At 40.9% G+C, this 72,089-nt stretch overlaps 1 long non-coding RNA gene across 1 annotated transcript; it reads right to left on the reverse strand.

Annotated features, from left to right (window-relative positions):
- Window positions 1–17,143: 17,143 nt before the first annotated feature.
- On the reverse strand, window positions 17,144–44,449 carry LOC135230602 (uncharacterized). Its single transcript, XR_010321202.1, has 5 exons — window positions 43,779–44,449; window positions 27,262–27,429; window positions 23,310–23,553; window positions 18,000–18,098; window positions 17,144–17,659 (listed from the first exon to the last, which is right to left on the reverse strand). It is a non-coding gene; the product is annotated as an uncharacterized LOC135230602 (long non-coding RNA).
- Between the last annotated feature and the right edge of the window lie 27,640 nt (window positions 44,450–72,089).

A 72,089-nucleotide genomic window follows, 5' to 3' on the forward strand; every position in this document is an offset into this window, starting at 1 on the left:
ACCCTGCTCATGGATAGGAAAACTTAACATAGTAAAAATGTCTATTCTACCAAAAGCCATTTATACATATAACGCACTTCCAATCCAAATACCAATGTCATACTTTAAGGGGATAGAGAAACAAATCACTAATTTCATATGGAAAGGAAAGAACCCCCGGATAAGCAAAACAATACTGAAAAAGAAGAAGAAAGTGGGAGGCCTCACTCTACCTGATTTCAGAACCTATTATATAGCTATAGTAGTCAAAACAGCCTGGTACTGGTACAACAACAGGCACATAGACCAATGGAACAGAATTGAGAATCCAGATATAAATCCATCCACGTATGAGCAGCTGATATTTGACAAAGGCCCAGTGTCAGTCAATTGGGGAAATAATAGTCTTTTTAACAAACGGTGCTGGCATACCTGGATATCCATTTGCAAAAGAATGAAACAGGACCCATACCTCACACCATGCACAAAAACTAACTCCAAGTGGATCAAAGACCTAAACATAAAGACTAAAACGATAAAAATCATGGAAGAAAAAATAGGATCTACCCTAGGAGCCCTAATACAGGGTATAAACAGAATACAAAACATTACCAAAAATGATGAAGAGAAACCAGATAACTGGGAGCTCCTAAAAATCAAACACCTATGCTCATCTAAAGACTTCACCAAAAGAGTAAAAAGACCACCTAGAGACTGGGAAAGAATATTCAGCTATGACATCTCAGACCAGCGCCTGATCTCTAAAATCTACATGATTCTGTCAAAACTCAACCACAAAAAGACAAACAACCCAATCAAGAAGTGGGCAAAGGATATGAACACACATTTCACTAAGGAAGATATTCAGGCAGCCAACAGATACATGAGAAAATGCTCCTGATCATTAGCCATTAGAGAAATGCAAATTAAAACTACGATGAGATTCCATCTCACACCAACTAGACTGGCATTAATCCAAAAAACACAAAATAATAAATGTTGGAGAGGCTGCGGAGAGATTGGAACTCTCATACACTGCTGGTGGGATTGTAAAATGGTACAACCACTTTGGAAATCTATCTGGCGTTATCTTAAACAGTTAGAAATAGAACTACCATAATACAACCCAGAAATCCCACTCCTCAGAATATACCCTAAAGATACAAGAGCCTTCACACAAACAGATATATGCACACCCATGTTTATTGCAGCTCTGTTTACAATAGCAAAAAGCTGGAAGCAACCAAGATGTCCATCAACGGACGAATGGGTAAATAAATTGTGGTATATTCACACAATGGAATACTACGCATCGATAAAGAACAGTGACGAATCTCTGAAACATTTCATAACATGGAGGAATCTGGAAGGCATTATGCTGAGCGAAATGAGTCAGTTGCAAAAGGACAAATATTGTATAAGACCACTATTATAAGATCTTGAGAAATAGAAAAAACGGAAAAGAACACATACTTATGTGGTTACAAAGAGGGGAGGGAGGGAGGGAGGGAGGGAGAGGGCTTTTTATTGATCAATCTGTAGATAAGAACTGCTTTGGGTGAAGGGAAAGACAACACTCAATACAAGGAAGGTCAGCCTAATTGGACTGGATTAAAAGTAAAGAGGTTTCCGGGATAAAATGAAAGCTTCAAAGGTCAGCGAAGCAGGGGCTGGGGTCTGGGGAACTTGGTTTGAGGGGACTTCTAAGTCAATGGGCAAAACAATTCTATTATGAAAACACTCTGCATCCCACTTTGAATTGTGGCGCCTGGGGTCCTAAATGCCAACAAGCGGCCATCTAAAATACATTAATTGGTCTCAACCCACCTGGAGCAAAGGCAAAGGAAGAACACCAAGGTCACACGACAACTAAGATAAGAACCCAAGAGACAGAAAGGGCCACATGAACCAGAGACCTACATTATCCTGAGACCAGAAGAACTAGTTGGTGCCCAGCCACAATCGATGTCTGTCATGTCAGGGAGCACAACAGACAACTCCTGAGGGAGCAGGAGACCAATGGGATACAGACCCCAAATTCTCATTAAAAGACCACACCTAATGGTATGATTGCGACTAGAGGAATCCCAGAGACAATGCTCCCCAGAACTTCTGATGGCACAGGACAGGAACCATCCCCGAAGACAAATCATCAGGCATGAAAAGGACTGGTCAGTGGGGGGGAGAGAGATGCTGAATAAGAGTGAGCTAATTAAATCAGGTGGACACAGGAGAATGTGCTGGCAACTCTTGACTGGAGGGGGGATGGGAAGATAGAGAGAGAGGGAAGATGGCAAAATTGGCACGAAACGAGAGACTGTAAGGGCTGACTGAATAGGGGGAGAGCAAGAGGGAGAAGGGAGTAAGATGTATGTAAACCTACATGTGACAGACTGATTGGAACGGTAAATGTTCACTTGAAGCTTAATAAAAATTAAAAAAAAAACCTGCTGCCATCGAGTGGATTCTCACATAGAAACCTCCTTGGTGAAGCAGTAAAAGTGATTAACTTTATTAAACCTTGACCTTTGCAAACATGTCTTTTTAATATTATGGTAACAAAATGAAAGGATGCATGAGGCACTTCTCATGCAAACTGATACCTAATGCCTGTCTAGAGAAAACATGGTTGTGTGCATTGTGAGCGGAACTAGCTGTTTTCCACGGAGCACCATTTTTATTTGAAAAATGTCTGAGAGGACGACCAGGGTTATTCAGAGTTGGGTACTTGGCAGACACTTTTTAAAACATGAACAAAGGGAGTCTGTCACTTCAGAGAAGGTCAGAATTTGGGGGCAATGATAACATTCAAGCTTTCATTTCAAGCAAAAATTGGAATTCTGGAAAATGTGTGTCTACCACCCCGAGCCTGACAGCTTCCCAATACCTAAAGAATTTTCTACTGAGGTTGGTGGTGACGTTAATACACGTGATTTTTTTAAATTATTATTAAATAATTAAATGTGGCTTGATCTGCATAATTCAGTGAACTAACATTTTTTAAATGACCAGTACATGTTGCTGCAAAACCACGGATGCATAAAAGATCACTCAAAGGGCAAATTGGACCAGCAGATTTTTATTTGACTGAGTAAGCCAAATTCACTAATATGAGTTCAAATCCCCCAATTGCAGCTTGTACTCAAGAAATTACTACTTAGTGAAATGTTGGTAGGATATCAAAAAATAATATTCATCAATATTCACTGAATAAAAATAACCACTAAGATTACATCAGCATCAAGTGAATGCTGTTTTCCTATTCCCCAGGATTGGAGAAGACCAGTGAATGGTTGAAATCATAGGAAAAATAAAGTCCGTGGAGAAAAAGCACGAAGATACTAAAAAGAAACACACACGGGCTAGAGAAAAAGAGGACAGGAGACCCATGGCCCTGGTGAAGGTGTAGGAAGAGGATGCTTTATCCTCAGGCAACTGGGGCAAAGGACTGATGAGCAAGGGTGGAATTCCACACGAAATTCTTCACTGAAGGTTAGTAAGTAAGCACAAGTTAGCCCGTGTTTACCTTGCTTACCAGGTCATCCATCCCTGTCAGGGACTGCAAATGTGAAAAGAGGCTTTGATTCTGTAGGAAGTTGCTATGGGGTTGGAAGAGAGAGAGAGACGCCAGCCACACCTAGAAGCAGACTCTTTGATGTGGTGAAAATGTGAAATTGTTCACTACAGATGATTTGGTAAGCAAGGTAAGCTCTGTGCTTGCTTTGCCTATAGGATAATCCGCCCTTGCTAACGAGGTGGAGCCGACGTAAACTAAGGTGAAGAAGGGGGCAAAGCCATCTGCTCATTCATTATCTGCTTACTGATTATTATCAGGTACCAGGTTTATAACTGTACCATATTAGGCATAGGGCCAAAAGAAGAAGACAGAGAAAAGTACATCAGCCCTGCAGATTAAGGTCTAGCAGAATGCCTTGAACAGAATGGGCACTCAATAGATACCAAATGAATAAATGAGTCCATGAGAGATTGTTATGGATTTAATTGTGCTCCCTAAAATCTGTATTGAAATCCTGGCTCCTACATCTGTAAATGTGACTGTTATGTTAACTAGGTCATGCCCAAATAAAAAGAGCAGATTAGATACAGAGACAAACAAGGGGAAGACAGCCATCTTGTGAGGACAGTCTACAAACCAAGGAATGCGAAGGACTGCAACCCTGACTTGGGCTTTTCGCTTCCAGAATTGTGAGAAAATAAATTTCTATTCTTTAAAGGCACCAACTTGTGGTATGTATGTTACAGCAGCTCTAAGTAACTAAGACAGTGACACAATACGGAAATATAGAAAACTGAGTAACAAACTAAGAAGTTCTTTGAGTCAGGGTCAAATAATCAAAAAACCAAACCCGTTGCAGTCAAGTCGATTCCAACTTATAGCAACCCTGTTTAACAGAGTAGAACTCCCCCACAGAGTTTCCAAGGAGCAGCTGGTAGATTTGAACTGCCAACCTTTTGCTTAGCAGCTGAACTCTTAGCCACTGTGCCACCAGGTTTCCAAGGGTCAAATAAGTATACAAATACTGAACATTGTGAAAGTTCGAAGAAAGAAAAAAGTCTCCCTTTTATCTTAAAGAGACAGGGAAGGTGGCATAGACTTATATGGATGTTTAGAGGATTGGTATATGCATATGACAGCAATTCTTATAGTAACAAAAAACAATGGAAACCACAGAAGGAAACTGGTTGATCAATTATGGTATGTCATACAATAAATTACTATAAAAAGATGTCTAAAAATAATGTTGAAGAGGAATTTTTAAAAACATGGAAAAACCTTTTCAATATATCAAATTAAGTGAAAAAACATTTACAAAAAATATGCACAGGATGAGACCAGTCTTGTAAGTAAGAAAACACATAAATGCATGAATTATACATACATGTTAACAACTGATTTTTTCTATATTGTTACTATTTTTTAAAATGAATATATACTATACCAGTTCTAATAAGAAAAACTATATATATGTATAGTTTGTAGTACTGTGTCTGTCAGTTTGTAGTACTGTGGTGGCTTGAATGTTGCTATGATGCTGGAAGCTATGCCACCAGTATTTCAAATACCAGAGTAAGAAAGACTAGGAAGAAAGGCCTGGTGATCCACTTCTGAAAATTCACTGATGAAAACCCTATGAATCACAACAGACTATTGTCTGATATCGTGCTGGAAGATGAGCCTCCTAGGCTGGAAGGCACTCAAAATACACAGTGGTCTCAACAATGGACTCAAGCATACCAACAATTGTGAAGATGGCACAGGATAGGCCAATGTTTCGTTCTATTGTACTTGGGGTCACCATGAATTGGAGCTGATTCGACAGCAACTAAAAACAACAATTTTTTTACTTAATTTGTGTGATGGGCAGAATCATGGCCCCTCAAAGATGTCCATGTCCTAATTCCCAGAACCTGTGAAAATGTCGCACTACAATGCAAAGGGCACTTAAGGTGGCAAATAGGGCTAATCAGCTGCACATAAAGTAGGTAGATACTCCTGAACTGTCTGGGTGGGCTAAATCTAATCTCATGTGTGCTTAAAGGTGTGAGTGAGAGAGACGTGACATGAGAAGGCCTGGGCCTGCTGCTGCTGGCTTTGAAGATGGAGGAAGGGGGCCACGAGCAAAGGAGCACGGCAGCCTTTTGCAGCTGGGAATGGCCCTCAGTTTACAGCCAGCAATAAAACAGGGACCCCTGTCCTACAACCATAAACCCAAACCCAGCGCCGTCGAGTTGATTCCGACTCATAGCGACCCCATAGGGCAGAGTAGAACTGCCCCACAGAGTTTCCAAGGAGCGCCTGGCAGATTCGAACTGCCAACCCTTTGGTTTGCAGCCATAGCACTTAACCACTACGCCACCAGGGTTTCCCCTGCAACCATAAGGAACTGAATTTTGCCAACAACCCAAACAAGCAGAAAAACAGATTCTCTCCTACAGCCTCCAGAAATTAACACAGCCTGCCAACACCTTGATGTTAGCCTGATGAGAGTTTGTTGAACTTCTGACCTCCAGCACCGTAAGACAACACATTTCTATGGTTTTAAGCCACTAAATTTGTGGTCAGTCCCTGCGTGGTGCAAATGGTTAAAGCAATCTGCCGCTAACGGAAAGGGTAGAGGCTTGAGTCCACCCAGAGGCACCTCGGAAGAAAGGTGTGGTAATCTACATCCAAAAAGTCAGCCATGGACCCAGCAGAGTACAGTTTACTCTGACACACATGGGGTCACCGTGAGTCAGATTTGATTCAAGGGCAACTTTTTTTTTTTTTAAGTTTGTGGTCATTTATCACAGCAGCTCTAGAAAACGAACATGACTGGGAAGGGTTTGAAAATGCAGAGGACAAGGAGAATTAATTTCACAGGAGAAAGGTCAGAGATAGAAATGTACACAGTATGTTTGGGAGCCCAGTAAGAACAATAGTATAGGGGAAGAGTGAGAGGCAAAGTCGGAAAACTTCAGGTCAGAGAAGGCCAGAGAGGCCAGCCTGGGTGACAGAGAAGGCAAAGAAAAGAGAGGCGGCCCATGCCAGCTGACCTCTACCTAGTAAGGTGCACCAGGAGAGGCTTCTGTTTAAAAGTAAAATAGAAGGTGGAGAGGAACGAGGAGTCTTTCCTGGACCTGGGAAAGACGAGGAGACTTTTAAAAGGTTTTAAAGCCAAAACCAAACCTGTTGCTATCAAGTTGATTCCAACTCATAGCCACCCTATAAGTCAGAGTAGAATGGCCCTATAGGGTTTCCAAGAAGTGGCTGGTGGATTCGAACTGCCAACCTTTTGGTAAGCAGATGAGTTTTGTATATACACAAAATAGAATATTATTCAGCCATGAAGAGAAATGAAGTCCTGACATAGGCTGTGACGTGGATGAACTTTGAAAATATTATGATGAGTGAAATAAATCAGACACAAAAGAACAAATCTTGTATAATCCCATTACATAAAATGGCTAAAATAGGCAAATACGTACAAACAAACATTAATGATTACCCCTACTGAAGGTTTCTGAGAGATGTAAATGTATGCCCTTGACTACTAACCTAAAGGTTGGCAGTTCAAACACACTCAGCGGTGATCTGCTTCCACAAAGCTTACCCTATGGAGAACCCTATGGAGCAGTTCTACTGTGTAACGCCTGGAATCGCCATGGGTTGGAATCAGCTCACAGCAGTGGGTTTGGTTTTGGTGTGGAACAGGCACTGTGGGAGAGAGCAGTGAGGAATTATCACTGATGAGGTACTAAGTTTCTGCTTGGGGTGATGAAAAAATTTTGGAAATGAATAGTGATATTTGTTGACAACAGGGTGAATGTAATTAACGTCACTGAATTGTACACTTAAAATGGTTAAAATGGCAACTCTTTGTTATACATATTTTACGACAATAAAATTATTTAAAATAAAATTAAAAAACAGTGCTTCCTGGTGCTCATAGTCTAGGAAGCTAAGGAGGGTTGGATGGCAGGGCTGTTAGCACAAAGCCCGGCAGAAGGGATTAGTGATGGGCTGAGCCAGCAGTACTCATTGGCCCCAGAGTCAGCCGATGGGGGGTTCCATCAATTAATGAGGATTGGCCAAAGCATGGAAAAAGCTACATGTCATCATGATCTCAAGGACCAGCCAGGAGAAAAAGGATAGACTAGTCCTAAAGCTCAGCCTTCTTACGGTTCCAGTTTGGGATTAAGGAAGGAGGAACGGCTAGGACTGTGCAATATTTCCTTCAGAATGAGCACCTATGTTCTTCCAAACTACCCAGCCACACACAAGCAGTATTTGTGTAAACATTAGCTTACTGGCCTTGCATTTAGCCAAATCTAAAGGAAGTGAATGACTGTATTGAATTCTATTTTTTTTTTTCCCTTGTTTGTTGCTTCATTACATGGAGTTTGGATCGAAGTCCACATTTAATATAAATAAAAGTTGATCTACTAAAATATTATGAAAAAGATGGTGAAATCCCAGAAAAGTAACCATTCCTAAAGCCTGAGTTTTTCTGGTTATTTTGATGGACTGCCAGCAGTGCTTTGTTTGGATTAGAATTAAGTGTCTGCCAGATTGGAAACTGTACGACTCAATCTCAAATGATTTTTTTTTAATTTAAGATTTTAAGCAGCTTTTATTAAATTTGCAAAATACATCCTCCTCACAGATACTCCAGTCTAGCAAAAGTGAATATTTTCTACATAAAAATACTATGAATTCATAAGCTAGTGACTTCCCACAAATTTGGGAAGGAGGAGGAAAGGGAAGCAGGCCCAATTCCACCTTGTTTTCGTGATGCAGTTCCAGAGATTCAAAGACTTCTAGAATAAGGTTTTAGAATGAGAGGAGAGAGAGTCTGGTGGTGCAGTTGTTAAGAGCTTGGCCGCTAATCAAAAAGTTGGCACTTGGAATCCACCAGCCACTCCTTGGAAACCGTATGGGGCAGTTCTACTGTGTCCTACAAGGTCGCTATGATTTGGAATCAACTGGATGGTGAAGGATTTGGGTTTTTTCGGTTTTTTGTTTTTATCTTTAGTCTACAATATGACAACCAGCCCAGCATACCCAAATGCATCTTGAATCCGAATGAAGGCTAATGTATTATCGCAACCTTCCAGGGCAAGTGCTTTGTTGAGTGGGGATGGAGATCATCACCATACTCACCAGGGCCAGGCCTTCATTAATTTTTCCCATATGCTAACTAATTCTCAGGAGCTATTGGTGTTGTTGTTTGTTGTCGTCAAGTCAGCTTCAACTCATGGCGACCCCGTATGCAACAGAACAAAATGTCACCCAGTCTTGCACTCTCATGTTCCTTGGCACGCTCAAGTCTGTTGCTGCAGCCACTGTTTATTCTGAGTGCCTTTTAAGCTAGGGGGTTCATCTTCCAGCACTATAGTGGGCAGCAGTCTGTTCTAACCTGCAGGGTTTTCAGTGACTGACTTTTGTGAAGTAGATCACAAGGCCTTTCTTCCTAGTCGGTTTTAATCTGGAAGCTCCACTGAAACCTGTCCACCGTGGGTGACCCTGCTGATATTTGAAATACTGGTGGCATAGCCTCCAGCAACAGCAACACCTGAGCCACCAGATTAAGGCAAACTGACAGATGAGTGGTGGTCAAGAGCCGTAAGAGGCACTGTCCCCTTGTCACAGATGAGGAAGCCAGAGTAGAATGTATAAGGACTTATCCCTCCCCAGTTAACTACCCAGTCTAAAGTAGACCCCAGCCATTCCCTGTTCTCTCACTCTGTTTTACTTCCTTTATTACATCTACCTCTACCTGGAATTATTTAGTGTGCTTTTTTTCTTCTGGGTTTCCAGATGACAACAAATTTGCATCGAGGAAAAGAGTGAACTTGCCCAAGGCCAACAGTTGCCAGTGCTGTGCAGAATTCAAACTCATCTCTGTCCGAATCCAAAGATAACTTCTTATTTAAATGTTTTCTTAATTTAAAAAGAACTTTGATACTTACTGATGAAATGATATGATGTCTGAAATATGCTTCAAAATAATGTAGGGGTCGGGTGTGTATAAATGAAACAAAATTGGCCATGTGACAATTGTTGAGCTGAGGTTTATTGCAGTATTTTCTCTACTTATGTATATACTTATGTAATTCTCTATAATATTGTTGTTATTGTTGTCGTTGGGTGCCATTAAGTCAGTTCCAACTCATAGTGACCCTATGTACAATATAACAAAACACTGCCTGGTCCTGCACCATCCTCACAATCATTGTTATGCTTCAGCCCATTGTTACAGCCACTGTGTCAATCCATTTCATATGAGGGTCTTTCTCTTTTTTCTGACCCTCTAATTTACCAAGCACGGTGTCCTTCTTTAAGGACTGATCCCTCCTGACAACGTGTCCGAAGTATGTGAGACATAGCCTCACCATCCTTGCTTCTAAGGAGCACTGTGGCTGTACTTCTTCCAAGACAGATTTGTTCATTCTTTTGACGGTCCACAGTCTATTCAATATTCTTCACCAAAATCACGATTCAAAGGCGTCAATTCTTTGGTCTTCCTTATTCATCATCCAGCTTTCACATGCATAGGAGGCTACTGGAAACACCATGGCTTGGGTCAGGTGCACCTTAGTCTTCAAGGTGACATCTTTGCTTTTCAACACTTTAAAGAAGTCTTTTGCAGCAGATTTGCCCAATGCAATGCATCTTTTGATTTCTTGACTGCTGCTTTGATAGGCATTCATTGTGGATCTAAGTAGAATGAAATCCTTGACAACTTCAGTCTTTTCCCCGTTTATCATGATGTTGCTCATTGGTCTAGTTGTGAGGATTTTTGTTTTCTTTATGTGGAGGTGCAATCCATACTGAAGGCTGTGCTCTTTGATCTTCATCAGTAAGTGCTTCAAGTCTTCTTCACTTTCAGCAAGCAAGGTTGTGTGTCATCAGCATAACGCAGGTTATTAATGAGCCTTCCTCCAATCCTGATGCCCTGTTCTTCATATAGTCCAGCTTCTCGGGTTACTTGCTAAGCGTACAGATTTGAATAGGTGTGGTGAAAGGGTACAACCCTGACGCACACCTTTCCTGACTTTAAACCACACAATATCCCCTCGTTCTGTTCAAACAACTGCCTCTTGATCTATGTGCCTGTTCCTCAAGAGCAAAATTAGGTATTCTGGAATTCCTGTTCTTTGCAATGTTCTCCATAATTTGTTAAAATTCACAAAGTCGAATGCCTTAGCATAATCAATAAAACACAGGTAAACATCTTTCTGGTATTCCCTGTTTTCAGCTAGGATCCATCTGACATCAGCAATGATAGTCTTTGTTCCGCATCCTCTTCTGAATCTCCTGCTTGAATTTCTGGCAGTTCCCTGTCCGTATACTGCTGCAACCACTTTTGGATGATCTTTGGCAATATTCTACTTGCATGTGATATTAATGATATTGTTCTACAATTTCTGCATTTGTTGGGGTCACCTTTCGTGGAAATAGGCATAGATATGGATCTCTTCCACTCGGGTGACCAGGTAGCTGTGTTCCAAATGCCTTGGCATAGATGAGTGAGTACTTCCAGAGCTGCATCTGTTTGTTGAAACATCTCAATTGGTATTCCTTCAATTCCTGGAGCCTTACTTTTTACCAATGCCTACAGTGCAGCTTGGACTTCTTCCTTCAGTATCGTCAGTTCCTGATCATATGTTACCCCCTGAGATGGTTGAACATCAACCAATTCTTTTTGGTATAGTAACTCTGTGTATTCCTTCCATCTTCTTTTGATGCTTCCTGTGTCGTTTAGTATTTTCCCTGTAGAATCTTTCAGTACACAACTCGAAGCTTGAATTTTTGGTTTTCTATCTCCAGATCTTTGCACATGTCATCATAATGCTTTGTCTCCTCAAGCCACCCTTTGAAATCTTCTGTTCAGCTCTTGTACTTCACCATTTTTTCCTTTTGCTTTAGCTACGCGACATTCAAGAGCAAGTTTCAGAGTCTCTTCCGATGTCCAGTTAGGTCTTTCTTTCTCTCCTGTCTTTTTAATGACCTTTTGTGTTCCGCATGTATGATATCCTTGATGTCATTCCACAACTCATCTGGTCTTCAGTCACTAGTGTTGAACATGTCAAATCTATTCTTGAGATGGTCCCTAAATTCAAGTGGGATATACTCAAGGTTGTACTTTGGCTCTCATCGACTTGTTCTAATTTTCTTCAGTTTCAACTTGAATTTGTATATGAGTAATTTATGGACTGATGCACAGTCAGCCCCTGGCCTTGTTCTGACAGATGATATTGAGTTTTTCCATCATCTCTTTCCACAGATGTAGCCAATTTGATTCCTGTATATTCCATCTGGCGAGGTCCATGTGTATAGTTGCAGTTTATGTTGGTGAAAAAGGGTATTTGCAAAATTCTATCATGCGATCTCCAGCATTGTTTCTATCACCAACGCCATGTTTTCCAACTACCAATCTTTTTTCTTTGTTTCCAACATTCGCATTCCAATCTCCAGTAATTACCAATGCACCTTGATTGCATGTTCGATCAATTTCGGACCACAGAAGTTGGTAAAAATCTTCAATTTCTTCACTTTTTCTTTGGCCTTAGTGGTTGGTGAGTAAATTTGAGTGATAGTTGTATTAATTGGTCTTCCCTGTAGGCATATGAATATTATCCTATCAATGACATCGTTGTACTTCAACATACATTTTGAAATGTTCTTTTTGACAATGAATGCAGTGCCATTCCTCTTCAAGCTGTCTGTCATTCCTGACATAGTATACTATATGACTGTCCAATTCAAAATGGCCAGTACCAGTCCATTTCAGCTTACTAATGCCTAAGATATCAATCTGTATGTGTTCCATTTCATTTTTGAGGACTTCTAATTTTCCTAGATCCATACTTTGTACATTCCACATTCCAATTATTAATGGAAGTTGGCAGCTATTTCTTCTCATTTTGAGTCATGCCACATCCACAAATGAAGGTCCCAAAAGCTTGACTCCATCCATGTCACTAAGGTCGACTCTACTTTGAGGAGGCAGTTTTCCCCAGTCTTTTGAGTGCCTTTCAACCTGAGGGGCTCATCTTCCGGCACTATATCAAACAATGTTTTGCTGCTATCCATAGGTTTTCACTGGCTAAATCTTTTCAGAAGTAGACCTCCGGGTCCTTCTTCCTAGTCTGTCTTAGTCTGGAAGCTCTTCTGAAACCTGTCCACCATGGGTGACCGTGCTTGTGTTTGAATACCAGTGGCATGGCTTCCAGCATCACAGCAACACATAAGCCCCCACAGTACGACAAACTGACAGACATGTGGGAGTCTCTATAACAGAAAGTTTAACTAGAAAAATAAAAAGAATTTCAAAACAGATTGTATCTCTGTTCCTTTCCCTCTCACTACAATCTTTGTTATTGTCAGTCTAAATTTTGTTCTGTTTCTCAGTCTACATTATCAAAACAATTTCTATTTCCCTTTCTCCCTTTTCTTCCCCATTTCTCTGATTTATGTGCAATAGAAAAACTTTATTTTTCCCTGAACAATTATACATATAAAATATTGTCATATTCTCAACTCTGTCCATTAGCAAAAAAGCAGGAATTTTATTCCAAAGCTGGATGTGTGCAAATCAGTAAGTTTCTGTACAATTTTAATACAGTTAATGTTTTTAAATAAAATTTAAAATTCATGTATGCAAAAGCATTGCAACACAGGACACATCTGACTCATTTTTATTTAAACTATTAAACATAACTTCTACCCTTATCCACTAAGTGTTCTCCTGAGGTAAGTGAGTAAGCAGGAATGCCTATTCAAAGCAATTACAGGAAAATAAGACTGGCTTTAAACACAAAATAAAAGAGAAATTTATTGTTTTTGCTTTCATTCTTCCAGTTCCTGCTATCTTTCTATCATTGTCACTGTGGCAAATACTGGTTGCACAACCTATTTTCCTTTTCTGCTGCTTTATCAACTGAGCTCAAATGTTGTCTGGAGTAGCAGTGCGCCCATCCTAAGGTGAGATGCTCACTTTCTTAGCCTCTCTTACCTCTAAGAGCAGTCACGTAAAACCATCTGGTCAGGCTTTGGAGAAATTTTTAGCATTTGCTTACGAAAGGAGGCAAAAATAGCTAGCATGGCCTTCTTCTCTCCCAGACACACAATTCTTCCCAACTTGAATGTAGATATGATGGTTGAAGCTACAGCAATCACACTGGAACCATGAGGATGGAAGCCAACAAACACAGGGTGACGGAGTGGAAGGAGGTGAGAAGGCTGGGTGTCTGGTAGTGTTGCTGAGTGCCTGAATTAATGCCAGCCACCATCTACCTCTGGACATCTGTTTGTATTCTGTAAGTCAGGTCTTTCAATACTTGCAATCAAATATATATTCCTAACTGATACAGTAATTTTTGCTGAAAAATCTTCAAGTGTGGATTAATATTGACAAATTTCACAGAGAAAACGAGATTTGAAATGAAGGAAGATACTAAAGAAGGTGAGCCTTACAGACACACAAAATCGTAGTTTTGCTCTGCTTGTAGGGTTTACTCAGTGGCTTCTAATAACATTCAACCTTGGGGTTCTGTGGGGATTTAAAGACACAGAAGACTCCATTTGGAAACCCTGCTTGCATAGTGGTTAAGTACTATGGCTGCTAACCAAAGGGTTGGCAGTTCAAACCCACCAGGCACTCCTTGGAAACTCTGTGGGACAATTCTGCTCTGTCCTATAGGGTCGCTATGAGTCAGAATTGACTTGACGGCAACGAGTTTTTTTTTTGTTAAGCCTCCATTCAGCCAAAGGACCATTTCATTCAGTGGATAATATTGTTGTTGTTAGTGGCCGTCAATCAATTCTGACTCACGGTGACCTCAAGTGTGCAGAGTAAAACTTCTCCATAGAGTTTTCAAGATTGTGATCTTTTGGAAGCAGATCACCAGGTCTGTCTTCTGAAGCACCTCTGGGTGGGTTTGAACCTCCATCTCTTTAGCTAGTAGTTGAGCACTTAACCATTATATGGCTCACCAGAGATAAAATGACATACTGTGATATAAAACATATATAAAGTCTCTCCATTATCTGCCCCTGGTCTCATCACACCCCATATTAGTTTCACAGCCTTGAAAACAATCCCAGGTTCATGATATCCGGCCCCCTTCCCAGACACCACTGCTTTTTCAAGCTTATCTTCTGTCTTTTCACTCTGATTCCCACCCACTAACACCGCATCTTCAGTTCCAAATTCCTTCCCTCCAGAAGTAGTTTTTAGCCTTTATGCTCATCCTATATCAGTTATTAAACCCTTTCATCTGCTCAGGAAGCATCCACTGACCATTCACTGTTTGCCATGTACAGTGTGGGGTTCCAAAGTGTATTGGTGAGTATGGCAGACGAGCCCCACCAGTGAAGCCAGTGGTCTAGAAACCCAGAGATTCCCCACAACCATCACCTCAGTGTAACTGCTCACAAATTGTATCTTATTTCTATGTGGTTGATGTCAATGCATATGAAGAAACCACTTATTTAAATGTTTTAAAACTCGATATTCCAGACTTCCTACTGTAAGTGAATAATTTGTCAGTGGCCTTCAACAACAACAAAAACCAAATCCGTTGCAGTCGAGTGGATTTCAGCTCATAGTGACAGAGTAGAACTGCCCCATAGAGTTTCCAAGGAGCGCTTGGTGGATTCAAACTGCCAACCTTTTGGTTAGCAGCTGAGCTCTTAACCACTTGACCACCAGGGCTCCTAGTAGTCTTTAGTTGCTTTAATTGAATGGCAAGCCTGACTGGATGAGAGTAAAAATGATTTCATTTTTTAATGTGTGCCAAAAATAAAAAGATGTGTTTGAGCATTCTGGTTTCCTTCATATGGTATGAGCTCCTTAGAAATATTGCCAGAACTAGGTGATACACAGAGCTCCTAGGCGGCACAAACAGTTAACGCACGGGGCTGTTAACCAAAAGGTTGGAGGTTTGAGTCCACCCAGAGGTGCCTTAGAATATACGCCATCGAACACTGAAAAGCAGCCATTGAAAACCCAATGGAGCACAGTCCTACTCTGACACACATGGGGTTTCCATGCAACAGAATCAACTCAATGGCAACTGGTTAGAGGCAATACACACAGACACATACACACAAATTTTAAAAATTATAGAATGTTAGACTTAAATCAACCTGAGATTGAAGTCCAGTCCTATGCCTTGACATCTTAGGAAGCTGGATCCCAAAAAGTTTCAGTGACTTGGTTAAAATTATAAAACCAGTAAATGTTTATCACCCAATTATTTTACTCAGAAATGAGGTTTACTACAGCAGAAGTTCGTTATTTAGTAGAACAAGAATCACCAAATCCTGGTTAGCAAACTGGCTCTCCAGCCTCCATTGAGAAGAGCCAATGACAGAGAAAGGAAACAGAATTTATTCTGCTACTGCAGTTGTTGACTCTCCAGCTCAAACATTTTGGGAGGAAATAGTAATATTTTTCCTGATAATTGAAAGTGTCTTCTTTTAAAGGCCCGCTTTAGAATGGAGTGATAGAGTTCTGCTACAAATGTGGCTGAATGGTCTTTGAAGCCAAGAAGCAAATTCAGTTTCTTTGTAACTTTGCTGTTGTTGTTGTTAGGTGCCTTCAAGTTGGTTCCAACTCATAGGGACCTTATGTACAACAGAACGAAACATGTCCAGTACTGCGCCATCATTATAATCGTTACGCTTGAACCCATTGTTGCAGTCACTGTGCCAATACATCTCATTGAGGGTCTTCCTGTTTTTTGTTGACTCCCTACTTTTTTTTTTCCTACTTTACCAGGCACGATGTCCTTCTCCGGGGACTGATTCCTCCTGATAACATGTTCACAGTACGTGAGTCGTAGTCTCGCCATCTTTGTTTCTAAGAACCATTCTTGTTGTACTTCTTCCAAGGTGGGTTTGTTCATTCTTTTGGCAGTCTATGGTATGTGTATTCAATATTCTTCGCCAACACCACAATTCAAAGGCATCAATTCTTCTTTGGTCTTCCTTATTCATTATCCAGCTTTCGAATGCATATGAAGTGTTTGAAAACACCATGGTTTGGGTCAGGCGCACCTTAGTCTTCAAGGTGACATCTTTGTTTTTCAACACTTTTAAGAGGTCTTTTGCAGCAAATTTGCCCAATGCAATGCATCTTTTGATTTCTTGACTGCTGCTTCCATGAGTGTTGATTGTGGATCCAAGTAAAACGAAACCCTTGACAACTTCAATTTTTTCTCCATTTATCATGATGTTGCTTATTGGTCCATTTGTGAGGATTTTTGTTTTCTTTATGTTGAGGTGTAATTCATACTGAAGGCTGTGGTATTTGATCTTCATTAGTAAGTGCTTCAAGTTCTCTTCACTTTCAGCAAGCAAGGCTGTGTCATCTGCATAACACAGGTTGTTAATGAGTCTTCCTCCAATCCTGATGCCCCGTTCTTCTTCATATAGTCCAGCTTCTCAGATTATTTGCTCAGCATACAGATTGAAATACATATGGTGAAAGGATACAACCCTGACACGCACCTTTCCTGACTTTAAACCACTCAGTTTGTAACTACGGTGTAAGAAAATATCAGATGAAAAAGTGAGTTCTAAGAATTGAGCTAAAAAAGAGGTTCCAATTTGTTCCCAGGTAGCAATTCTTTACATCCTACTCTCTGTGGCCATTGCTGCTTCGTGAGGCAGGCATGATGTCTGGGAGCCTCTACACACAGAGGCTCTCGAGATGGCATCTATAAGGACTTTATGCTGTGCCGTATGCCCAAGTGTACTTTGGGGAGAAAGTTCATAACTTCCATCAGACTCTTCAAGAGACCCCAGAAAGATGAAGGGGTCCATCAACAAACTTTGTGACTCCAAACTTACTTCATCAATAGGAACATAGTCAATGTATAAACGAGTCAGTCTTAATGCCCTAGGGCTGCCCTGACAAAGTACCACAAACTTGGTGGCTGATGACAACAGAAATTTGTTGTCTTATGGCTTCAGAGGCTGGCAGTCCAAATTCAGGTTCTTAGCAGGGTCATGCTCTTCTGTCTGAAGGCCCTAGGGGGCAATGCTTCCTGTCTTTCCAGCTTTTGGTGGTCCCAGGTGTTCCTTGGCTTGTGGCAGCATCACTCCAACCCCTACCTCCATCTTCACAGGATGTCTTCCTTCTGTCTCTCTCCCTCTGTTTCTTCTCCTCTGTTTAGAAGGACATCAGTCAAATTGTACTAGGGCCACCCTACTCCAGTATGACCTCAAGTTAACTAATTACATCTGCAAAGACCCTATTTCAAATGTCGTCATGCTAACAGTTACCAAGGGTTAGGGTCTCAACATATCATTGGGAGGACACAATTTAACCCATAATGTAGGGCAATGCAAGTGTGGACTTCTCCCAGTGTCTCTCTCAGGGTGACCAATAATTTATGCCAAGCAAGTAGAAAAGAAATACAAATTTCACTGATTTTATTACTGTTTCCTAAGGGTAGGGCAAAAAGGTAAAAAATGAAGTTGTCAACAGGTACAATTTTGTACTTACTTATAAGAGAGCTAAAGTGCAGACAGTCTCACTATTTTATCCAGTACTGGCAGATTCCTCCCAGACTGCTCCTCAGCCTGGCCATGGTTGCCTAAGGCACTGTGAGAAAACACACGGAAGCCATGATTAATGGTTTTTACTTATCTCCTATTAAAATGCTTAGTGGCCTTTGAATATAGGTGCCTGAACACTTCAAATTCATTAATTTATTTTTATTAGAATCAGTGTACCCTGACACTAAATTGCTTTAGCACTTGGCAAAAATTCTATGAAAGTAATTTATGAAGTAAGTTTTTTTTGCTATGCATGGTCTGGACAGCTGTTTAAAAAAGAGTCAACCTTCTTTCTTAAAATTCAGATCTTTTGTTTGTCCAGGAATATGAATTCTTTCCCAAATCAGTAACCGTCTTCTGTTCCCCTCATTTAAATATCGTGCTTTTTTACATTTGCCATGGGATTGCTTAGCTTTACGCTGTCTGCACATCACAGAAAAGAATGTATTTGGCTTCAAGCAGGATGAAAACGACATCTCTCCCACTTCTGTTTCATTTTTGAGAAGGTAAATTTTAAATGCATAGATACAATGAACGTTAAGTGAAACTGATTAACTCAACAAACATTTATTGTGTTCTATTGTTAGCTGCCATGGCAACTCCATGCACAATGGAACGAAATGCTGCCTAGTCCTGAACCATCTTCGTGATGGCTTGAGGTTCGCACCATTGTGATCCATAGGTTTTCACTGGCTGATTTTCAGACGTAGATTGTCAGGCCTTTCTTCCTAGTCTGTCTGAGTCTGGAAGCTCCACTGAAACCTGTTCAGGATCATAGCAGCACACAAGCCTCCACTGACAGATGGTTGGTGGCTGTGCACGAGGTCCCTTGGCCAGGAATTGAACCCAGATCTCCCACACAGAAGGTGAGAATTCTACCACTGAACCACCAGTGCCCTCAGTACCAGAAACCAAGGATAACAATGGTGAGAGGAGCAAGTTTTTATCAGTGGGTACGGACTCTGCAATATGCACTTTACATCAACTCCCTGGCTTCATTCTCACCCCAACCCTATGAGATGGATGCTAGTTTTGTGCTTCATTTTACAGATGGGAAAACTGAGGCAGAAAAGGTTGAATACATTGTCCAAAGTCTTGCAGATGGAGCTAGGACTTTAACTCAGGCCCCTTAATTCTAGAACCTGCATGTTGAAACACCTATACTCTGCTGTCTCACTCTGGGGACAGAGCAGGAAACGGGAAAAATGGAGCTAAAAACACACCGATCCATTATTCCTTGTTTTCTAAAAGAGTAGCCCTGTATTATAGAGAGAACGTAAAAAACACATTATCTCTTCGTGTCTCATATTTTTTAAAATAATAGAACATAGGAAGAAAACCAAGTATAAGCTTTTAAAATTTTTTTTCCATATACTACACGTCATGTTATTGTTATTTTTAGGTGCCGTGGAGTCAATTCCAACTCATAGTGACGCTGTGTACAACAGCAGGAAACACTGCCCAGTCCTGCACCATCCTCACAATCATTGCTATGTTTGAGCCCATTGCTGCAGCCACTGTGTCAGTCCATCCCATTGAGGGTTTTCCTCTTTTTCTCTGACCCTCTACTTTACCAAGCATGATATTCTTCTCCAGGGACTGGTCCCTCCTAATAACATGTCCAAAGTACGTGAAACAAAGTCTCACCATCCTGGCTTCCAAGAAGCATGCTGGTTGTACTTCTTCCAAGACAGATTTGTTTGTTCTTTTGGTAGTCCATGGTTTCTATATTCAATATCCTTGGTCGACACCATAATTTAAAGGGGCCAATTATTCTTTGGTCTTCCTTATTCATTGTCCAGTTTTCACATGCAAAACTATACTTCATACTATGGTCAAATCCATATTTATCAAAAAAGTTCCAGGAAAATAAACGGGATTTCATCAATCATTTACATAAATTCCTTCACAGAAGTGTACATACTCCCATATACTCTTTCTTAATTGTTAGGAGGCAAGAAATGTAGCTAATGCATGTTGTACCACAAAATTATCACTGAGGGCAGAAAGAATTCAGAATATCTTTCTTTGAGAAAGAAGCAACGACCACTAGAGATAAAAATGTGTATTTGCCACTCTAATCTCCAGCCATCTGGTTTCTCGCCCTAGATTTGGAGGTTGATGGCAGGAAGGTGAGTGCAGCAGACAGCCTCTCTCTCAGGTCTGTGTAAGGTGGGCGGGTGGTGGTGTTTACGTCCTCACCACTCCTGAGGTCTGGCCGGTTTCCAGACAGTTAAGAAGGAGAGAACACCATCCATTTCAAAAGGAAGCTTGTTGTGACAAGGTTTGGGGCCATGTTCACTAAACAACAATGTTTGAAGAGCCAAAGTAATATTGCATGAATCTCCATTTCTCTCAGATTTTCCAGACGTGTCCTCTGAGGTTCATCCACCACAGGGATTGACAGGAGTCACCAATGTGTCCCAGCAGGACCAGGATAACACAGAAGCAGAAGAGGGGGATGCCGCCATGGTGTGATATCAGCCCATAAATACTTTCCTCACTGCCAAGGATCCAAGAATTCAAATTCTAGAAAACCCTCATTATGCCCTAACACATTTTTTATCATTTAGGGTCTTCAGTTTAAATCCAAATATCTCTTTAGGCATGGTGAACCTTAGAATATACTCATTGTTTACCCAAGAGTTAGAATATTAGAGGGAATGACAAAAATGTTTACAAAGGACTTTTGTTAATGATGACTGAATGTATTAATCATGCCATCATAATAATTTTAAAAACATTTTCTATAAATGTCTTTAAAATAAATGTGATGCAGTAGGTGAAGTTATCTAAGTGTCTCTTCAGAGTAATCCAGAGCAATAAGAGTCATGTTGTTTATAACGGATGTGTCACAACTGAACTCACCAGGGGTTTCATCTGGTAAAGAAAAGATCTCATACATTTTATGGAATGAGGATTATTATTTATGAGAAGATTATATTCATTCATAAGGTTCAGGCTAAAGAGGCATTTGGAAAGGAAAGTGCAGCAAGAACAAGAAGGTAATATTGATGGATATTTTCACAAAAGCTACTGGGTCATTTTTTTGTATCATTTGGGGTATTTTTACTACACAAACTGCCTTAGGGGGAAAAAAGAGGAATTTGTTGGTTTGTGTAACTGAAAAGCCATGATGATAGAAAACTTCAGACATGACTAGACTTAGGTGCTCAAATGATTTAACTCTCCATTACTCTTGGCCTCTTTATCCTGTTTTCAGGCATGCTCTTTCCCTAAATGGTGGCAAAGATGGCTTCTAGCTTACGTTTTTATCAGTGAATCTACAAAATAGGGGTTAAATCTCAATGGCCTAGTTTGGGTCATGTGACCAACTCAAAGCCAATCACTGTGGCCATTATGATACTCTGTTCTTAATGGCCTAGTCTGGGTCGTGTGACCAAACCAAACCCAATCACCGTGGCCATTGTGATACCTTATTCTCATTGACCAGGTCGGGTTGCACATCTACACATGGACTCAAGGGATGGGGTCATCTTTACTTTAACCTTATAAATTTAATTCTCTAAAAAGAAAATGAGGAGGATATTACCAAAAGGGGAAGTTGATACTGGGCAAGAAAAACAACAGAATCCACTATACCGCCTCAGTTTCTGCAGACACTGTCTCAGCTAATCCTAGGTATGAGTACACTACAACCGTATTAGAGACCAGCAATGTTTCCTGTCCTTCAGAATGCCTCCATTGGAAGGTTAGCACCCTAAGTCAATATTACTAGAAAAAAATTTGAAAGCGTTCAAACAGTATGCCCTAAGTGTATTTCACTAAACGTTAGCCTCACTTGGAACTTAAATAGATGATATTGAAGAAAGAAGTATGTGGATTTAAAAAAAAAAAAAAAAGTTTTGTTTTTTTGTTGTTGTTGTTTTTTGAAATGCCAAAATCAAATTAGACAGGTTTCTGGCCTTCTTAATACATTAATAATTATTGTGAATCCCTAAGAATAAGTGTATAGTTTTCAGAATTTATCATTCCTCCAGACACACTATTTAGGAAATGCTGCCTTGTAAAATTGCCATCCACGTAATGGGATATAAAGTTTTAATGGAGGGGAGGGAGAGCAGACAGGGCAAGGTAGTGTCCAGAATATCAGGACTGCTAAAAAAAAAAATGGCTTTTGCCATTTCTGGAGATCCTGGGCCTGATCTGGAATACTAACCAGCTTAACCTTAGCTGGCAGACAATGGGAGCAAGAGACTCAAAGAAGAGGGCCATTAAGACTGACTACGTTGAAGACAAAGGAAGAGTAATCAGGATAGAAAGAGAAAGGAGGAGAAGCTGTAGTCCAGATCAGCAAATTCAAGAGATAGCAAAAATCTAGCATGGACAGGGGAGGGTCAGTATATAAAGGATCTGAACTCAGAGTTGTTGAGGGGGTCATAGTGACATACAGTGAGATTTCCTTACCATCAGTGAGTGTCTGGGTCATGGACCAGGGATGTTCAGGTGATAGGATGGATTTTAAAACCTGGGACCAGCACAGGGAGAAACAACCTACTTGCCTAGGCAGGGGGAGAAGGTCCCCGGTCCAGAGTTGGAGTGGGAGCCAATAACCAGGGATCCGGGTAGAAAGCCAGTAACAGAGCCTGGCCACACCCAGTAGAAGTCTAACTTGGAGAGTCAAGAGGCTGATATTCACATAGTTTTCAAGGATCTATATGCATGTTCGGGGCACTGGTAGTTCAGTGGTAGAATTCTCGCCTTCCATGCAGGAGACCTGGGTTTAATTTCCAGCCAATGCAACTCATGCATAACCCCTATCCATCTGTCAGTGGAGACTTAAGTATTACTATGATTCTGAACAAGTTTCTATTAACAGGTTTCAGCAGAGCTTCCAGACTAAGACAAAAGAGAAGAAAGACCTGGCATCTACTTCTAAAAATCAGCCATTGGGAATCTTATGGATCACAAAGTCTGATCCAAAACTGATCATGGGGCTGGCGCAGAATTAGGCAGGGTTTTGTTCCATTGTGTGCGGGGTCACCATAAGTCAGGAGCTGACTCAATGGCAGCTGACAACAACAATATCCGTGCCCAGACCCATCAGGTGGGGAGCAGCAGATTTCAAAACCAAATTTACTAAGGGAAAGGAACTTCCGTCATACTGCTAGGCTTCTCTCTCCCTTACCTTCTCAGCCTCATCTGCTGCAACTCCCCCTTGCCCTTCTTATTCCACACTGCGATTGTGTGCCTTTTGCTGTTCCTTATACTATATCCTTCACCGTTCATGTCTTACCTGGGTAACTCCAATTGGTCATTAAGACCCAGCTCAGGCACGATCTCCTCCACACTGACTCCCCTGACCTCCATGCACCTCCTTCCCCTTCCAGGCTGAGTTCGGTGCCTTTGCTTTCTACTTTCATAGCACCGTGGTGTAATACTCCAGAGCTGCACCTCACTGTACTGAGAGTATATGTACGTGTCTCTCTTCCATTGGAGCATGGTAGGAATGCAATCGATGTCTGTTGACCGAGAGTGACCTACAGCAGCAAGGTATACACAGTTAATTGACTACCACGTAAAGTCAGAATTAAACTTAGCATATTCCAACGTTTACTTTCTACTTGTAAATGTTGAAAGGCTACCTTTTCACATGTCGTTCTCATGCCATTTGACCTCTGAAATAAAATTCAGCACACAGTGTCAGGGGGGCTGAGGCATCTTTCTGACACATGGTAATTACCCTTAAAAGGATCCCTCCCAACAAATCCCCTAAAAAACACTGCAGCTCAGATTTTGGCAGCGTTCATAAATCACTAACGCTGGCCCCTCAGAAGCTTAGGAAGTTAGCAAGGGCATTTGACAGAATTACTGCTTTTGTTAATGCCATGGGCTTGTATTATTTATTTAAGATAAACACATACTCCAACGAAGCCTTCACCTAAATCACAAGGAATGGTGTAAGATCCCTTCTTGATAGCAAGTTCTTGCTATTTGATGCTCTTGCAAAGAAACTCTCCAAGGGGTATAAGTTGCTGGTTAAGCCCCAGGAGGAATAAGGATGATTCAAAGTATCTTTTCCATTCCAAGCACTATAAATGTTAAACACATGTTTTCCAGTTCAATTGTTTTAAAATATTTTCCAACATGACCTTTATAAATATTTGGATGTCCCTCCCACTCCAAGTAGTCAATGACGGTCGGATAGAGGTCCCTTGGGAGACCTAATGAGGAAGTTCTCCCAGGGCGAGCACTCTGCCCTGAGAGCAAATCAGGCCCTTTAAGGAAGTGTGTTACCTCTTCCAGGTCACAAGGCTTCCAATTAGACTCTAATTACTAGAACACTCAATTATTCAACGTGACCTGAAAAGAAAATAAAGTTTCCCAAAGCTGGTGAGGCAGACAGAACCTCAGAGCTGAAAAGGGCTTCAGAAGCTATCTAGTTCCAAAACCTCCTTTTACAGATGGAGAAAATGAGTCACAGAGAACAGAAGGGAGGAATCCATGTTCACAAACTATACCTCCATCTTCAATCTGCTGAGTTGCTGTTGACCACATCGTGGAGTTGCCTTTTCAGGACAACACAAGTTTGGTTAGTTTTCCTTTCCCTTCTCCTGCTTTGTCTCCATCCATGAGTTCTCTTCCTCTTCCCAGCCACCAAAGTGGGATGTTCTGCAGTATCCATATCCATCTTTCCCCTTCTTACCCTATTTCCCAGTAAACCAAACTACTGCCACACCCTAAATCCAGAGCATACTTGTAAATTTGTGCCTTTGCATGTGCCGTTTCTCCCTATTTGGAATGTTGTCTTTTCCCTAGCAGGACCGATAGACTTCTGCTCAGTCTTTAAGGCCCACTAAAGACAGTAGTCATTCCCCGTTAACACTGTAGTATAACATCTTTGACATTGAATTCGAATTATTTGTTCATTTATCTCTCTCCTTGACTAAATAGTGACCCTGACACAATGCCTGGGTCATGGCCATTCTCAGTCACTTGACAATCTCTTCCGCTCCCACAGTTTCCACCCCAACTCTAATGAAGCCTAAATCCACATTTCCCGGGCCACTCTCCCTGAATATTCCAACTTTCTGCTAAATGTTCCATACCAGCATCTCGAACTCAACGTTTCCAAAACTTAAGCCATGGTTTCCCACACCCACCCATCCACCACCCCAAAATCTACTCCTGGTCTTCATGTATGCATCATTAATGCCACAACAATCCTTTCGGTCGCCCAGATTAAAAATCCAAAATTTTCATTTTCTCCTCCTTCTCACCTGCCTCTGAACAATTGCCAAACCCCCTTCATTCTACTTTGACCATATGATCTCTTCTTCCTTTATTGGGACCACAGCCTGAATTCAGGCTCTTATTACCACTTGTCTGGTAATTTTCAAGGCCTTCCACTCTGTTCCCTCAGTCCCTGTTCTCACTCCCCCAAGCCAACCAACGCACTGCTGCAAGAGTAATTACACCCAAGGGCAATCTGGTCACAGCGTTCCCTTGCTCACAACCCTTCAATGACTTAATTGCCCACAGTCCAAACTCTTTATTCTTTAGTATTCAAGGTCCTCTACAAATCAGCATTAATTGCATTTCCATTCTTACCTCCAATGACTCTAGTTACCCATTCTAACTCCAACCATAACCTCATCACTACACGCTGCATTTCCTCTTAGCATTTTCAGCCTATAGACACTTCTCATTAACTGTCAGCTAAAACTCAGCTCAGTATGTTACATCTTCATAAAGTTTAAGCAGGAAATAATTACAAATCTACAAAGATCCTTTTTTATAGCTTTATTTTTATGACTCCATTTCCTCCTGTATTGTTTTTTGTTGTTGTTGTTGTTGTTTTTGGTGGGGGGAGCAGGTTGTGAGTCTTAGCTCCTCTACTAGGCTCAACATCATCAGAATAGAAATCTCTGCAACCCCATGGTACCCACCATAGTATTTGGCACACAGTAGGCAGTTAATACATGTGCGTATTTACATTTGAGGCACAGTCAAGGCAAATAAATTGTAAAACTTTCCGATGCAAACCCTTACCTCGATCACCTATATGGCCACTCTGTTAGTTGTGGTCTTATTGTTACCATAATCAGCTTTAGCCTCACTAACATTCAGTGAGCATTTTCTCTGGGCAGACTATACTATCCTAAGCACATAACCTGAAATATGTAACTCAATCTTCAAAAAATAGGACTGTAATAAAGAATATGACTCCGTTTCTGATGTTTGATTACTGACACCTTTTAAGTCTCACTCTTCCCTCTTCCCCTTCTGCTTCACATGGGAAAACTGATAAGAAATCCTAGGCGCCCCTCCTTTGCCACCGGTGGCAGATGCAAACCACACAACCTCTGCCCATGCCCAGGAACCCCTACCCACCCCTAACTACGACAAAAACCCCAAGCTCGTCTCCTTGTCCTGCTCTCTCTAGCTATTTTCAGACCTGCTTGGGAAGCCTTCCGTACGCTCTCCAGAATGGCTTATGAGCTTTGGTGTTGGCAAAGAACATTGAATATACTGTGGACTGGCAGAAGAATGAACAAATCAGTTTTTGAAGAAATAAAACCAAAATGCTCCTTAGAAGCAAGAATGGCCAGACTTTGGCTTGCTCACTTCAGTTATGATTAGTACAGTAGGGGGGTCAAGGAAAACCCTCAGTGAGATGACTTGACACAGTAGCTGCAGTAATGGGCTCAGATATACCAACAACCATGAAGACGACACAGGACCAGGCAACATTTCTTTCTGTTATATATGCAAGGTCACCATGAGTCAGAGCCAACTGGGCGGCAATTAACAACAACAAATCTTTTCATGCCGACATGTGGTGTCATCAGTCCTGTCATCCAAACCAAATTTTGGGTGGGGATCCATCCTGTTTCTCTAGGGTGGCCACAACCAGGGTGGATACTGTTATTAACCCCTTTTCTCCTATAGAGAAACTGAGGTAGAAGGCTTCACCAAGCTACACAGGCAGTAAGTGGCAGAGCTGACTCCAGAGCCTGTGCTCTGACCCCACATTTCATTTCCTCCTGACTGGATTGTCTCTGAGAGTCTTCTCCTTGGTCTCCTTGCCTCTAACTTCCCCTCTCTGCAATACCTTCTCCAAAAAAATTGACAGCAGCTTTTTTTTTTTTTTTTTAATAGCTCAGTAGACCTTCTTCCTTTTCCCCCTGGCTTCACATGGGGAGAGTAGAAGGTTACACTGGCCCAGGCTACGTTCTTGGACTGACCTCAGCACCTGCCTGTGAGAGTCTCCACAGATCCCCATGCAGTATGATCTCTGTTCTGTACTTCTGCTGAATTGTCTCCAGACGCTGCGTTATAACTACCTGCCATAATGCAATTGCTTGTTCACATATCCATCTCCTTCACCAAACTCTATTCTCCTAGTACAGCGTCTGAGACAGAAAGGGAGAAAAAAAAATTCGGATAAATGAAAGAACGCAACAGAACGATATTACAGGAGCCTGATGAAAATTCAGTCTTGTTTCAATAACCTCAGTAGAAACACCGCCCTAAGAGCATCACAGTGCGTTTGCTCAATGTGCTCACAAGCTAGTGTATTATACAGTTCTCTTCTTCATAGTTTTTCCCATGGGTCTTCAGATTCTTATCATGTACACTTAAATTTTAAGTTTATAATAATTTCCCAACCAATCTCCTTGCCTCCCATTTCTCCTCCTTCCAACCTATGAATTTTCACATAAAGGAAATCGCTGTCTCTAGTCAATTATCTGTCATCCATTTGGAGGCAGAAGAGAGTGGTCATTTTCACCACCTATCCACGCCCTCATTTAAGTCAGCAGATTCATTCGCCCCATCAAAACTTTTTCCTCCCACCTCATTAACATGTAAGAAGTGACTACAGAATGAACTGGTTTCCTGTGTAAGTGGCACCACAAAAGAGAAAAAAAAAAAAAATGATGACTTTCCCATTTTAAGTCCCATAGCTCAACGTGTCTCCCAGAAACTAAAAACATTCCACTTCCCTGAGTGTAGTGGACATCATCTCCCCTCCTCCCCATGTTGCTTTCAGTCCTGCTACTGTTACAGAGCATTACTGGATGAAGAAAATGAGTGATTTGAGAGGGGTTCCAAACCCTCTTTCTTAGAACTGGGAGGGTCTAGTCCAGGAATCTCCAGTCAGGAGTTGATGTGGGCCCTCTTGTTGCCCTTGCAGCCTTATCAGATTAGTTTCTAATCAATTATAGATGTTCCATGCCTTCTCTAGTTGGCCATATTTACCAGCAGAAAGAAAAGAAGACATAACCCATGGTGCCCCTTTCCCTGTCTTCCTCTCAGAGAATCCATTCCCAGCCTCCACTCAATAGTGATTTAATGGTTCCAGTAGTGACAAATATCATGTACAACATCATCATCTCCCCAAAAGGAATCCTTGAATTAGCCCACTAAGAAATACTATGGTCATTTACTCTGAAATTATCAAACTCATATTATTGACCAAACTGACCAGACAATTCAATCAAATAGCCATTTAAGTCAATCAAATAAACTGGTATAAACCACCAATTTCATCTGTCTAAATTTGCTGATTATTTTAGCATTATATGGACACAGACTATACCATTCCATGCTGAAGGCAACAGAATGGTGATGACAAAAATAGATGCTGTTTTGTTCCACAACATCTATGAACTTATGAGATCAAGGATTTATCTTAAATTACAAACCTTTCCGTTTATAGATAATGAAACTATCACCAGAGGTCAGTATCTTTCCTACAATCATGAAGTTATTCTTTTGCAAAACTGGTATAATTAATTTCCTATTCTTTCAACTGTACAGGTAATTTAAAAGAGCTCCTTTTACGGATCCACATTCTTAATCCAAAACATTGCATTGAGCTGCAACTTATAAGTTCATCTGAATAAGGACTCATAAATTCATCTATAATGCCACTTTCAAAGGACTTCCAGGTAAATGCTCTGGTTACTAGATTAAGGGCAGCTTTGGAGCAGAGAGTCCTGGTCATTTGAGGACCAACTCTGCAGACACGAATCAAAAAGCCTACATACATGGAGCAACTCAAGTAGGAAACTGAGTAGTGCTAAACTCCATTGGCCAAGTTGGACACAAACGACCAAGTTTTTTAAGAGTGTCAATTTTGGTATAAATTGTGCTTTCCAAAGGATCTAGGACCAGCAGGGCATGAAAATTCTCCATTTGTGGGTTTGTAATTATTACTTAATTTGCACATGCACTTCTGGGTTTGGGAGTGTACAGAAACAAAAATAAAAAAATAAGAGCTGATATCAAAACCTTACTCCTTAATACTCATCTACTTTGTTTGAGCTTTTAATTGGGTAAATGAAAATGGTAGTGTCTAGTCACACCTGGAAAGGTACACCGGGGAAATTGGTGTGTGAAGGAGTAGCTGGTGGATTTGAACTGCTGATCTTTTGGTTAGCAGTCAAGCTCTTAACCACTGTGCTACCAGGGTTCCACATGATGCAGGTAAGTATGTTCTAAAATGTGTTAAGATTTCTATTCAGAGATCAAACAATTGTTTCAAAGCCATCAATACATATTTTTAATTTAAAAAATTACAAGAAAACAAATGTTATTCCTGGCCCTATGTATGAATGAGTAGAAAATATGGCCTTTGCCGCTTTTCCATAAGTCTTTACAGAGTTGAAGCTCCAATTCCAATAAGGCAGTTTTGCCACATTGAATTCCTCTACTTAGGCCAGCCTATAACTATGATTAGCCAGGGAATCTATGAACACCTCCGAAGCAACTACTACTCTTTTATCTCCTACAAGCCAATTCAGATGTCAAGGCTACAAGGACCTACTGATTTCCCATGAATAGAAGAAATTTCAGTCAGTCAGAGATCCTGAAGAGTAGTCCAGGTTCCCTCTATCATATTCAGGGGGAAGGCTAGCCTGTTATCCCCAAATATCCTTGGGAAGCTGTGCAAATTCCTGGATAGCACAAAATCACAACATTGAAAGACACCGTAACAACTGTTGAGCCCTATATCCCAATAGATGCATGAATTCCTAAGGCAATATTTCTTACCAGGTATTCTTAACATTTCTAATAATTTGTCTAAATATGAATTTTAATTTTCAGAAGGAGAATTACAATATCTTCCATTTGCAATGCACTTAAGAGATGCACTTCTCAAAATGTGGTCTATGGACCCCCAGGGTTCCCTGAGACACTTTCAGGGGCTCTAGAGATTGAAACTAATTTCGTAATAAAACAAAGACATCACTTGCCTTTTTCCCTGTGTTGACATTTGCATCCATGGTGCAAAAGCAATGACAGATAAAACTGCTGGGGCCCTAGCACGAATCAAAGAATAGCACCGAATTAAATTAGCAGTCATTGTATTCTTCACCATTACGCATACACAGGAAGAAAAAAAAAAGTCAGTGTTACTTAATGTTAAGCAGTAAAAATTAATTTATGAAATCTGAGCCCTTGCATACACCTTTTAAAAATATTGTCTTAGTTACCTAGTGCTGCTATAACAGAAATACCACAAGGGTGTGGCTTTAACAGAGAAGTTCATTCTCTCACAGTCTAGTAGGCTAGAAGTCCAAATTCAGGGTACCAGCTCCAGAGGAAGGCTTTCTCTCTCTGTTGGCTCTGGAGGAAGGTCCTTGTCATCAGTCTTTCCTTGGTCTGGGAGAATCTCAGCCCAGGAACCTCAGGTCCAAAGGACACACTCTGCTCCTGGCACTGCTTTCTTGGTGGTATGAGGCCCTCAACTCTCTGCTTGCTTCCCTATCCTTTTACCTCTTGAGAGATAAAAGCTGGTGCAGGCCACACCCCAGGGAAACTCCCTTTACATTGGATGAGGGATGTGACCTATAAGGGTATTACAATCCCACCCTAGTCCTCTCCAACATAAAATTATAATCACAAAATGGAGAACAACCAAAGAATACTGGGAATTATGGCCTAGCCAAGTTGATACCCACATTTTGCTGGTGGGGTGGGGGACATAATTCAATCTATGGCAAACATTCTGTTTGATGAAATGGGAGGTATACATAAAGAATTTTTCTGCATATCCAAGAGCAGTGCTTGCCTTGTGTGATGGAGCTGCAAGCTGAAGTAGTCACTTTTTTCATGGAACCCCATTGTTACATGAAACAACGACTGCCCAGTTAGCTATGGCTACCCAGACTTGAGTAATTGGCCCACATATTTCAAAAATTAATTAAATGAGTCTGTCAGTTCAAGGTAAACAACTGGTAATATTGGTTGCCAATGATAAAATTCAAGAAAAGCAGGATCTATACTAAGGAGATTTACTTTGTAACAAACAGCCATGCCTTTACTAGTGAGGTGCATAAATTTTAGTTGCAAAATTTGCCACCAGAGCTTCCTTACCAAACTTAATCTTGGCCCAGAGCAAAGGGATTAGTCCAGGGCATTTTGTACTCTGCTTTACAGATGGCAAGATCTTTCCCCTCCTCCAGGAGACATGAGCTACAAGTCCCCAGTTTTCTGGTCTATTCAAGAGGTTCTTCAAGTTGCCAAGGATGCATCCCACCAGCTCAGCAGAACCTGCCCTATTCCCAGCCAGTGGGGTCCTGAGAGAGTTAATCTCCCAATTGCTGAGGTGGGCCCTGGCTTACTGTAAAGGTAACAGGACCTTTACCTTTTAAGGCAGTCTGCCTCATTCTCCTTAAAAATTATTGTCACCACCAAGGTGCTAGGGCTGAGAATGCAGAAATTTCCTCAACTTTCTTTGGGTTGGTCTTCCCAAGGGATTTGACATTCTACCAGATGAACATGAAAGTTTATTCCAAAGTTGACTTCAATGTGCAAGATATAAGGCAAAACAGAAATCAGGAGGAAAGAAAAATCTCTTTAATAAAAAAATAAAAAGCAAAAATATAGCTAGTTTTTTTGTTGTTTTTATTTGTATGTTTTGTTTTGTTTTAATGTTCTGGCTATTTTTTAAAAAACAGAAATTTACATTAAACAGAAAGAAGTTTAGAGATTCCTCATGAACAGAGACTGAAGAGTAATTGATAGAACCATTTCTTAAACAAGACAGTTTAATAACAGGCCAACAGTCTAGGTCATGACTGTCCAGTAAAAATGTAATGCAGGCTACACGTGTAATCTAAAACTTTCTAGTACCCACATTAAAAAAAAAAAGTAAAATGAAATGGATAAAATTAATTTTAATACTATATTTTTTTTAACACATTTCCCATACTTTGGCTGCGTTATGAAAAGGGGCCAGTCTCTGGAGAAAGACATCAAGCTTGGTAACATACAGGGTCAGCAAAAAAGAGGAAGACCCTCAGCGAGACAGACTGACACAGTGGCTGCAACGATGGATTCAAGCACAGCAATGATTGTGAGAATGGCTCAGAAACAGGCAGAGTTACATTCTGTTGTACATAGGGTCACTATGAGTCAGAACCAACTCGACAGCACCTAACAACAACATTGAACACAATATATCCAAAAGAGTATTATTTCAACCTGTAATCAACATAAAAATATCGAGATATTTTACATTATTTTTCATGCTAAGTCTCCTAAATTGGTATGTCAGTATGTTACACCTGCTGTTATTGTTGTTGTTGTTGTCGTTAGGCACCATCAAGTCGATCCGGAGTCATAGCGACCCCATGGGCAACAGAAGGAAACACTGCCCGATCCTGCACCATTCTCGTGATCATTGTTGGGCTTGAGCCCATTGTTGCAACCACTGTGTCAGACCATCTCATGCGGGTCTTCTTCTCTTTCACTGACCCTCTACTTTTAACTCTACACTTGCTACACATCTCAATTAGGGCTAAGGACATCAAGTGCTCAGTAGACACATGTGGACCTTGGCTACCACACTGGACAATGCAAATAGAAATAAATCTTTATTGGCTTTAGAAGTCAAACCAACTCTGAAATTGACTGAAGCCCCGGGCCTCATCTATAGGCAAAAGGCAGTTTCACCAGGAGGAAGCCTAGCCAGTGACTAACACAGCCACAGCCAGGTACCAAGATTCATCTGGGGGCAGCTGGGAAGGTGACTACACACAGCTCAAGGTGAAGCAAATAGCCTTGAGAAGATAACATGTCAGTGTCCCTAGCTTGTGATGAAATTGAAGGCTCCCTAGTGCAGCCAGGGCCTCATGGAATGTCTTTCTCGGCTAGCAGGACAATAGCAGGATTCCCTCGGGGTGGCTCCCATACATGGCACACTCACAGCTCTCCTACCTCCCTGCTCAGTGTACTTGAAGCTCCCTGCAGACTCCAGCCACTCACACATGGGCTTGGGGGTCTTTTTCTGGTCCTATCCCTCTATGTGGAATCAGCACCCTGGGCATTCCTCACTGGCACGGAGAAACACTACAGCAAGCACACCAAATCCAACCATGCTATATTCTGTTCTACCAAAACCACAGGCAAGCTTGGGGGGAAAAAAAGAAAAAGAAATGAGGATGATGAAATAAGAAGCAATTACAGACAGGCAGGGCTAACGTGGCACTATAGAGAGAAGCACCACGCCATCCCTTCACACCAAAGACCCAAAAAACTAAGTAAAACAGAGGCAAACATCAATCCTGGAACCCTAAGTGTCAGATGAAGAGATAAAGAACTCAACCAAGCACCGAATGGAACAGAGAGTGAGGAGAGAGCCAATCAGAGGTCCCCTATCAGCTAACGCAGCACAGATACAACATCATGGACTCCTGTCAGACTGGCAGAAAGCGAGTATGGGAAAGCAGCTTCACAGAGCTCCCAGCAGGGGACAGAGCACCTGGTAACCAGTGATACACTCTTCCCCATCCCTCACCCTTCTTCCCCCTACTCGGCCTCCACAACTTCTGAGGGGGCTGAGTGACCACAGCCCAGGAGACACAAGCTTGTGCCCCTTGGATTCACCCACCCACACTGGCCAGCTCCTTCAGTACCATTTTTTTGTTACTGGTGTCACTTTTTTTTAACTTCTTTTTGTTTCTTCCATTCATCTTACCTCTTCCCCCTCCTTTCTCTCGAATACCTGGCTCCATGTGCCATCTTTGCTTCTTTTTGACAGGCTATGAAGTGCCACTCATCTGGGGAACTCCTTGCTTGGTCTGTGCTGCCACACTGGTAGGATGCCAGGGGCTTTTTTGTTGTTGTTGCTGTTTTCTTTTTTTCTTTTATGGCTTGGGAACCCTTTCTAGCTGGGCTGTACTGCGCAGCTTGGGAGCCATTTCCCGTCTGCACAGCCACGCTCATGGGATCCCTGGGGGCATTTCTTTTCTCTTCTTTTTTATTTATATTTTTTCTTCCTTTTTTCCTTTTTGTCTTTTTTCATTTCTCAGTTTCTAGTCTCTCTTTACTTACCTTCTTTTCTTATCTCCTGAATACCTGGCACTGTGTGCCATCTCCACCCTTTCTAGGCAAGCTGTACTGCTCAGCTTGGGAGCCAATTCTCCAGTCTGTACAGCTGCACTGGTGGGATCCCTGGGGGCATTTCTTTTTTATCCTCTCTTTTTATTTTTTATTATTTCCTGTTTGTTTTTCTTCATTTCTCAGTTTCTCATCTCTTTCTACTTTGCTTCTTTACCTGTCTCCTGAATACCTGGCACTGTGTACCATCTCTGCCCCTTCTAGACAGATTGTGCCCCAAGGCCTGGGAGCTCCTTCCCCAAGTGCTGGTGAGATCCCTGAGGGAGCATTTCTCACTTTCTTTTTTTTTTTTTCCAAGTTTTATTTATTTATTGTTTTTTTCTTTATTCCTTTTTGTTTTCCTTCATTTCTTGGTTTCTCTTCTCTCCACACCAACAGCAGGCTCCCTCGGCACTTTTTTTTTTTTTTTGGCTCCTGTTTCTCTCTCCTGTCTCTCTTCTTTCCCATACCCAACTTAGGTCCATACATCATAATCTCCTCCCTTCCTCCTGCCTATCTGCACCATGCACTGAACATCGCAGCACAGGCATGCCCTACCAGAACCTATCCTGCACTGACCCCTAACCCACCTTGTCAGCCACAGTATGTGCCACAAACAACTCACTCCAGCATCTCCCCTTCAGCTGGACCTACTCTGCTGCACCATAGCTGAGTGACTGACCCTGCCCTTTGGACAAGAAGGTGAAGAGCATCATGCCCATAGATAAGCAAACAACAAAGAACTCATAGTCTGCATGCTCAGACATAACCAAATAAAACAAAAAAGCAGGACAAAACAAACAAATCTACAATCAATAAATGAAGAAAATAACTACTGAATGTCCCGAAGACAGCAGACAATATCAAAATATATTTAAAAAAACAAGACAGGATGGTTCCAGTAGGTGTCCAAAATAACACATGAGATGACTTTCCAGTAGAAGAAAAGGCACTGGAACTTCCCAGTATGGAATTCAAATTTCTACTATTCAGAGCTATCCAACAGTTGAAGCAAAAAGCAGACAAAAAAAAAAAAAGAAAAGAAAAAACACAAATTCATGGAAAAAAGCAGACAAAATCATGGAAAACACAGACAAAACAATGGAAGAATTCAGGAAAATAACACAGGAACAAAATGACAAAATAAATTCAGAGCTAGAAATCATACAAAAACAACAATCAGAAATCCAAAAGATAAACAACAACATTTCAGAACTGAACAGCATCATAGAAGACCCGAGGTTTCAGGTCTGAAACAATGGAAGATGGAATCAGAGAAACAGAAGACAGATACTTGGATACCACTCTGTTTGAGGAAAAATCAGAAAAAAGAACAAAGAAAAATGAAGAAGCCCTGAAAATGAAATGAGATGCAATCAAAAGGAAAAATTTGCAAATGATCAGAGTTCCAGAACAGGGGAGAAAATGGAAAACACATAAGAAGATCACTGAAGAATTGCTGACAGAAAATTTCCCTAATATCATGAAAGATGAAAAGCTGACCATCCAAGAAGCTCAACAAACCGCATATAAGATAAACTCCAAAAGAAAATCACAAAGGCATATCATAATCACACTCACTAAAACCAAAGACAAAGAAACAATCCTGAAAGCAGCTCAATAAAAATGAAAAGTCACAGAGGGGAAACAATAAGTCTAAACTCTGATTACTCAGCAGAAACCATGCAGGCAAGAAGGCAAAGGAAAGACACATATAAAACCTTAAAAGAAAAAAATTTAAAAAATTGCCAACTAAGAATAATATATCCTGCAAAACTCTCATTCAAATATGATGGTGAAATTAAGACATTTCCAGGCAAACAGAAATTAAGGGAATATGCAAAAACCAAACCAAACTTCCAAGAATTATTAAACAGAGTCCTTCGGTTTGAGAACAAACAACATCAGATGACAGCCTGAATCTAGGACACAAAATTGCACCAGCCAGATAACAACCTAGGAAATGAACTCTCAAGGACTATTCAAAATGAAATGATTTACAAAAGGTAACCAGAGAGGTTAATCTGTAAATGACAACAACGTCAGAACAATAAAAGAGGGAAGAAATGATGTAGGTATAAAACTTTTTAATGGAGAGGAAGGCAAGGCGATATCAAGTAATAACAGCCTGGTTCAAACCTAGGAAGATACAGGAAATTTCAACATAACCACAAAGAAAGTCAACAAGCCTACTCATCAAAATAAAGAAGAAAAACATAAAGTCTCAGTAAAACAAAATCTACAAAAACAAAAGAAATGAAAAAAATCCACAAACAAAAGAAATTCAGCACAGGAGAGTAAAAGGAACAAAGAAAACATCAGCACCAAAAAAAAAAAAAAAACCCACAAAATGACATAAACTCGTACCTATCAATTTTTTTTATCAATAATTACACTAAATGTAAATGGCTTAAATGCACCCATAATGAGACAGAGAGTGACAGAATGGGTTAAAAAAAAACAGGACCCATCAATATACTGTCTACAAGAGACACACCTTAGAAATGAAGACATAAATATATTAAAAATCAAAGGATGGAAAAATATATATCAAGCAAATAACTACCAAAAAAGAGCAGGAGTGGCAATACTAATCTCAGATAAAATAGACTTTAAGACAAAATCCATTATAAAAGACAAAGAAGGACATTATATAATGAATAAAGGCACAATCTGCCATGAAGCCTGTTACCATAATAAATATCTATGCACCCAATGACAGGCCTCCAAAATACATAAAACAAACTCTTACAAAAAGAGAAATTGATGGTTCCATAATAATAGTAGGAGACTTCAACACACCACTCTCGATAAAGGACAGAACATCTAGAAAGAAACTCGACAAAGATACCGAAGAGCTAAAGGACACAATCAGCCAACTGGAACTCATAGACATATATAAAACACTCCACCCAATAGCTGCAAACTACACATTCTTTTCCAACGCACATGGAACATTCTCCAGAATAGACCACATCTTAGGCCACAAAGCAACCCTTAACAAAATCCAAAACATAGAGATGATACAAAGTATCTTCTCTGACCACAATGTCATCAAGGTAGAAATTAACAAGAAGAAGAGCAAGGAAAAAAAAATCAACTACCTGGAAACCGAATAGCACCCTGCTTTGAAAACCCTGGGTAATAGAAGAAATGAGAGATGGAATAAAAAAAATTCCTAGTATCAAATGAGAACGAAAACTCTTCATACCAAAACCTTTGGGACACAGCAAACACAGTTCTCGGAGTTCAATTTATAGCAATAGATGTACACACCAAAAAGAAGGAACAAAATCAAAACGTTAGCTACACAACTCGAACAAATAGAAAGAAAATCACTAAAGAAGCCCACAGCCACCAGAAGCAAGGAAATAATAAAGATCAGAGTGGAAATAAATGAAATAGAGGATAGAAAAACAATAGAAAGAATCAACAAAATTAAAAGTTGGTTCTTTGAGAGGATCAACAAAATTGACAAACCACTGGCCAAACTGACAAAAGAAAAACAGGAGAGGATGCAAATAAACCAAATAAGAAATGAAATGTGGAAAATTACAATAGACCCAACTGAAATAAAAAGGATCATAATAGAGTACTTATGAAAAACTATACTACAACAAATGTGAAAACCTAGAAACACACTACCTACCCAAACTAACACAAAATGATGTTGAAATCTGAACAAACCCATAACAAGAGAAGAGATTGGAAAGGTAAGGAAAAAAAAGGAAAAAAAAAAAAAAAAAAACCTGGCCCAGGCAGCTTCACTGGAGAACTCTACCAAACATTTAGAGAAGAGCTTACACCATTACTACTCAAACTATTTCAGAACATAGAAAAGGAAAGGATAGTTCTGAATTCATTCTATAAAGCCTGATACCAAAACCAGGCAAAGACACCACAAAAAAAGAAAATTACAGACCAATATCTCTCATGAATATAGATGCAAAAATCTCAACAAAATTCTAGCCAATAGAATTCAGCATCATATCAAAAAAATAATACACCACAACCAAGCAGGACTCATATCAGACATGCAAGGATAGTTCAATATTAGAAAATCAATAAATGTAATCCATCTTATAAATAAAATAAAATGATCATCTCAATCGATGCAGAAAAGGCATTTGACAAAGCCCCACACCCATTCCTGATAAAAACTCTCAATAAAACAGATAGAAAAGGGAAATTCCTCAATATAATAAAGGGCATCTATGCAAAACCAACAGCCAACATCATTCTTAATGGAGAGAGGCTGAAAACATTCCCCTTGAGAACAGGGACAAGATAAGGTTGCCCTTTATCACCACTCCTATATAGCATTGTGCTGGAAGTCCTAGCTGAAGCAATAAGGCAAGAAAAAGAGATAAAGGGCATCCAAATTGGTAAGAAACAAGTAAAACTGTCACTATTTGTGAATGATTTGATACTATATGTAGCAAACCCAAGACTCCACAAGAAAACTACTGGAACTAATAGAAAGGTTCAGCAGAGGAGCAGGATACAAGATAAACATACAAAATTTGGTTAAACTCCTATACACTAATAAAGAAAATGGCAAAAAAGGAAAACAATACCATTTATAATAGCCTCTAAAAAAAAAACTTAGGAATAAATCCAACTAAAGAGGTAAAAGACCTGTACAGAGAAAACTACAAAACACTACTGCAAGAAACCAATACAGAGCTACATAAACGTAAAAACATACCATGCTCATGGATAGGTAGACTCAATATGGTGAAAATGACAATCTACCCAAAGTAATTTACAAATACAATGCAATTCCAATCTAAATACCAACAACATTCTTTAAAGAGATGGAAAAGCTAATCATTAACTTCACATGGAAAGGGAAGCAGCCACCGATAAGTAAACAACTATTGAAGAAGAAGAAAGTGGGACTTACACTACCTGACCTCAGAACCTACTGTACAGCTATGGTAGTCGAAACAGTCTGATACTGGTACAACAACAGACACATTGACCAATGGAACAGAATTGAGAACACAGATGGCCTGAAGTCCATCAAATTGAGAAAAGAGTCTTTCTAACCTTGAAGATTAAAAATTAGTGACCTTTTAATAAAAACTACATCTTCAGGAATAAGAACATAAGTTATACAGATGCCAATAAATCAAAGAGAATTAGGAAAAAAGTTTAACCAGTTAAAAAAATTGTCATAGGTCATTGAGCAGCTGATACATGCAATAGAAAGTGTTCCAATTGCCTGGTAACCTTTAATTCTTCCTGTGGATTTTTGTGGATGTTCTTTTCCCACAGTCATAGGAACGCTCAAGAAGTATGTGAAGTATGGCTTTGGCAGCTTCAACCTCTCCTTCCTGTAGTCCCAGCTCCCCTCATACTTCTTTTCCTGATACCCACTGTTTGCAAGCTTCTTGGTCTCCACTAGCATAGAACAACCATCCATTGGGCAAATTGCAGTCAAATATTACTAACTGCAGTGGAATCTTTCTTCCACATGCCATATATCTTTCTCCTTTCCTCTGGCCGCAGTCCTGCTTTTCTCTGGCGAACCATTCTTTCTTCAATCTCAGAGCTTGTGGTTGAGGTCTACTTGACCCTACAGTAAAATACATGGTAGGTGTATGATTTAGCACTCTCAAGCAGCATATGCAATCCCTGGGCCATAGTGACTGGCTGAGGAATGAGCAAGAAAGCCAAGTCAGCCAGATCAGCATTTACCTCCAGGGGGTCACCAAGGGAAACAGGAAAGCATTGTTCTCCTTCTAATGGGGATGCTGATAGAACCACCTTGCTACCACTTGAAGACAAAACCAACTGAATGCAGCCAACAGAAATAAACAGATTAAAGATATGGAGGGATAGTATCCTCTTCATATCACTTAAGCACCTGGTTTTAATGATCCAGGTGTTTTATTAAGTCAGTTTGAACCGGGTTTGATTAAGCCAGTTTGAATGGGTTTTCTGTCACCTGCAACCAAGAGTCTTAACAGATACTGTATTAACTTAAACTTTTAGGGAAAGACACCTCCCACTACTACCATCAGAAGAAGATAGTGCTTAACATAAAAGAAGGGTTAATCGATGAAGGATTTTCAGGCACCTATGGCAAATAATGAAGCCCTGGTGCACAGTGTTTAAAGCGACGGACTGCTAACTGAAAGGTCTACAGTTCAAAACCACTAGTGGCTCCTTGGAAAAAATATGTGGCAATCTGCTTCCATAGAGATTTACAACCTTGGAAACCCTATGGGGTCTCTATGAGTCAGAATCAACCTGAAGGCAGTGGGTTTGGTTTGGGTATGCCAAATTAGTGAATCTGATACTTACAGCCAGGAAGTCGTATATCAGCAGACGTATACGTTTTAGAAATACCACATAGGTACCAACCTACACTCTAAAAAAAAATAAGGCTAATTTTACTGTTTTACCTTCTCAGTCTACTAAGTTTTCATTTAGTTATTTAAAGCCCAGCATAAAAACTACCTTAATGGGCCAGATACTTTTTATCAGTACAAGACCAGAGATGGGTTCTCACAACTATGAGAAGAAATAGCCATGCCTTACTTGACAAATAAGCAAGGATTACATTTACATTGAACTACGTGTTTTTCAATTCGCTATAAGTCTCCCAACTCCTGAAATGAATCTCTCTGATTATAGCTTCCTTCATGCAATTATCCGTAGCCTTTCTACAACGTTTATCTACCACTTTATCTTCCTGCTCAAAAACTTTTCACAGAAACAGAGTAATACTTAAAGTCTTTACCTTCTTCATCTCCTCTGCTAAGCCTGTCTAGACAACCCCTCCTACCTACCACAGGGTTAATACATCTTTGGTGTCTCCAGTATTTTATATGTTAATCTTCAATGTCGTTAGGTTGAGGTGACCTTATTTGTATGTTAGGTCCTCTCTACCTAGTCTCACATCATAAAGTCCTTGAAACTGGAAACTTTGTTTTCTCCATCTTTGAAACCATAATGCCTGGCAAAGAAACAGACAAAAGCAGTCAATAGATGTTTACAGAATCCATTGACTTCCACAAGCTGATACCAACTTACTTTCCCACTAACCTGAACACCTTCACCGTCCCTCTGTCCCAGCCATAAACGATGGCTTAGTAAAAATACCCCATGGAAATCAAACCGTAGGAACTATGACTCCACCATGCCATATGAAAACTGGAGCTAGAACGTGATTGTGGACCTATGGCAGCTCCACACCTCAGCACTGAGAAGCATCAGTAGTGGGACAGCTTTACTCTAGCTTTCGGCAAATAACATGGCTGTAATGTCTACTGGGAAACCCTGGTGGCCTAGTGGTTAAGTGCTATGGCTGCTAACCAAAAGGTCGGCAGTTCGAATCCGCCAGGCGCTCCTTGGAAACTCTATGGGATGGTTCTACTCCGTCCTATAGGGTCGCTATGAGTCGGAATCGACTCGACGGCGCAGTGGGTTTGGTTTTGGGTTTTTAGTGTCTACATGTCTATTGCTTACACCATTTGCCTTCCTTGCCCTCTAGTCTCTGCATTTTAGCCTACTACATAGTTTCTGCTTCTTCATAACTTCAACTTCTGCATACCATCTGCTTACCCACAATTCCCCTCTCCACGGTTTCTCCTCATGCATACACACTCTCTCAGCTTCATTCCCCAATCTTAACTGATGGATACTTTATTTATTTCACAGTGTATATCCCCAGTACCAAGCTACCCAACTCCTGTTTGTGCAGAGCTTTTCAGGCCAGTCTGTAAATTGGCTGCCTTGAGATCAGCTGCCCCTCTCCAGTCCAGTTTGCATGGCCACTAGGTCAGGGCCACATGGCAGAAGACAGGTCTGCCTAGGGCTACCCCATCATCATCCTTAACTGAGGCCAGGGTTGTGTCAGGCATCCTCTAATTATTCAAAATTCCCAGCAAAATCATGTGTTCCAAACACTATACTAACTGACTCTGTTAAATTGCTCCCTCAGTCAGAAATACCCTTCCATCTACCTTATCCAGTTGAAATTCATCCTTCGTAAGATTCAATTCAAATACTACCCTACCCTACGAAAAGTGAAGCGGTAGAATTATCGCCTTCCATGCGAGAGACCCATGTTCAATTCCCAGCCAATGCACCTCACACACAGTCATCACCCACCTGTCAGTGGAGGCTTGTATGTCGCTATGATGCTGAACAGATTTCAGCAGAGCTTCCAGACTAAGACAGACTAGGAAGAAAGGCCTGGCAATATATTCCCAAAAATCAGCCAATGAAAACTCTATGGATCACAATGGTCTGATTTGCAACCAATCATGGGGATGGCGCAGGATTGGGCAGCATTTCATTCTGTTGTGCACAGGGTCTCCATGAGTCAGAGCTAACAATAACAACAACCTATGAAAACTTTCCTGAATCTCCTAATTAGTACCTAACTCTCCTATTTGTGCAATCCCGAAGCACTTTTTACAATCCCAAAGCATTTGCTGCCTTTGTTTTAGTGTTTATCATACTCTCTCCTAGATGATAAATATTTACGTATGTTCTCTTTTTCTTCTGGATTATAGAGTTCTTAGAGGGCAGACTTATGGCATTCATATTGTTTCCCACAGTACACCTAATACAGCACCTCAAAAACAGTGATACTCAAAAAAATGTGCTGAATTCAATTTTAAATGGATATTAAGTTCTGAGGACAATTTAGAGATGCCACCTGCTATGCAATATAGTCAGTTACTGTCCCTGAATACTTTCCACTGAGGAAAAATTTTCTCCAAAATATATCCTATTTGATTACAGCGTGTATTCCATTGCTGATTTCAAGTCACATTGCTTCCTCCAGGCCTCAGTCAATTCCTTCCCAAGTCCCTCAAGTCTCTTTTACCTGAAGACCTAGGAATAAAAGCCCTACTCTCTGATTCTCCATGTCAATTGGGAAAATTTGGTTGTCAAGATCCCCAGGGCCTAGAGATCAGCCCATAGCAGCAGCTTCTATACAAGCTTCTTAAGCTACAAACCCCATTGTGACTCTGCTTCCTAAATTCCTAAGTTTAGACTTATCATCCAGACCTCAAGAACTTGTAAACATGATTTGCCGCAGATGCAAACTTGAAAATAAAATGGACTTTTGCCTTTTCATGAAAATGTGAAAGGGCTTAATTTATCTCAAAAACTAATCAATGGTCCTATTTCTTGTATGATGAGTAACATCCAGCACTTTGCATGACTAATTAAACAATCTGGAATTTACTTTGAAGGCTAAGCCATCCTTAATAATTTTCAATTACTATCGAAGCTGGAAAGAATACTCCCAATTGTTGAGAAATTCTAAAAGAGCTTCTACCATTAGATACAGCTTTCATCAAAGAGTTTAAGCATCTGCCAGAATTTTAGATCTAGAAATACTTACGAGTCTTGATTATCCAAGAAACTAATTTGTGAATTTCCTGGTCTTCGTCTTCCTATTCTTTCTTCATGTTTTCTTTCACTCTTTGTGTCCACCTCGCCTCTGGCAAAGGGTGAGTCCAACAGAAATTGAAGGTGAAATTTTAAATAAAATTTTACAACACACTGTGTTTTAGCCATCTGTCTAATCGTGGACCTTAACTCTTCCTTGGCCCTCTTCACTGAGAAAGTGTTTTCCAAATGGCATTTCCTGCTGTGATCACAGTGTCCCATTGTGGCCCATGATGTTCCCAGTCTACTCTGCAGACTTCCTGTCTCAGTAACTCCATTCTCAAAGAGCAAATCAACCATTTTGTCTTTTTTAAAGTTTGCTAGGAAAGTGGTTTTAATCCAATGGCTAATAAAGGGCTATCAAGAATTCATGCTCTAACTTTCCAGGCTGTTGTTACCTTGAGAAATAGACCAATAATGAATGTGTGTGTGTGTGTGTGTGTGTGTGTGTGTGCAAACATACACAACAAAACATTTGCCAATTCAACAATTTTTACATGTACAATCCAAGGACATTCATTACACTCTTTATGTTGTATACAACCCTTATGCCTATCTTTTTTCCAATTATTTTACCACTACTTAATGCCCCCCAAGCAAAGCCCCTTTCTCCCCACCCTACCCTCCCCCCACTCCTGGTAGCCACTAATAAGCTTTGGTTTCTATGTATTTGCTTATTTCACACAAGTGAGGTCCGGCAGCACTTGTCCTTTTGTGACTGACTTATTTTGCTCAGCACGATGTTGTAAACGTTTGTCTATTCTGTGGCATGTATCAGGACTTTGTTTCTCTTTATGACTGACTAGTATTCCATTGTGTGTATGAACCACATTTCATTTATCCATTCATCTGTTGATGGACGTGACCCATCAGATTCTAGAAGGCAAAAGTCCAATTGTTTGCAAAACAAAGTCTCTGCCGGAAGGTCAAATACCTTAAGACTTGAGAACTATTTTTTGAGACCTGTAACCTGTATGTGCAGTGATTCCCAAACTTTTTGGTCTCAGGATCCCTTTACACTCTTAAAATGTATTGAAGACCCTAAAGAGCTTGTGTTTATGGACGTTATATGTATTGATATTTACCGTATTAGAAATTAAAACAGAGGAATTTTTTAAGTATCTATTAAGTCACTTAAAATAATAATAGAACCATTACATATTAACATAAATGACATAAATGTTATGAAAAATTAACTCTGTTTCCAAAACCAAAGAAAAAAATTACTGAGAAGAGTGTCATTGCTTTACATTTTTTGCAAATCTACTTGTCTGGCTTAACAGAAGACAGCTGGATTTTCATATCTCCTTCAAAAAAAAAAAAATTTTTTTTCTGCATTTAATATGTTGTGATGTATTGTTTTGGTTTAAATCTATGAAGAAAATCTAGCCTCGCACAGATATGTTGCTGGAAGAGGTAGATCTTGCAGACCCCCACACTTTGAGAACCACTGTCCCTATAATATCTGTATACTTAGAATAACCAGTTAACCAGTTGTCATCTACTTCACTCCTGCTCATGGAAACCCCATCCATGTCAGACTAGAACAGTACTCCATAGGGTTTTCAGTGGCTGATTTTTCAGATGTAGATCTCTAGGTCTTTTTTCTGAGGAGCCTCTAGGTAGACTTGAACCTCCAACTGTTCAGTTAGCACCTGAGAGTGTTAACTGTTTGCACCACCCAGGGACTCCTTACCTGCAATACATCTCCCATTTTATCATTCAGACCCAGGCTTCCCGTTCATACCTCAGGAGAGCATCCCAGAACTAGGATGGGCCTTGGAACAGGCAATCTTGAGTTTGAATGCTCTCTCCTTCCTTCCTATCTGCTTTTGGATGTGATGGTCCACCTAATCTGTAAGTAGGGTTATTAGGAGGATTTGAGAATACCTAACACACACAGTTGGGAGCGCTCGTGGCACAGTGGTTAAGAGCTTGACTACTAACCAAAAAAGGTCAGCAGTTCAAATCTACCAGCCACTCCTTGGAAGTTCTACGGGGCAGTTCTAATCTGTCCTATAGGGTCACTATGAGTCAGAATCGACTCGACGGCAATGGGTTTGGTTCTCTCTTTTTTTTTTTTTTTTAGCACATAGTTGATATAATAGGCACTTTTTTTTTTTTTATAGACTTTAGTTTAATTCGTTTTCCCCTTCCTACTCTGTGCTCTCCCTCCCCCCTCCTCCCCCCCCCCCCCCCGCTAGTTCTCTAAACCCTGGTGGCATAGTGGCTAAGAGTTCAGCTGCTAACCAATAGGTCAGCAGTTCGGAACTTCCAGCCAACACAGTACCGTAAACAGAAGCACCATGCTGTCCCGCCACAGCAAAGACCTGAAAAACAAAGTAAAACAGAGACAAACATCAGTTCTGGAACCCAAAGTGTCAAATGAAGAGATAAAGAACTCAGCCAAGCACCAAATGTAATTAGAAACTGACAGAGAACAGAGAGTGAGGAGAGATATATGCGGAGATCCCCTGTCAGCTAACACAGCATGGAGACATCATCTTGGACTCCTGTCAGAGATCAGAGGACAGAGAACACGGGAAAGCACCTTCACGGAGCTCCCATCGGGAGACAGAGCACCCGGTAACCAGCAATATACACTTTCCTAACCCCTACCCTTCTTCTTTTTTAGCCCCGTCTGCTTCCCACCAGCTGCAGCCTCTTGGCCCAGAGGCAACTGCTTTGGCCCCAGGCTGCTTGGATTAACCCTGTCGACACTAGCCAGCTCCCCAAATACCATTTGTCAATTGCCGATGTTGCCTTTTTCCGTTTCTTTTGGTTTCTTCCATGCCTCCCATCACCTCTCCCTCCTTTCTCTCAAACACCTGGCTCCATGTGCCATCTTTGCTTCCTCTTGAAAGGCTGTGAAGTGCCACTCGACTGGGGAACCACTCCCCTGCCTGTGATACCATGCCAGTGGATTTTTTTTTTTTTTGCTTTGTTTTGTTTTGCTTTGTTCTGTTTATTTGTTTGTTTTCTTTTCTTTTTTGCAGTTTGGAAGCCCCTTCTAGCAGGCCTTCACTGCGCAGCTTAGGAGCCACTCCCCTAATCTGCGCAGCTGCGCAGGTGGGATCCCTAGGAGGTGTTTCTTTTTTTCTTTCTCTCATTCTTTCTTTTTTTTCCTCTTTTTTCCTTTCTGTCTTTCTTCATTTCTCAGTTCTCCTCTCACTATACTTACCTTCTTTTCCTGTCTCCTGAAAGCCTGGTGCTGAGTGACATCTATACCCCCTCTAGCCAGGTTATACTGCACAGTATGGGAGCCACTTGTCTTTGCAGCCACACTGGTGAGACTCCTGGGGGCTTTTCTTTTCTTCCTTTCTTTTTTTTTTTTTGTCTTCCAAATTTTTATCTGGTTTTTTCTTTTTTTTTTTTACACTTTGTTTTTCTCCATTTTGCATTTTCTCATCTCTCCACTCCAATGGCAAGCTCCCTTGTTTGTTTGTTTTTGGCTCCTGTTTCTACCTCCTCTCTCTCCCATACGTATATTAGCTCCACACAACACAGTCTCCCTCCTCCTTCCTGCCTAGCTGCACCATATGCTGAACATCACACCCCAGAGCAGCACAGGCATGGCCTACAGATCCTGCCCAGCACTGATTCTCAGCCCACCCCATCAGCCCTAGTATGTGCCACAAACAACCCATCCCAGTCCCTCCCCTTCAGCTGGACCTGCCCTGCTGCACCATAGCTGAGTGACTGGCTCTGCTCTTTGGAAAAAGAGGTGAAAAGTATTGTGATCACAGATGAGCAAACAACAAAGAACACACAGCCCGTCAGCTCAGACATAACCAAATAAAACAAAAAAGCAGGCTGAAACAAACAGGTCTACAATCAATAAACAAAGAAAATAACTACTGAATCTCCTAAAGACAGCACAAAATATAAAAACATTTAGGAAAAAAAAAAAGGACAGGATGGTTCCAGTAGGCATCCAAAAAAAAAAACAAGGTGACTTTCCAGTAGAAGAAAAGGCACTAGAACTACCTGATAGGGAATTCAAATTTCTAATAGAGCTATCCAAAACAGTTGAAGCAAAAAGCAGGAAAAAATGAGGAAAAAATTGACAAATTCACAGAAAAGGCTGCCGTATTCATGGAAAATACAGACAAAAAAAAAGAGAAGAATTCAGGAAAATAATACAGGAAAAAAATGTCAAAATAAATTCATAACTAGAAATCATACAAAAACAACAATTAGAAATCCAAAAGATAAACAACAAGATTTCAGAAATGGACAGTGTCATAGAAGGGCTGAGGAGCAGGTTTGAAATGATGGAAGACTGGATCAGTGAAATTGAAGACAAACACTTGCATACAACTCTGTTTGAGGAAAAATCAGAACAAAGAAAAATGAAGAAACCCTGAGGATTATGTGGGATACAATCTAAAGCAAAAATTTGCATGTGATCAGAGTTCCAGAACAGCAGGAAAAATGGAAAACACAGAGAGGCTCACTGAAGAATTGCTGACAGAAAATTTCCCTAATATCATGACAGGTGAAAAGTTGTCCACCCAAGAAGCTCAGCAAACCCCGCATAGGATAGACCCCAAAAGAAAATCACCAAGGCATATCATAATCACGTTTGTTAAAACCAAAGACAAAGAAAAAATCCAGAGAGCAGCTGGAGAAAAACAAAAAGCCACATACAGAGGAGAAACAATAAGACTAAGCTCTGATTATTTGGCAGAAACCATGCAGGCAAGAAGGCAATGGGATGACATATGTAAAACCTTGAAAGAAAAAAATTGCCAATCAAGAATAATATATCCTGCAAAACTCTCATTCAGATATGATGGTGAAATTAGGACATTTCCAGAAACACAGAAATTAAGGGAATATGTAAAAACCAAACCAAACTTACAAGAATTATTAAAGGGAGTCCTTCAATTAGAGAACCAACAACATCAGAGGACAGCCTGAATCTAAGATGCAAGACCACGTCAGCCAGATATCAACGTAGGTAATGAACTCTCAAGGATAAATCAAAACTAAAATATTTACAACAGGGAACCAGTGAGGTTAATCTGTAAATGACAACAACAATAAAAGAGGGAATAAATGGTGTAGGTATAGAACTTTCTAATGGAGAGGAAGGCAAGGTGATACCAAGTAATAAAAGATTGGTTCAAACCTAGGAAGATAAGGGTAAATTTCAAGGTAACCACAAAGAAAGTTAACAAACCTACTCATCTAAATAAAGAACAAAAGGTCAGCAGTTTGAATCCACCAGATGCTCCTTAGAAACCCTATGGGGTAGTTTTATTCTGTCCTATAGAGTCACTATGAGTCAGAATTGACTCAACGGCAACATGTTTGGCTTTTTGTTTTTTGGGGTTTTTTTGGTGGCTAGTGCTCTAATCACTAGCAAAAACATGGCCTTTGTCATGGGGATTTGCTTTATAGCAGGTAACTGTTTTTGGCTGCCCAGTGCCCATGTTTCCTCCTTCTGGTTACCGAGCCTCATTTTTGATTGAGTGGTTTGGATGGCAGAGATTCCAGGGTGTGGCCAAGTTCCAGCGATAGGCCATAACTGGTGTCTTAGGCTGAGTTCTCTAGAGAAGCAAAACCAGTAAAGCATACAAATATACACAGAGAGATTTATATCAAGGAAACCGCTCACGCGATTGTAAGGGTTGGAATGTCCCAAGTCCTTGGATCAGGATAGAGGCCTCTCTCAATCCACGGAGCCACAGAAGCTGGAGAACCCAAGATGAGTATGTCGGAAAGCAGGGCTCCCTCTCGCAGGCTGTGAAAGTCAAGGAATCCCCACGGTCAGCAGGCAAGACCACAAGGTTTCTCCTCATTCACATAGCTGCAGGAGCTGGCAAACTCCAGATAGGCAGGTCAAGGAGCAGGACTCTTGCTCACAGGTCGTGAAGATCAACAAATCCCAAGATGAACTGGTAAGCCGCTAGCTCAAGTCCCAAGAACCAGAGGTCAGACAAGAGACAGCTGCTGGATCCAGAACAAGCCAACAACATTTACAAGGTGAGCAGGAAGGAAGTAGGCAGTGGAAGGCGGAGAGACGAAGGCTGAGGAGGCAGTGAGCCACCACAGGCACCGCCCCCACCAGCACACTCAACCGATTCCATCATGAAGGTGATCACATATCAAATTTTGACAGAAAAGTGATCACAACATTATGCAACTGCCAAAACACTGAGAATCATGGCTCGGCCAAGTTGATACACAATCTTAACCATCACAATTGGCTTACTTCAGTCAAGATACACCATTTGCCTGGCCAAGTGGTTAGTTGAAGGATAACAAGAACCCAGTGAAAGATGAGCTTTTATCCTCCTCTGGTCTTGATGGCGTGAGAATGCAAGGCTTGGGTATCTGCAGTCATCTTGCTCCCTCCGAAAGAGCCAGATTGTGCATGCAGCTGATCCCAAAGAAAACACAGCCAAGAAAAGAATCTGCACATTGTTTGAGCTCTAAGCACCTGAAATCAAAACATCCATGGACTTCTAATTATGTGAGTCAATCCATTCTCTTTCTGCTGAAGCTAGTTCGATTTGGGTTTTCTATGACTTTCACCATGCAGAATCCTAACTGATACACTTTCAATATAAATCTTCTCTGAATTGCTTCAACAGCATTTCCTAAATGCTGGTATCTCAGTGAAAAACCTTGAGCTGGGGCTGCTGTAGCCACGTAGCTATTACTAACACCCACGTGGAGACATCGGTGGTTCAGTGGTAGGAATCTTCCTTTCCATGCAGGAGACCCAGTTCCCATTCCTGGTCAATGTACCTCATATGCGGCCACCACCCTTCTATCAGTGGAGGCTTGTGGGTTGCTATGCTGCTGAACAGGTTTCAGAGGAACTTCCAGACTAAGATGGACTAGGAAGAAAGGCCTGGTGATCTACTTCTGAAAATCAGCTGATAAAAACCATTCGGTTAGCAGCTGAGCGCTTAACCATTGCACCACTAGGGCTCCTAGTAATGCTCCAAGCACTGTGTAAATATCTCTAAACAACTGGCTCAAAATCTAAATATTTGACTTCAGCTTGGCTCTATTACCTAAGGAAATATTGCAAAACTAAATTTTGTTCAGCAGGGCTTTATATAAAACCTCCTGCCTTTACTTCTACTTTTTCCTTGGTTGTTATCATACTACATCTTAGGCATGGAGCCTGATGATTTTGCAGACTCTAATACATATGTTGATATAGCTTGCTCCTTTTCCAGTTTTCTAGCAAATCCTCTACTAGTTTCTTTTTCAAGTGACTGGAATTTCCTGAGCGAAATTCGTTCTTCCAGGTTCACTGTAAGCAGGGATGCATTTAGAAAATTCTGAGGCATGGAAGGTATTTTTAAAACTTGTAATCTACAAAGAGAAAATACCCTACCACATTTCAGTTAAGCTACTCCCACTGGGCCTGGATCAACTAACTGTGGAGAATTGCCACTTTACATTTTCAACTTAAACTGTTCTTCTTGGTCCTAAGCTTTGAGCATGTACCCCAAAATAAAGAAGAGAGAAGCTCCTTATGAGCACCTCCCAGTTCTCCCCTGTTACGTGCTGTCTCCCAGCCTCAACACAAACCTGGTCTACAGTAAATGAAGTGGAGTCAGCCACTGCAATAGAGAATTTGGCCACATAGATAAATCAAGACTGAACTGGACATTGTGTCTGAATTATGCGACTTGGCTATCAACACAAATCACACTCATCAGATAATTGTCAGTTTCCTATTTCCTTTTGTGCTATGTTTTATCAGGCCACCACACCACAAAGAAGCTGATACTCTCTCCCTCCAACCCTGCCACACCACCCTCCTGCCAACTGAGGGAGAGCCAGGTTTTTGTAGGGCCTCGAGTTGATACCATTTGGGGGTCCCTCTTTAATAATAATCACCCATCTGCCAATTTGTCATATTGTGGTGGCTTGCATGTTGTTATGACGCTGGGAACTAGGCCGCGAATATTTCAAATACCAGCAGGGTCACCTATAGTGGACAGGTTTCAGCAGAGCTTCCAGACTAAGACTAGGAAGAAAGGCCTGGTGATCTTCTTCCAAAAACTAGCCAATGAAACCCTACGGAGGACAACAGAACAGGTTGGAAGGCACTCAAAATACACAGTGGTCACAGCAATGGAGTCAAGCATACCAACGGTTGTGAAGATGGTGCAGGATTAGGCAACGTTCTGTTCTGTTGTACACAGAGTTATAATGAGCCAGAGATGACTTGAAGGCAAATAAAAACAACAATTTTAAGAATAAAATTTTTAAAATAAAATTACTACAGGGCCTTGGAAGTGACCTATGTACGTAAGAAGCCCTGAAATTTAAGCCTCATGAATTTCATGGGAAATCCATCTCTACTTCTGCTCGAGAAAGGGTGGGATCTCAAGACAGAGAGCCCCTTGCCCATGTAGGTACCTAACGAGTGCCTTTTGATTACCAAGCAATAGAGCTTTCTCTACATTCCTGTGAGTTCTGTAAGTTTCCTTCTGCTTTATCTTGGTTTGTAAATGAAATAATTCTGCTTCTCTTGGAAACCAACAATTAGGAAATTCCCCCAACCTGCAGCAAACCCCAGAGAATTCAGAATGTTCCCTGTGAAAGAAACATTAACAACTAGATTGTCCAACCCTCTCATTTTCTAGATAAAGAAGCAGAAGAAAAACGGACCAAAGGCCATGCGGTTAGCAAACAAGCCAGGACTGGAACTCAGGACTTACGACACCACAGGCATGTAGGGGCAGGAGCCCATCTCCACATCTACCCACCTTCTATCTCTCTCAAGGCCGAGCCCTGCCTTCCAGTAATTACAGTGAAAGAGCAATCTCTTCTTACATGTACTGAAGAAGTGGTTTCCACAAATCTGCCCCTTGTGAGAGAAACAAGAGTATTGAGAAGCGTTGTAGCCAAGTTGACTCTCAGCTTGGTGGTTAGCTAGCTCTGTAACCTATTTCCTATTTCCTTTTGTGCCATGCTTTACCAGGCCACCACATGACAAGGAAGCTGATATTCTCTCTTTCCATCCCTACCACACCACTCTCCTGCCAACTAAGGGAGAACTCAGGTTTTGTAGGGCCTCAAGGTGATACCATTTGGGGGTGCATCTTTAAGAATAATCACCACCCATATGTCAATTTGTCATATTGTGGTGGCTTGCATGTTGTTATGATCAATTATTTAATCATGTTGACCCCTCAGTGTCTTCACTGTGAAATAAAAATAACATAGCTGCTTGGCAAGGTTATTTGGGATGTAAAATGTTTTCTGTAGTACTTGCAGTTCAAAACGCAGACATGCAGATGGTTTGCCTCAGGTCTCTCCCAAGGTCCCCGGAATAATAGTAGAGTCCAAAAAGGAACCCACCAAAAACATGAACAGAATAAGGCTGTCACCAGTAAAGGAGGAATTTTTTAAAATTTCAACAGATGTCTGGAATGTGGAAAATGGATAGAGGCAGGTCACAGGACAAAGATGTGGAGGAAAGGACTACCTAGAGGACCCTCTGAGGGGAGAGAAAAGGATTAGAACCCAGTCTGCTCAACGGAAACTTAAGCCCCAAACAGGCTGTAGCCTCAGAATCAGAAGGTCTACCAAGATGGGAATGAGAATTGGGGTCGCGAAGAGGAGAGGAATGGAATAGCTCCTTGAAGGCATTTGCCCACCAGCTCAAATTCCCACCCTCATGCCCAGGCAGCAGATTGTTCTTAGAATGAAAAAGATCCAGCACTAAACAAACTACCTGTGGAGAGCTAATGCTCTACCATGGGTGTCTTCTGGTGCTCCTGAGTATAACCGCTCTCGCAAAGAGAAGTACACCAATTTCCCAATGAGAAACCATCGCACATGCACAGCAGTTGAGGAAACCCACCCCAACCACTCGTCATTTCCTTCTTAAATGCAAACGCACAACCAAAGCCCACTGGGTCTAGAAGGAGGACACAGCAGCATGAAAGAAACAGACAAAGATAACCAACAAAAAAACTAACCCAGAGGAAACAGAAAACTCCAAAATAGAAGAGACACTTTTTTTTAAATCCAATAATTATAAAGATCTAAGAAGCTGTTACATCTAGGAAATAAGAATGAGAAACCGTGAGAAAGGAACAATCAGGGAACAAAAAGTAGATTTTTTAGGGATGGAAAGCATAATAGCTTTAGATTAAAAAGAAATTGAAGCTTTCCAAATACAGTTGAGGAACTCTCCCAGAATGTACACATAAGACAAATAAGATAAAAGGCTAGAAAAATAACCCAGGAGATCTAACATTTAACATTTAACTAATAGAAGTCTTTAAAAGCTACCAGCAGGAGAACAGAAACCAGAAATATTTTAATAGCTTGCATCAAAGGAGAAGGAATAAAAGAAGGAAGCCGAGGAGTGGGAGGCTGCTGGTTCCCATCGAGCTCTTATGTGTCATTTGGTTTGTTACCATATGCACATAACTTTGATAACTATAATTTTGAATAGTACATGTAAAGCACCTGGTACATAGTCGTTAGTTGCCATCGCATCAGCCCCCACTTATGGTGACCCCATGCACAATGGAATGAAAACACTGCCCAGTCCTGTGTCATCTTCATGATCAGTTGCAGATTGGACTGTTGTGACCCATAGGGTTTTCAATGGCTGGCTTTCACAAGTAGATCACCAAGCCTTTCTTCTTAGTCTGTCTTAGTCTGGAAGGTCTGCTGAAACCTGTGCAGCATCATAGCAACACATAAACTTCCACTGATAGACAGGTGCTGGCCATGTATGAGGTGCATTGGCTGGGAATTGAAACCGCATTTCCCTTGTGGAAGGCAAGAATTCCACCACTGAACCACCACTGCCTCTGGTACATAGTAGATACCCAATAAGTGAAAGGTCTTACCACTATTGTGAAGTCCTGGTGACATAGTGGTTAAGAGCTTGTTTGCTAACCAAAAAGTCAGCAGTTCAAATTCACCAGCTGCTCTTTGGAAACCCTATGGGGCAGTTCTACTCTGTCCTACAGGGTCGCTGTGAGTTAGAACCGACTTGACCACACGTAACAATAACACAACAACAACCACTATTTATACATTTCCACTCTGAATTCGTGTCAGAACCGAGGGGTATTTTTTGGAGCTTTTAGTATTACAATATCTTTGTCATCCTTTCACGCCTCCCCAAACAAGCACACATTCAAGTCAATATGATTGTTAGGTGAAAGTTACTCAAGACAAGTCCCCAATTTCACTCCACCTTCTCTAACTAAATCACCATCCCACTTTCCTTCTACACAGAGATCTCGAAGTCCCCCACGCTAGGGTGTCCCCGTAAGACTCCTTTGCTATGGTCCTTTGATCTGGCTGCTTCGGTACACATACTGGCCTCTCTCCCTCTCCCCTTAAACTCAACCATTTAAAACAGATTGTCCCCTCTCTGTTCAATTTTCCTCGATCCACACAAAGCCAGTAGACCAATCTTGCTTAACAACAAGCCAGCTGCCTTTATCAAGGGCTTAATTATAATAGTTACCTCTGTTAAGTCCTTATTTTATGCTAGACACTTTATATGTTTTTGCTCTAGTCACCATAGCCCTGAAGATAGATATTATTACCCCCAATTTAAAAATGATAAAACTGAGGCTTACAAGAGTTAAATAATCTCCTCCAAGGACCCAAAATTAGTAAGTGGAGGAGCAAGAAGTTGAGCCCAGGGTTATCTAACTTCAAAGCTGATTCTTTTTACATCACACCACACCACAGCTCTAATAACAACTTATATTTGCATTATATTTTATAAGTGCCTTCTTATTATCACCCCAGTTTTATTGTCTTAACCATTCAATGGTATAAGTTATTATCCCAATTTTATAGGTGAGACTACTGAGGCCCATAGATGTTAATGATTTGCCCTTGATCTCATGAAGCATTCAGTGCTCACTGATGCTTATTACCACAAACACGCAATTTTTATGCCAATTTTCTGCTTGATTTTCCTCCTTCACAAATACTGTGTGCTTATGGTATTCAACTGTAAATATACCAGTGATAGTTTGGTTTCTGCTCTCAATTGTTCCATGTCCAAACCCTTTATTCTGTCACTGACACCATCCTTAATCTGGCCACACCATATACCCTTCACCCTTGCCAGGCAGGTCTCCTGGCCATGAACCACGCTTGCTGTGGCATCTTTAAACATTTGCCTCAGCTGTACTCTTCCGTGGGGTATCCTCTTCCCTTCTCTCCGTTTGCCCAAATTGTCCCCATTTTTCAATGCCCATCTCAGATTCAGATTGAGCTTCTATTTTTCCTATCTCTGGTGGCCAATAGTATTTATTTTCACTCTCTTATATGTTGGACTCACCACCCATCTGTCCATTTATCATATTGTATTGGCTTGCATGTTGCAATGATGCTGGAAGCTATGCCACTGGTATTTCAAGTATCAGCAGGGTCACCCGTGGTGAACAAGTTTCAGTGGCCCTTCCAGACTAAGATGATCTAGTTACAGAACTTGCCAGTGAATACCCTAAAGATCACAACAGAATATTGTCTAATATGGTGCTGAAAGATGAGCCCCCTGGGTTGGAAGGCGCTACACAATAGCCACAACAGTGGACTCAAACATACCAACAACCATGAAGATGAGGAAGGACTGGATAACATTTCATTCTGTCAAACACAGGATCACCTTGAGTCGGAGCCAACTTGGTAGCAACTTAAAAATTAACAATAAAATATGTTGGGCATTGGTAATATTCAACTCTTCTTAGATTATCCCCTTATCCCCTGTGAAGGCTTTGCATTTTCATATCTTTAAAAGCTCTCTGAAATCAAGGGCTGAAATACATTTTTTTTTTTTTTTTTGGTATCTTCCCCAGTGCCCAGCATTTTGGACCTAGAACCAAAAACCAAAACAAGCACATTGCCATTGAGTCAATTCCAACTCATGACCCTATAGGACAGAGTAGAACTGCCCCACAGGGTTTCCAAGGAGTAACTGATGGCTTTGAACTGCCAACCTTTTGATTAGCAGCCAAGCTCTTAACCACTGCACAACCAGGGCTCTGAAGGTGCACCAAAAAAAAAAAAAAAATCCATTACCATTGAGTTGATTCCAACTCATGGCAGCTCCGTGTGTTACAGAGTAGGGCTGCATTCCACACGTTTTTCTTGGCTGTAATCTTTACAGAAGCAGATGTCCAGGCCTTTCTTTTGCAACACCAGCGGGTGGGTTTGAACTGCCAACCTTTAAGTTAATAGTCCAGCACAAAATTTTTTCACCACTCGGCGACCTTAGAAGGTGTACATCTCCTGGTAGAAGCTCAACAAACACTAGCGGAATTGGATTTATAGATTTTGTGTTGTTTGTCCTCAAGCTCTCTCTTCCCTATTGTTCAACTTCTCTTGAAAGCACGCCAAGTCCCCATGATTGAATGTCTTTCCTTTGAATCATTTACTTCTCTCCCCCACATTTTCCACGCTTATTTTTTCCACTGACCTGATGTTCTGATGTGCCCCGTGCATACTCCTCATTTGTCTTGACTTTCTGCTCTTTCACAAAGCAAAATGTGAAATGATCCATGCTTTCATTGGCACAGTTCAGTCTTGGGTTTTTCCTCCCCTTAACTAAGCCATTCATGTGGAGGAAGCTTTTGATCCAGGATTCAGATATTCAGTCACATTTTACATAACCAGAAACCATGCGAGGCGGTTATGTAAACTCTGGTTTTGACTTGAATAGCCAGAATGAGTCTTTGCCATTTAGGTTAAAGCATGTTGTCAACTCCCATTCATTTCTGATGGTCTGAGTGTCAAAGTAATCCCACAATAGTGCTGTCAGAGACTCTAGGGTGTGTCAGGTGAGAATACTTGAAGACAAAAAAATAAAACGTTTTCTAGGCCTTTTTTTTTTTAAGGTGTTGTGATTATCATATAAAACACCTAAGGAGAGATCAAGTTTGCTCATATAGTTTTATGGGCAAAAGCTAGAAAAGAGGTCACATAGACACAGTGTCCTGTACAAAGCAAGCCACCAGGTCAGCATTCAATAACAGTGCCTTCATTTGTATTAAAGTGTCCAGGCAAGTGGCCACTCCTTCAGGCACTGATGAAAAAGTGACTTTTTTGTTTCAGTGATCTTTTATTTTTGGCAAAGAATGCTTTCCACACACACATTCACAATCACTGAGCTGTGAGACTTCTGAACATCTCTGGGAGGGAAGGACAATAAGAGGAAGAAGTGTGGTGATAGCAAATGGAGAAACTGAGAGACCAAAACACAAACTGACCTAAGCCCACGCAAAAGCATTGGTGGGCTACTTCAAGTGTCAAACCCAAATTTCCTGTCTTTCTTCTCTGGGTTGTTCAGCTTGCTTGTCTTCAGGAGTCTCCTCTTTAATATCACACTTTTGGCTAGTCCGGAGAACTTGATGCACATATGTCGTTGGTGGCGGTTGCCGTCAAGTCTCCTCCGACTCATGGTGGTCTTATGTATCACAGAATGAAACATTGCCTGGTCCTGTCTCATCTTCATGGTCATTGCTATGCTCAAATCCATTGTTGCAGCTATTGTGTCAAGCCTAGGGGGCCCATCTTCCAGCACTATATCAGACAATAGTCTCTTGTGATTCTTATGGTTTTCATTGGCTAATTTTCAGAAGCAAATCATCAAGCCTTTCTTCCTTGTCTGTCTTAGTCTGGAAGTTCCACTGAAACCTGTCCACCGTGGATGACCCTGTTGGTATTTGAAATACCAGTGGCATAGCTTCTAGCATCACAGCAACACCCAAGCCACCATAGTACAACAAACTGACAGATGAGTGGTGGTGATGCACATATAGCTGGCTGTATCTCTTGTCAACAGGCTGAACCCAACACAGTTGGCACAACCATTTTTCATACGATCCTATAAACATCACATGCAAGAGTTCTGTGCCATGAGCCTTGACCACTTGATCAAGTCTTGATGAAGGAGATATGCCAAATGCTTTCTGCCCAAATCCAGCAACATATAGGTTAATGTAGCCTATAATTTGCCCTCCCTGGGGACAACATTTGCCTAGTGATTTGTAAGAGGAACCAATGTTTTTGGTACTTTAAAGGGGGGGAAAGAAAGTAGGCTGCCATGCTAGTGGCTCCACCTGGGAATCCAAGATCTGGAAATTCAAGAAATCTTTCCTCCTGATGAGTGGAGTGAGCGCACTTGTGCTTTCTGGCCAGTTACTTTGGTCAATAGAAGTTATCCTTCAAAATAACAAAACATCATTACCTGTAGAACCATTGAAAAGCTTTTTAGGGCTAACAATATAGAATTATGCCAAAAATACTCCCATCCAAAATTTTTTAATTTAAAAGCAATGGCGAAAGTTGCAAATCAAAAGATGGATGGATTTAACAAAAAAGATATTTACACTTCTTTACATTGAACCAAAAATAATAATAATTTCATAAATATTCAGAGCAGCTATGTCCAAAAGAAGGTCCTTGGGTGAGGCAAATAGTTTGCGCTCAACTACCAACCTCAAGGTTGGTGGCTCAAACCCACCAAGCAGTGCTACAAAAGAAAGGCCAGGCAATCTGCTTCCATAAAGATTGCATCCAAGAATACCCTATGGAGCAGTTCTACTCTGTAATATATGGGGTTGCCGAATTTCAGAATTCACTGGACAGCAATGGGTTTGGTTTGAGTTTATGTCAGAAAGATGGTTAAATCTCTCTGCCATATAAAGTGCTTATACAAATCAATAAGAAAAACACTAAAACACCAGTAAGTAAGTAGGCTAAGGACAGTGTGATGATTAAGGTTGTATGTTCACTTGGCTGGGGCATTATTCTTGATGGTTTGGCAGTTACGTAATGATGTAATTTGGCAGTTATGTAATGATGTAATTATCCACCATAATGTGATCTGATGTGATCACCCCATCAGTTGTAAGGGGAATTTCCTTAGGAGTGTGGCCTGCACCCAATATATATATGGATGTTCTAGCAAGCTTGTTTGCTTGCTCTGGACCCTGCGTCTGGCTCATTATCATCTGACCTTAGGACTTGAGCCAGCTGCCTGCCGTATTGCCTGCTGATCTTGGGATTTGTCAGCCTCCACAGCCTGTGAGCAAGTGGCATGCCATGTGGCCATTGATCTTAGATTTGTCATCCTCTGCAGTGGCCTGCTGTTTGACCTGTTGATCTAGGGTTCATCAGCCCCTGCAGCTATGTGAGTCAGGAGAAGCCTCCAGCCCGATGCTTAACCCACGGAGTTGGGACTTGCCAGCCACAAACTGGGCACTTGCCAGCCTCTACATCCATGAGAGCCATTTCCTTAAGATAAATCTCTCTCTTCCTCTCTCCCTCTCTCCCTCTCATATATATATAATACATATATATATATAAATATATATGTATAAAATGTATATATATATATATATATAATGTGTGTACTCCCATTCAAAGTTTTTATATGCAGCCTTGGTGGCACAGTGGTTAAGTGTTTGGCTGCTAACCAAAAAGTCAGCAGTTTGAATTCACCAACTGTTCCCTGGAAACCCAATGGGGCAGTTCTACTCTGTCCCATAGGGTCACTATGGGTCAGAATCGACTCAACAGCAACGAGTTTATATACATGTATGTATATATACATATATATTTAACTGGTTTTCTTCTCTAGAGAACCCAGCCTAGGACATTTGACACTGAGAGCGGTTCTAAAGAAACAAAATCTTAAGGATGAGTTTTCTAAATTGATTCTCAAGTCTGACTAGTCTTAAAGGCACTGATGACTCTGACTCCATAGTAAAGAGGGCACTGCTAATCCATGGCATGAAATGGCAATATTAATATGTAAAATATCACCAACAATAGATCAGGTATTGATGAAAAGTGAGGCTCTGGCTGATCACATGTTCGATACTTTCCTACAATTTTGTCAGAATGACAATTATAGGAAAACTCGTTGGCTCACTAGACAAAATGGTGAAAGAAAGAGATGAGCTCAGGACTTCAGAGTCCCAGGTCAAATACCACATAAAAGACCTGAAAGTAGTCATTTGTGCCCTGAATGAAAGCCTTATTTCTTGTAAAAACAGAGCTAATATTGCCAAAATCCAAAAGTAGAGTCTTATCGTAAAGTGGTTGAATTACAACATCAAGTGAATTACCAACCTTGAACCGTGTCTGAAGTTAAAGTGAGGGCATTCACTGGGAAAAAATGGAATACTGGAACTTGAGATGAGGACATATTGGCAGATAATCAAGAAGCTGGGGACACTGAACCCCTAAATTCCATTGAATAAATCCTGCCAACAAAACCAACCCTCTTACTCCCATCTGAAGAGTTTACTCCATCATTGTCTGCTAAGTCACCCTCCCCAGTAAAACCATTTTGCACCCCCATCTGATGAGATTAACCAGCTGTGTCTGAAGAGCCTTTGTCTAAGTCATCACATGGGGTGGCACCTGATTCATTGCCTGGGGCATCGCTGAATGTTCCCAGGACCCACCCTCACCACCCATTTTTGATTCTAGACCTATAACTAGAATTAAGTCTCAGCAAGCCTCAAAAGGTAAAGTACAAAGTGTTGACCCAGGAGGAACTATGCTACACTCTAAAAGAAGTGCTTGACTTTTTTTATATGTATAAACAGAAACCTGAGGAATAAGCGTGGGAATGTCTTTTAAGGGTACAGGATAATCGTGCAAGGAATGTAAAGTTGGATCAGTTTGAGTTTATTGATATGGGTCCACTAAGCACAGATTCTTCATTCAATGTTTCAGCTCAAGAAGTTAGGAAAGGATCTTATAGTTGGGTTATCTTATTTGGTTGGGTCCCTGAAGCATGGATTACAAGGTGGCCTAAACTAAATCGAGTTGAAATACCAGACCTGCCTTGGTATACTGAAGAAGAAGGTGTTCAAAGGCTTAGGGAAATTGGCATGTAGAGTGAATTTATCAGGTTAGACTCACAGACCCACACATGAAGTAACCACAGGATGCACCTTTTACCACAACTATGAGAAACAAATTTGTGAAGAGACCCCCAACATCCTTGAAGATTGCTGACTGCTACTTTATGTAAGTCAGATTTGACTGTGGAAACTGCCCTAATTGAATTAAGACACCTAACTACAATGGGACTGATTGGACCCTGTGGTGGTAGAGGCCAAGTGGTGGTACTAGATCAACAAAGACAAGATGGGCCTAGTTACCGTAACAGACAGCAGAGTCAAAGCAATAATCAGAATAATCTGACTCTCATGGACTTATGGCATTGGCTACTTAGTCATGATGTCCCTAAGAGTGAAATAGATAGGAAATCTAATAAATATTTACTTGATCTGTACAACCAGAAGAATTCTAGGTCAAATGAACAGCAATGTACTAGAATTGCCAGAATAGAGTCATGGCCCTTCAATCAATTCACAGGCTTAAGAGACTTTAAAGACCCACAACCCCTTGAATGAAAGGGAAGCCGGGTCCCCTTGAGGAAGGATCCCACTACACTGCCAAAAATTTATACTGTTAATTTTTCTCCCAGGCTTCGCCAAAGGGATCTACAGCCTTTTGCAAGAGTGACTGTTCATTGCTTAAAAGAAATAATCAGATGTTGGAGGACTACTGGATACTGGCCCAGAACTGACTGACACTAATTCCAGGAGACCCAAAACATCACTGTGGTCTGCTGGTCAGAGTGGGGCCATATGCAGTTGAAGTTATTAGTGGAGTCATAGCTCACGTTTGTCTCACAGTAGGTCCAAAAAGTCCAGTGTGTCCCCTGACCCGTATTATAGTGATTTCCCCAGTTCAGGAATGCATAATTGGAATAGATATACTCAGCAGCTGGCAGAATCCCTACACTGGATCCCTGACAAGTTCAGTAAGTGCTATTATGGTAGGAAAAGCCAAGTGGAAGTCATTAGAACTGCCCCTACCTAGGAAAGTAATAAATCAAAACCAATACTGCATTCCTGGAGGTATTGCAGAAGTTACTGTCACCGTCAAGGACTTGAAGGATGCAGGGGTGTTTATTCCCACCACATCCCCATTCATCTTGCCTATTTGGCCTGTGCAAAAAAAAAAAGATGAATTTTGGAGAATAAGAGTGGATTATCATAAACTTAAGCAGGTGGTGACTCTAATTGCAGCTGCTATTCTAGATGCAGTTTCATTGCTTGAGCAAATTAATACATCTCCTGGTACCTAGTATGCAGCTTTTATCTAACTAATGCCTTTTTCTCAATTCCAGTCTAATGAACACCAGAAGCAGTTTGCCTTTGGCTGGAAGGGCCAGCAATACACCTTCACTGTCCTACCACAAAAGTATAGCAATTCTCTAGCTCTATGTCATCATTTATTCCACAGGAACTTTGATCACTTTTCTCTTTCACAAGACATCACACCGGTCCATTACATTGAGGACAATATGCTAACTGGACCTAGTAAAGAAGTGTCAATGACTCTAGACTTATTGGTAAAATATTTTTTTGCTACCCATTACCAGTTGCTGTCAAGTCAATTTCAGCTCATAGCGATCCTATAGAACAGAGTAGAACTGCTCGTTAGAATTTCCAAGAAGTGGCTGGTGGATTCAAACTACCAACTTTTGGTTAGTAGATGAGCTATTAACCACTACACCACTAAGTTCCATTTGCTTGCTAGATGGTGGGAAATTAATTCTACAAAAATTCAGGTGACTTCCACCTCAGTGAAATTTCTAGAAGTCCAGTGGCATGGGGCATGTTGAGATATTCCTTCTAAAGTGAAAGATAAGTTGTTACATCTGGCCCCTCATACGGCTAAAAAGGAAACATAATACCTGGTGGGCCTCTTTGGATTTTGGAGGCAACATATCCCTCATTTGGGTGTGCTACTCCAGCTTATTTATCAAGTGCATCAAAGGCAGCTAATTTTGAGTGGGGCCCAGAACAAGAGAAGACTCTGCAACAGCTCCAAGCTGCCATACAAGGCACTCTGCCACTTCGGCCATATGATCTGACTCATCCAATGGTGCTTGAAGTATGAGTGGCAGATACAGATGCTGTTTGGAGTCTTTGGCTGGCCCCTATTGATGAACTACAGCACAAACACTTAGGATTTTGGAGTAAAGCCCTGCCATACACTGAAGATAACTACTCTTATTTTGAGAAACAGCTTTTGGCTTGTTACTGGGCATTAGTAGAGACTGAACACTTACGCATGGGCCACCAAGTCACCACGTGGCCTGAGCTGCCCATCATGAACTCAGTGTTGTCTGGCCCACAGAGTCATAAAGTCAGACAAGCACAGCATCACTCCATCATTAAACTGAAGTGGTATATATGAGATTGGGCTCGAGCATGGCCTGAGGCACAAGTAAGTTGCAAGAGGAAATGGCCCAAATGCCTATGTCTCTACTCCTGTCACCTGCCCTCTCCCAGTCTCCACCTACGGTCTCATGGGGGGCTCCTTATGATCCGTTGCCTTAGGAAGAGAAAACTCATGCCTGGTTTACAGATGGTTCTGCACAATATGCAGGCACAACTTGAAAGTGAACAGTGGCAGCTTACAGGCCCTTTCTGGGAAATCCTCACAATGGACAGAACTTCAAGCAGTGCACCTTGTTGTTCACTTTACTTGGGAGGAGAACTGGTCAGATGTGCAATTACATACTGATTCATAGGCTGTGGCCAATTGTTTGGCTGGGTGGTCAGGGAATTGGAAGGAACATGATTGCAAAACTGATAACAAGGAGGTACGGGAAAGAAGAATGTGGATAGACCTCTCTGAATGGGCCAAAGAAGTGAAGATATTTGTGTCTCATGTGAATGCTCACAAAAGAGTGACCTCTGGCAGAGGAGGATTTTAACAGTCAAGTGGATAGGATGATGTGTTCTATGGAAACCAGTCATTCTCTCTCCTCAGCCACCCCCATCATTGCTCAATGAGTTTGTGAAAAAACTGACCATGGTGGTAGGGATGGTTATGTATTGGCTCAGCAACATGGACTTCCACTCACCAAGACCTATTTGGCTGCAGGCACTGCTATATGTCCAACCTGCCAGCAGCAGAAACCAACACTAAGTCCCTGATATGGCACCATTCCTCAAGGCAATCAGCCAGCAAACTGGTGGCAAGATTACATTGAACCACTTGCACCATGGAAAGGGCAGTGTTTTGTTCTTACTGGGACAGACACTTACTCTGGATATGGACTTACCTTCCCTGCACACAATGCCTCTGCCAAAACTACCGTCCGTGGACTCACAGAACGTGTTATCCTAAACAGCATCACCTGTGATCAAGAGACTCACTTCACAGCAAATGAAGTATGGCAATAGGGCCATGCTCATGGGATTCACTGGTCTTACTATTTTCCCTGTCATCCTGAAGCAGCTGACTTCATGGAACAATGGAACGGCCTTCTTAAGACACAATTACAGAGCCAGCCAGGTGGCAACACTTTGCAGGGTTGGGGCAAAGTCCTTCAGGAGACTGTGTATAACCTAAAACAGGGTCCAATATATGATGCTGTTTCTCCCATAGCCAGGATTCATTGTTCCAGGAATCAAGAGGTGGAAACGGGAGTGGCATCACTCGTTATTACCCCTAGTGACCCACTCACAAAATTTTTGCTGCCTGTTCCTGCAACCCTATGCTCTGCGGGTGTAGAGGTCTTAGTTCCAAAGGGAGGAATGCTCCCACCTGGAGATACAACATGGATTCCATTGAACTGGAAGTTAAGAATGCCACCCAGCCACTTTGGGTTCCTCATGCCTCTGAATCAACAGGCAAAGAAGGGAGTTACCATATTGGTTGATTTGGTTGACCCTGACTACCAAGGAGAAACCATACTGACATTGTATAATGGAGTTAAAAAAGAGTATGTCTGAAGTACAAGAGATCCCTCAGGGTGTATCTTACGCTGTGATTAAAGTCAATGTAAAACTACAGCAACCCAATCCTGACATGACTACTAATGGCCCAGACCCTTCAGAAATGAAGGTTTGGGTCACCCCACCAGGCAAAGAACCACAACTAGTTGAGGTGCTTTTTGAGAGTAAAGGGAATACAGAAGAGGTGGTAGAAGAAGGTAGTTCTAAATACCAGTTACAACCATTTGGCCAGTTGCAGAAATGAGGACTGTAATTGTTATGTTTCTCCCTTGTATGTGTCCATCAAACACTTTTGTTTTCTTCACTTATAAAATGTCATGTAAATGGGGCTAGTGCGTTTTTGGTTGTACGACTGTTAGTTGTATCATGTTACAAATACAAAGTATGACTTTGTAATTGTCTTTGTTTAGAGACTGTGTATGGTTTAAAGAGATTCGAACAGGTGCCGAGCTGACAAGGAGTGGACTGTGATGGTTAAGGTTGTATGTCAGCTTGGCTGGGCCATGATTCTCAGTGGTTTGGCAGTTATGTAATCATGAAGTTTGGCAATTAAGTAATGATGTCATCATCTTCCATGATGTGAGCTGATGTGATCAGCCAATCAGTTTTAAGGAAATTTTACTCAGGGATGTGGTCTGCATTCAATATATACATGAACTTTCTGGCAAAGCTCATGTGCTTACTCGGGATCCTGCATCTGGCTCGTCATCACCTGACCTCCGGTTCTTGAGACTTGAGCCAGCTGCCTGCCATATTGCCTGCCAATCTTGGGATACATCAGCCTCTGCAGTGACATGAGTCAGGAGAAGCCTCCAACGTGACACCTGATCCATGGACTTGGGACTTACCAGCCTCTACAACCCCATGAGCCATCTCGTTGAGATAAATATCTCTCTGTCTCTACACCAAAAAAAATCCCACTGCTGACAAGTTGGTTGCAACTCATAGTGACCCTGTAAGACAAAGTAGAATTGTCCCACAGGGTTTCCAAGGCTGTAAATCTTTACTGAAGCAGACTGCCACAGCAGCAGGTGGGTTCAAACCATGGACCTTTCAGTTAGCAGCCAAGTGCTTAACCACTCTGCCACCAAAGCTCCTCTCTCTCTCTATATATATATATGTATACATTTCACTGGTTTTGTTTCTCTACAGAACTCACCATACCGATTCAATCTGTATGCTGAGCAAATAATAAGAGAAGCTGGACTATATGAAGAAGAACGGGGCATCAGGATTGGAGGAAGACTCATTAACAACCTGTGTTATGCAGATGACACAACCTTGCTTGCTGAAAGTGAAGAGGACTTGAAGCACTTACTAATGAAGATCAAAGACTACAGCCTTCAGTATGGATTACACCTCAACATCAACAAAACAAAAATCCCCACAACTGGACCAATGAGCAACATCATGATGAATGGAGAAAAGATTGAAGTTGTCAAGGATTTCATTTTACTTGGATCCACAATCAACACCCATGGAAGCAGCAGTCAAGAAATCAAAAGACGCATTGCACTGGGTAAATCTACTGCAAAGGACCTCTTCAAAGTGTTAAAGAGCAAAGATGTCACCCTGAAGACTAAGGTGCGCCTGACCCAAGCCATGGTATTTTCAATCGCATCATATGCATGTGAAAGCTGGACAGTGAATAAGGAAGACTAAAGAAGAATTGACGCCTTTGAATTGTGGTGTTGGTGAAGAATATTGAATATACCATGGACTGCCAAAAGAACGAACAAATCTGTCTTAGAAGAAGTAGAATCGGAATGCTCCTTAGAAGCAAGGACGGTGAGACGGTGTCTTACATACTTTGGACATGTTGTCAGGAGGGATCAGTCCCTGGAAAAGGACATCGTGCTTGGCTGAGTCAGGGTCAGCAGAAAAGAGGAAGCCCCTCAAAGAGGTGGATTGACACAGTGACTGCAACAATGAGCTCAAGCATAACAACGATTGTAAGGATGGCTCAGGACCGGGCAGTGTTTCGTTCTGTTGTGCATAGGGTCGCTATGAGTCAGAACCAACTCGACGGCACCTAACAACAGCAAAGAACTCAGCCTAAGACAGATAGAAACAATTTTACAGAAGAGATAATATAGCAATGGGAAGCATAAAAATTATCAACCTCACAAATTATTAAAGAAAATTACATTTAAAAATGTGAAATGCTATTTTCTCTTATCACACACCTCTTGTTTTAATAACAATACTCAGAGATAATAAGTTTGCTAAAACAGGCACTGACGTGTTTCTGGCATGAAAACATCTCATAACAGCTTTGAAAAGGTATTCAGCAGTAATTACCAAGAACCTCAGAATTCTATTTCTCAAAATCTCTCCTAATAATCTAGAATATTAGAATATGGAAAAATATAGCTCTATTCATAAATGTTCATCATAGAGTTCTTTGAAGGGGAGCAAAATGTATAATTTAAAATATTTTTCTGACTGTGAAAAAATTAAGAATAGTTAACATTTTTGTACCACTTACTCTGTGCCTGAAACTGTGCTGAGTGATTGCATTTTTCCTCATGAAATCCTATTAGGTGGATGTACTGTTATTATCTTCATTTTACAGATGAAGAAATGCACAGAGAGGTTAAATAACTTGCCTGAGGCTAAACAGTAAGCAATGGGGCCAGGATTGGCATCAGGGTGTTGTTTCTCAACTACTAACCTGCATTCCATCTCTCACTGCATAGCCTTCTCTTTTGTACAGAATTTGGAAAATAGAAATAATGTAACAAAAATATTTTTAAATCACCAATAATAGCCAGAGACAGGAAGTATTTTCTTCTAGTCGTTTTGATACGCATATATAAAATCATATTCTATAGTTCCATCACATGTTGTATTTATTCAACATTATCAGAATTTTTCCATCATCTTCCAAAAATCACTTTGTTTCTGCATACTATTATAGCATATGGATACTGGGCATTTAGCTCGCTTCTACTTTTAATTATTTTATTCAATGATACGTTAAATATCTTTATACATACATTTCTGTCTGAATTTTTGTTTCCTGAGAACAGGACTTCCTGTGTTTTAGGATAGAAACCTAAAAATGTATATTATTTTCAGTGATACTTGACGTATATTTTCAAAGTGTTTTCCAGAAAATGTTTTATCAATTTAGTTTCTGGTCAAGGGTATCTGACAACTCCTATAGTACTGCACCCTACCAACATCATTTTTAGAAATCTTTGCTAACTTACTGGGTAAAAAATGTTACATTGTTGCCATTTTTGGTTTACTAATAGATATGAACATTTGCCACATATCTAGTGGCCACTTATATTTCTTCCTTTCTGCAATTGCTCATTCATATCCTTTGTCCTTTTTTTTAAATTGGTGTTTCACCTATTAATTTATATAAACTCTTTATATTTTAAGATTATTATCCATTTACATTTCATTTTCTTTACTAAAGTGTTTATTTTATCAAAGTATTATTCATAAACATGAAAAATTGGAAATGTTAACTATAACAGGGAAATATTAAACACTAATTATGCTACACTCATCTGACGGGGTATCATTCACTGAAGAAAATGTTTCTGAAAAGTTTGAAACAATATGGGAAAATGTTTATTTCATGGTGTTATAGGAAAAGACAAGAAAAAGTCGGATGCTTATGATGAAGGTAAATTAATAAAACACACAATATGCATATTTTAAAAACTGAAAGAAAATAAACTGTTACCAGTAGTGATTTTTCAGTAGTGGAGCTTTGGTTGATTTTTGTTTGTTTTTTGGTAAGGTGGATAGTGAGTATTTTCCACGCTCTTGATAGTGAGAAAACACTTTTTTTTATATGAAAACAATCAATAAACTTAAAGAAGGAACTGGAGAAGAAAGAAAAAAAGACGCTTTAAAAAAGGAAAATAAAAACGAATCTTCCACACAGCATTTCACTCTGTCGTGAGTTCTAGGAGCACTTCTCTAGGAAAGTGTCTCATGTTACATAGATTTTTCGTCTCATGTCAATCCCATGTGAGACACAGTAGAGCTACCCCATAGGGTTTTCCAGGCTGCAGTCTTTACAGGAGCAGATTGCCAGTCTTTCTCCTTTTTTTTTCTCCCTCGGAGCCACTGGGTGGGTTCTATCTGCCAACTTTTCTGTTAGCAACCGAGTGCTTAACCATTGCACCACCAAGGCTCTTCAGACTTGAATACTTGCTCCTCGTTGTTGTTCAGGGCCAGAGCAAAAGACCTCCTTTGAAGATCCTAGCCAGGGACAGGGTGGACTCTGTTCTGCAGGCCAGAGTACAATGGAGATGGGTAGCGTTCTAGGACCTGGGGACTCTCGACCGATGCCCAGCTGAGAGACCAGCAGCTGAAGAACAAAGACCATCCACTACCTCATTGCCCTGGAAAGCCTGGGAGAGTGGCTTACACACCCAGAGCCACAATTCCCCAGCTGTTGTTCATCAGCTGGACAAAAGAGAGAAAGACCAAGGCGGGCTGCTCAACTGACTGCAGAAGCATCACTTCCGTGGATTCTACCGAGTTTTCCAACTCTATTTTCACCAGGTTCTGTCTTACCTTATTGGGGTGTTATAGCCCACTTTGCGACAGGGGTACTTCAGACCTTTGTAGTTTTGACCAAAATCATCTTGTTTTTATTTATTGTTAAACTCAAAGTTTTTCTTCAGATTTTTTGGTCTTCCTCAGAAGAAGGAAAGGAAGTTAGTTAAGGACAGCAATTTTAGCTCCTGCATTGCCAGGAATGGCCTGGATTCTCAGCCCTGACCATGCACTGGAACTGCCTAGAGAACTTTACAAACTACCAAGGCGTTAAACCAGTAAACGACTTGCTGTAGAGCCAACTCCAACTCACGGTGACACCATGTGCGTCAGCGGAAAACTGTGCTCCACAGGGTTCTCAGTGGCTGATGTTTCTGAAGTAAATCACCAGGACTTTCTTCCAAGGCATTTCTGGGTGAACTCAAACCTCCAACCTTCTGGTTAGCAGCGAAGCGCCTTCACCGTTTGTACCACTCAGGGATTTTAGCTGTTTAAAAACAACAGAGGTGATTCTAATGCGAAGCCAAGGTTGAGAACCTCTGAACAAAAGTGGTGAGTTAAGGCAATTAAAGACACATAAATCCATGTGAAGGGTTTAAGGAAATCCTGTTGCCTATAGTGGAGCTGCAAGGAACATTTGCAATGACATACTCCAAGTCCCTTATTTTACAGATGAGGAAACCCTGGGTGGGAATGTAAGGGGTGGGCAGAAACTATGCAATATGCCCAAGGCCACACAACCTGCGAACTGACCAAAGCCAAGTCTTAGATACCAGCTCTCCAGGGCTGGCCTAGTACACTTTCTACCACTTCAGACTGTGCTTTGTTAAGAACTATCATCCCCATTTTCAAAAAACAGCAGAAAGAGGGTTAAAATATCTTGCCCAAATGTCCCCTCAGTAATACAAGATGAGGCACAGATAAATTGAATAATATAATGGGAGCCTAAGGCCCCAAGCCAGAGCCCTAACATCCTTCTATAAATAGAACACTGTTTACCTCGGAGTGGAAGAGCTCTTTAATGGAATTGGTGTATGTGCAGAATAGTGTTAAATCAGTGGGAGATTGAGAAAATATTAGGGGGAAATTTGTTGGTTCTCTCATTATTAATATTTAATGGGTCTTTAATACAGCAACAAATGAAAACATCTTTGACTACCTGTTAAGCCAACAGAAATAATGAGAGAAAATCAGTGTACTAAACAGCATTTTAGAGACAATTACTAGACATGTATTTAGTAGAGAAAATTCTATCAGAAACAAAAACTCTATCTTTAACAAAGCGTGTGCCCTGACGTTAAAAGCATCATTAGACAAAAAAGAAAAGTTATAATGATATCATATAAAGTCAATGTGTGAGGAAATGTATCCATTTCTGAATAGAACTGGCTCCGTGGTTTAAACTTTTATTAGCAATTTATTTTATTTACAATTTTATACGTTGAGAAGAAAAAGGAATCAACAGAAAACGATTGCATGGGAAGAAACAAGAACAGAGAATTTGGTGATTTCAAGGCAATGTTTACATGGGGAAATGTCTCAGATCCTCTGAGATGATAAAATGCCTGTTGAAAGAAAAAGAAAAGGAAGATGTTGGGAAATTTAATAAACCCAAATTACGGAATGTGTTTCTTTCCATACTACAATTTGGTTATGGTTACATACAATAAAGAATGATAAGGAAATGCAATAGAAAAAGAAAAGGTTACTCTTCTTGCTGAAAAGTATCTTGTAAACATGCAGCCACATTTATTTTTAGACGGTTATCCTCTTTTGCATGCATCTATATTTTACTAACATAAAAGACCAGATACTTAAAGCTAAAGAAACAAGCAGATATAATTAGGGTGGGAACTGGAATTGGGGGCGGGTGGGGGGAAGACTGTGGTTTGGGATCTTCCATTTTCCATTCACAGATAGTTAAGCGA

The sequence above is a fragment of the Loxodonta africana genome, chromosome 1, assembly GCF_030014295.1.
Source record: "Loxodonta africana isolate mLoxAfr1 chromosome 1, mLoxAfr1.hap2, whole genome shotgun sequence".
Lineage (NCBI taxonomy): Eukaryota > Metazoa > Chordata > Mammalia > Proboscidea > Elephantidae > Loxodonta > Loxodonta africana.